The 69,256-nt window shown below is 52.9% G+C and overlaps 2 protein-coding genes and 1 pseudogene across 5 annotated transcripts; 1 reads left to right on the top strand and 2 right to left on the bottom strand.

Moving 5' to 3' along the window:
• The first annotated feature begins 17,374 nt into the window (after window positions 1-17,374).
• PRODH (proline dehydrogenase 1) lies at window positions 17,375-40,436 on the top strand. Of its 3 annotated transcripts, none has more exons than XM_082697491.1 (14): window positions 17,375-17,642; window positions 22,934-23,142; window positions 28,485-28,519; window positions 29,020-29,169; window positions 30,674-30,738; window positions 30,903-31,019; window positions 31,474-31,553; window positions 32,939-33,020; window positions 33,695-33,787; window positions 33,882-34,028; window positions 34,888-35,063; window positions 36,219-36,317; window positions 39,669-39,757; window positions 39,832-40,436. In XM_082697491.1, exons 2-14 carry the CDS (start codon window positions 22,985-22,987, stop codon window positions 40,017-40,019), a joined length of 1,479 nt encoding a protein of 492 aa, XP_082553617.1. In that variant the 5' UTR covers window positions 17,375-17,642; window positions 22,934-22,984; the 3' UTR covers window positions 40,020-40,436. The 3 variants fall into 3 exon arrangements, 2 of the variants coding, with proteins under 2 accessions (XP_082553617.1, XP_082553616.1); XR_014302426.1 differs by lacking the exon at window positions 17,375-17,642 and adding an exon at window positions 17,697-18,581 and having other exon boundaries at window positions 36,219-36,740; XM_082697490.1 differs by lacking the exon at window positions 17,375-17,642 and adding an exon at window positions 17,697-18,581.
• A 537-nt stretch (window positions 40,437-40,973) lies between these two features.
• On the bottom strand, window positions 40,974-46,236 carry DGCR6L (DiGeorge syndrome critical region gene 6 like). Its single transcript, XM_082697607.1, has 5 exons — window positions 46,037-46,236; window positions 45,797-45,957; window positions 42,971-43,071; window positions 42,046-42,186; window positions 40,974-41,560 (listed from the first exon to the last, which is right to left on the bottom strand). Exons 1-5 carry the CDS (start codon window positions 46,144-46,146, stop codon window positions 41,477-41,479), a joined length of 597 nt encoding a protein of 198 aa, XP_082553733.1. The 5' UTR covers window positions 46,147-46,236; the 3' UTR covers window positions 40,974-41,476.
• Window positions 46,237-63,487: 17,251 nt separating this feature from the next.
• On the bottom strand, window positions 63,488-64,100 carry LOC309847404 (uncharacterized protein C9orf85 homolog pseudogene; annotated as a pseudogene). Its single transcript has one exon. The product of its transcript is annotated as an uncharacterized protein C9orf85 homolog pseudogene (transcript).
• Between the last annotated feature and the right edge of the window lie 5,156 nt (window positions 64,101-69,256).

The following is a 69,256-nucleotide window of genomic DNA, read 5'->3' as shown; positions in this document are numbered from 1 at the left end:
GAGCCCCACATCGGGCTCCCTGCTCAGCAGAGAGCCTGCTTCTCCCTCTCCCTCTGCCTGCTTCTCTGCCTACTTGTGCTATATCTCTGTCGAGTAAATAAATAAAATCTTAAAAAAAAAAAAGGTCACTAATCCTATCCGTTAGAGCTCCACCCTCTTGGCTTAAACACCTCCCAAAGGCCTCACCTCCTAGTACCATCATCTGTGGGGTTAAGATTTCAACCTATAAATTGGGGGGGGGGGGCAACCATTTCAACCGCAGCAGAGCCTCCGAGGAACAGAGTCCAAGACTCAGACTCAGGTCGAGAAGTTGGCAGCTGCATACCTCCTTTCTCTCTATGGAGTCTGGAGCTCTGACCCAGCCCTGAGGCACCCGTGTCCACTTAAACACCCATTTTTGGACCCAAGACGCTAGCAGGCAGTGCCTGGAGATGGCTGTGTCCTCCTGTCTGATAGAATTGGGCCCAGTGGTGTCATCAGACACCTTGAACTTGCGTTTTGGACACTGTCTGGTCATGAGGGGACTCTGTATTGCAAAGGGACATCCAACCATCCCTAATTCCTTCCAGGAGTGGGAACCTACTCCTAGGAGGTTAAGGTAAAACACGGAGGGTTGCCTGGCTGCCGTGCTGGGGCAGCCTCTAGGAAAGCTGCCCACCTTCTGCTGTCTCCTGTCACATGGCCCTAGCTTGTACAACCAGGCCTGTTTGTGTCCTTACCCCTTGCCAAGGAAGATGGTTGCAACGCCGAGGCCCAGGGCAGCTAGCCCAAGGTACAGCCAGCTCTTCTGCCTTTCTCTGGCTTCCTTCTCTCCATTTGTAAACTCCTAGGGAAGTGCCTGGTTGGTCCAGCCTGCCTGGGTTTGGGGGCAAGAAAAAGGTCTATGGCTGGCCCCCCTCACGAGAGTTCCAGGATTGGAGCAAAGGGCTAGAGTCTCCCCAAATAGATGGGGCATCCTGTTCCTGGGCCCACACATCTGTGGATATTTGTTAAAGGGTGGACGGCCACTTCCATGTGCAGGAGAGGAAACTGAGGATTTAAGTCGTCCCAGATGTGCCCAAATGCTGCATTGAGTGGCAGTGAATCCCAAATGGCCGCCTCTCCCTTCGCCATGCCGGAGTGGGTGGGAGGGAGTGGCTGCAACCAGCAAATTCCGCTGTGGATTTTTCTAGTTGCAGGAGTCAGAGGAGATGATTAAAGGTGGATTGCGGGGAGATAAAAAGTATGAGTGATGCACAGGACGTAGAGAAAGGGAGAGAGCCTCAAAGACCCTGCTATGCTCTCGATGGGGTGACTCAGAGACAGGCTTCCCACAGGGAACGTGGAGGAGCGGAGGGATGGGCTTGGTCCTGGATCAGGGGCCCTGTGGAGCCCAGCCCCCCTGCCAGCCCCAGGCCCTCCTGTACTATGGGCATGGAGGAGGGGGCAGCGTCTCTGCGGGCTTGTGTCCCAGAGCCTCGGGGATCCTTGGGGGAAGCCCAGGCAGACAATAGCCCACTGTACAGATGGTAAATGGGGCTGGATGGTGGGGAGGGCGCGTCCGGAGTCACAGGGCTGCCACTGTGTGACGTTGCTGCACCCTCTATGTGCACCCGGTGCCAAGCACCAGGCCAAGCTGCAGAGAGACCAAGGGGAGCAAGGTCTCACTGGGGCTCAGCATACTTCAGGTTCCCCATGATAGCCGACTCTGAATAAGGTCCCTGTAGGAGCGCACCTGTTCCTGGGTGGGCCAGTCGGCCACCTGCACTAGAGCGAGAGGGAGTGGGTGCCCTAGCCCGGTCAGGGCTGAGCCTCTAGCTGGACAGAGAAAGGGGAGGGCATCCGCAACCATTCTGGCTACCCCTGCCCCAGCCCGGCCCACCAGGAGAGGAGGGAAACCTTGAAGTGCCAGGCCTTTGAATTGCTGTCTCCATGGCAACGCGTGGGCACAAAGGGCCGGGCCAACAAGCAGGCAGCGGCTGCGCAAAGCTAGAAGGAGGAAGGGAATCTTTTATTTATGGGGTGGGAGCGTCGGGGAGCTGGGCTGCGCCCACACCCATAGCTAGGCCAAGATCTTGAGGCTGTGCTTTCCGCCCCATAGCCAGGCCCCTGACCCAGCACCCTCCCAGCACCACTGAGATACTCTGTCTTGTTGGGAGGACAGAACATGGGCAAATGGAGTCCATTGTGCACGCAGCCTGAGAGAGGACCCCAGAGGTCCCCCAGGAGGAAGGGACCCCCTCTCTCCACTGCACTGAAGTCACTATAGGGCACACGTACTAGGGCAGGTGCATGCCAGGTGCAAGTCAGGGGCAGGCAGTGAGGAAATACAAGTGAATGGGATGTTACAGAAACAGAACTTGGGGGGTGGGAGGGCTGCTTTAGTGGGTACTGAAGAAGGATCTCTCAGAAGAGAGATCAGAAGGAGCCAGATAAGAGCAGGAGAACTGGTAGTGTGAGGACCCTGCGTCAGGACAGAGTTGGAAAGGCAGGAGTGAGAGGAGGCAGATCTACCCACTGCTGCCTGTCCTTCCCCCACACCTGGCCACTGGCTCCATGCCGCAGGCATCAGAGGTCCTGGGCACCGGGAGGGTACCTTGGGTCCTGACTACTTCAGATAAGTGTCATAACCCCATAGATGCTCCCCCCATACCCACCGACAACAGTCTCATTTCCTTTCCTTGTAAATGTCTCTGCTGGGGTATTATCTTGTGAAATCGGAGGAACCACACTGGAAATCAAAACCAACCATACGGTGAGCCATGCACACATTTTCTGGTTTGATCTGAGGGAGGGAGGTGGGAGGGTGCCCATCCCCACGGCCTTCAGAGCTTATTGACAAGCCAAATCATGGAGCTTAAGAGGGGCTTGTAGGAAATGCTCTGCCTGAGACCTGGCGTCAGGGTTCCTGAGAAGCTGCAAGTCCTTTGGGGAGCCTGGAGCCTGGAGCCTGAGACCCGTGTGGCCCGTCTAAGCTTTTGGTACCTTCCACAGTGTTCTCCCCAACTCCTGTCTCCCCAGACATCAGCCTCAGGCAATTTAAGGCACTTGGAGCGGTTTCTTTCCATCACATTTGGAGACAACACTTTTCCACTCCCACCTTTGCGCTGAGCTAGGCTGCCTCCCTTCCTGTGGGTCAGTTTGGTCTCTCATGTGTTTGACTTTGGGGTCTGAACCATGAGGCAGGGGAGGGAGAGCTCCAGGGGACCAGGCAGGATGAAAGAGAAAGGGAGAAGAGAAGGCAGCCGACAGGCCTCGGGATACAGGCTCAGTGAGCACAGACCTGCACACAGGGGGAAGAGGATGGCCAAGGTGGACTGGGAAGCTAGCCCAGAGCCTATCCTCCCCATGGGCACTGTGGCTGGAAGAGCACCCGCCTCTTCATTCCAAAGATGGGATCCTACAGCCCAGGGAGCCTAGAGGTTTGGTCCCCCAAACCACACTGCTGGTGGCAACAAATGGTGTATACCAGTTGAGCCACTGCCCACCATGGCAGGGCCCCAGCCCAGACAAGCCCAGCTCCTCTTGATGCTCAGAAAAAAAGGCTTGTGGCTACCAAGTGCGTCCCCTCCGTCAATCCCCCCCCCCAGATCCCATCCACGCTTCTCCCATCCCCACTGAGGGTTTTCTCTTGCCATGTCTGCGATGAGGCCGGAACCCTGCCCACCTACAGATACGGTGGTGGGGAGTGTCCCCATCAGAGCCACCCAGGGCTCGCCACACCTCTGCTGGCCTCTGGGTGGCCAGAGTCGCCCTTGTTCAGCTGCAGACCCCTCACACCTCCACCCCCAGAGAGGATGCTCACAGGCTGCCAGGGTGGGCCGTCTTGCCTCCTTTCCTCCCTCCCGGAAGCCACTGCCTGGAGATGCTCTCGGCTGTTGGGTGACCGTGGCCAGTGCCCCACACCAGCCAGAGTCCCCAGTCAGCAGGGACCGTGGAGGAGGACAGTAGAGGAAGGGGTCCAGGAAGCCCAGCGACAGGATAAGAGAACCAAGGCTGGCACCAAGGGCAGGGGGGACAGCAGGGTTCCCTTACCCCCTCCCGGGAGCAGAGCCTGGTAGGAGGCCTCTGTCTGCACACAGAGCCTGCAGCGGGGCTCTATTCAATTTGTTGCAAGTGAGAAGTTGTTTCTGTTACTCATCAAATGCTTTCATTACAAAATGCCCTTGTCCTTGAAAACACTGTGCTTTGGATGGAGCAAAGTGAAGCTGGGTTAGACCTGTTCCCTGTGGAGAAGGCTTGAAGTGACCATCCTGCCACGCCCTCACTCCACGGGGCTGACTGAAATCCTGGTGTCACCAGGATCAGGGGTCTGGGTTGGGCCCCCAGATGCACCCCAAGGCTCTTTCACCACCATGGGCTGTCACTTACTCTGCAAACATTTGCCGAGGAACCCCATGTAGGGTGAGGGTATTAATCCCAACACCCTGAGGAGGGAGGCTGGCTTCGGGATTTGTTTGTACCCTTTCTCAGAGGGACCTCATAGGTTTGACCAGCTTCTTGAACTCATCAGAGACCCAGCCGAGGCCACGGCTCTGTTGACCTGCCCAGCCAGAGACCCAGTACCACACACAAGGCACATTTGGCCTGGCCTGTCACCCTGGTGCTCTCCATGGGGGGGTAGGGGATTGCAAACTCTTGGTGTGCGCTCACGAGGGTGGACAAAATGTGCTGTGGGGCTGTGGGCCCTTGAGGAGGAGGGTGTGGAACTGGGGGTTGGGCAGAGGATACGGCCAGAGGGGTGTGGAGGGTCAGCCTCCCCTGGGTAATGGAGCAGGATGGGGGGGAACGTTAGGGGTCCTTCCAGAGTCTGGACCTGAGGGTCTGGGTTGGGGGCATTCTCCTCTTCTATGCAATGACTTCCAGATGGACATCGCTATTGGTTGGCACTGGGCCTTTGGGGGCCAATGGGCACCTCTGGGGCTCGTTGTGGGCCAATGTGATTGTTCTCAGGTGGGCACCACCCAACCCGCCCCTCCCCTGTTTCCTCTGGAGGCAGAGGACCTCGAAAAGAGCTGCGGGGAGCCAATTATCCCCAAGGCAAGCGGGCTGCAGATAATTGGGAAGACAGGCTTTTAACGAGGCGGGCCCGTGGAACCAAGCGCTGGCGTGCGTCCTCCCGAAATGGGACTCTGGGATTCAGTGGCTTGCTGTGCCCCACAGCTAATTGGAAGCTCTGGTGTACCACTGTCAACCTAGGGAGATGGCTTTTTCTTGGCGACTGAGGTGTGGCAGAGCAGATACCTGGGGATTCTCTTCTTTCTCTGAGATCTACAGTGGTCCTTAACCCAGAGCTCACCATGGCCTAGAACCGCCCCTTTTCTGTGAAGGGGATACTTGCATTTTATCCTGCAGGTCAATAGGGCCAGCAGCCACACTCCCTCCTGGGCCTCCTCACTCCTAGTTGGGAAACAGAAGAGGAAAAACTAAAACACGAGTTTCCTATCAAAACAGAAGGAGTGCTTGTGCCCTGCCCCTAATATGATTCCCCTGAACTGTCACAACACCCCCCCCATGCCCCCAAGAAAACAGAAGACCAGTGTGGTGAATCCTGGCATGGGTGCGGGTTCCTCTGACTGCAAACCCCAGGGCTCCAGGGTGGGGGCATAATGCCCCAGCTCACTCTACCTCCTGGGGGGCGTGGCTCACCCAGGGCAAACCTGGCCACCTCTGACTTGAAAGGGATGTGAGAGATCAATAATGAGGGACCAGCACTCAGCAAAGATCCTGGCCAGAGTCAGGGGACAGTGGGCATAGAGGCAGTAGGGTCTTCGGGTACACTCCAGACAGGAATAAAAACTGCAAAAAGTTGCAGGTGGAGTTGGAACTCATTTGGCCTGCTGCAGAGGGAAGCTGTGTCCTGGAGTAGGGGCGATGGGGCAGGAGCGGGGGAGTGGATGGTGATGATATATCCACAGTGAGTCTTCAGCTCCAAAGAACAGAAAACTCACGGCAAACTGAGTGGGATGGTGAAAGGAACTTGCAAGCTTATGTAGCTGGGAGGATTTGCAGCAAGTTGGGCTTCAGGTGATGCTTGATCAAGGCTCTGCTTAATTAGCTCTGCTCCTTGGGTTCCCCTCAGCTGTGTTGCCCTGTGGGCCCAACGCATCCCAGTCACCCTCAGTCTCTATCTCTCACCTAGCCATCCAGTAACCACCCTGGGCTCCGTTCTTATTGCACCAACCTGGACCATCACCACACCCAGGGCAGGACACAGTGTCTTGGGTCACCTGATCTGCACCAACTGCTATGGCAGGGACAAGTGTGTGCTGATGAGCTGAGCCAGCCAGGCCCTGGTCCTCATACCAGGAAAGGGTCAGGCCCAGCTATGTCCCAACTGCTGTAGGCAGGGAAGGGATGGTGCTGATGCAGTTGGCAGGGGGGCAGCTGAGGTTCATTCTAAATGCAACAGGTGGCCCTGGGAAGTTCCTCAGACATAGGTGGGGGCAGGAGGACAGTTAGAAGCTTCTGTCCAGAACAGAAGCCAACCAAATGTGGAGGGGGTGTGGGGGGGCAGAAGAGGGGGTGATTGAAGGAGAATGGGGGGAAATATCTCTAGGGCCAGTAGTGCTGTTGAGTGGCTAGGGAGGACAGGGCCAGGGCTAGTTTTAGAAGAGTCAGGTGCAGAGCCAACTGAACCCAGGGGTGGGTCCTTCGAGTGGCCAGGCTAGAGAGAGAGGGCCATGGACCTCGCTAGTATTGGTGGTGGATCCTAGTTAAGGCCAAGACACTGGATGTGTTTGCCGCAGAAAGAAGGTGGACATCGAAGGGAAGGGCCTGGGACTGAGGCAGGGCCAGTGGTGGAAGCAGGGAGGAGGAGGGCTTGAGGCTGTTAACAGCAAATTCTGGAACACCCTCCCTGAGGCTGCTCTGCGAAGTTGCGCCCCTGCCTAAGGGGGAGGACCAGGTGTCTGTCTATAAACACCACTGTGAGTGCCACCGGCTCACCTGCCATGCCGAGGTCTCTGGGCTCTGGAAGTTACATTCTTTGGGATGTGTGGTGCAGCGGCAACCTAGCTGGGCGGTACGGCCCCTGGGATGTGTTTATCATGAGCACCACTTGAAACATTCTGAGACTCAGCCCACCCTCTGGGGCTCATGAGTGGAGAAGGAAAACCCTGAGTGGGGCTCCAGGCTTGGCCAGGACAGTGTACAGGAGGGTGATTCGCGCATTGTGTGCGCGACACATACGTACACAACACATACGTATTGTGTGCATATGTGTGTATGGGATGGGGGAGCGAGGCAGTGGAGAAAGGATCCCAAGAGCCTGGTGCTGGAGGCAGGCAGCAGAACGGCCTAAAGGGGAGGTAGTCCCCAGGCTAACAGCTTGCCTGGGATGGGGATAAAGAAAGGTGAGCCTTGACATCTCCCTGCAGCCATGGGTCAGGGTCTAGGGGTGGCGGAGGAAGGGCAAGGTCCCAGTGGGCAGGGGTGGGGCTGGGGGCGGGCTGGGGGCTTTCTGCTCTGATGGCTACATAACCCTCTGCTGCCCTCTGCTGGTCAGCTGTGCCATTGTAGGCTTGGGACTCAACCCACGGTGGGACTGGATCCTTGAAGCTGGAGCCCAGGCCCTGCTGAGGTCTGAGGGGGCTGGGAACCTGTGCTAAGCCCGGTACCCAGCCTCACTCCCACCAGGAGCACCAGGATGGATTCTCTCTGGCAGACCGCAGGGGCCACCTGGCATGTGCCCTCTGAAGAGAGGCAGCAGCAGGAGGACCTCTTCAGTGGCCGCAGCCTGGGGACAGGAAACAGTCACCTTGTTTGCTCTGTGCAATGGCTCCCCATTCTTGGTCTTTGAGCTGCGGTCTAAATGGAGGAGCCGCCCTCCCACTGTGGCTTGTTCTGGGTAGCAGGCAGGTCCGCGTGAGGACAAGGTGCTATGAAAGCAGCAGGAGCACAGGAGCTGGGAGCCAGGAGGGGTGGGAAGTCCCAGAAAGGAAGGTACGTGTGCACATGCGAGCACATGCGTGATGTGGGGTGAGTGTGTCGGGTGGGCACAGGCAGGTGTGAGTGGATCTGTGCACGTCCATGCACGATGTGTGTGCATGCATGTATGTCATGCCCGCAAAGAAAAGAGATTGGTGAGAGATACCCCTGCTTTTCAGCTCTGGCTTCCCACCTCGGGTGCTGGGGTCCCAGACGATGCCGTTGTGTCCACTGCCTTTCCGTCTATTTATCAAGATGTCTACAAAAAGCTACCTGCTAGTTCTATAATCAGAAAGGAAATGAGCATTTTCAAAACATCTGGCGGGGGTTCAAAGCAAGATAAGGCCTCCGAGAGGCTGAGGGTGAGGCCTGGCTGATCCAGCACCAGGTCCCTGGAAAGTGGGATAGAGATTAAGGCTGAAGTGGGGTGGTACTTCAGGCTCTGTTTTAGAACCGTGTGTTTGTATATTATATTTCTCTATATATAGAAATATAATATAATTATAGATTATATTATATATCTATATATTATATATCTATTATATAATCTATAATTATATTATATTTCTCCACTAGCTACCCTACAACCTCTGGGCTGCCAGTCTCTGCCAGGGCTCCTCTTGGCTGACCTTCTTATGGCCTGGAGGTGGGACCTTCCCACTGTGCCTCACAGCCCCACACTGCCCTAAGACACCCACCCCAGTCCTCCAGACCCACCCCTGGCCTCTGGAGTTTGCCTGGGGTGGGCACCGTCACTCCCCAGGTTCAGCCTCCTGAGAGGACATGGGTGGGACCGTGGCTTCCTGCTTTCCCTTCAACCTCACCAGCTGACGGGCTCTGGGCTGGCCGGGGACGCAGTTCTCCTCCCTGCTACCTCCCCTTTCCCTCCTGCTTTCCCTTCCTGCCCCATGTGTGTTTAAACATTAATGCTGGGTGTAGGGGGGAACTGCTCTGGTTTCTGTGATAACAGAGTCTAACATGGATTGCCAGCGGGACGGGTCTTATGCGTGGATGCTGGCTGCAGCCTCTTTGGGAGAGTGCCCGGATGCACAGGTGGACGTCAGCCGTGTGCTCTGCTGGGGCCAAGGGGGCCAAGGTCATTGTCGCTCAGCACCTGGAGGCACAGTGTGTACCAACATCAGAGTGTGGCTGGCGTAAGGAATGTAAATCGATGTTGGGCTGGGAGACTAACCGTGGCTTCAGATGCGCTAGTGCAGGAATTGGAGCGGGGGTAGGGTGGGTTGGGGAGGGTGGGGTTACGGGGGGTGGGGTGCAGATGGAGAGGGGGGTGCCAGACCAGCCTGGGCTCCTCATGCCCTGAGAACCTTTCCACGGACCCTGGGCCCCTGCAGAAGGGGCAGCCAGTGAACCACCCTAGGAGAACCCATCCATCTACTGGGTGTGGCCGGGCTTCTGCAGGGAGCAGAAGTGCTGACTGTGCACTGGGGCGTTTCCCAGAGATCAGCCAGAGGCCTTGAATAGCATCCAAAGACATCCTGGACAGAGCCAACCAATCAATCACAGATAAGGGACAGAGAGCCTGGGTTGAAGGGCACCTGCTTGGGATCTGCCTGGTGACCCTAAATCTCCGACTGATCTGAATGATCACATGTTAAAAACCAAGCTGTAGGGTTATTTTATGGTGTTATTACCTTTGTAAAGAAAGGGTCATGTCTTGCCTTCCTTAGTTCTTGTGTTCTTCCTCCCTTCCCACCACCTTTACGGACACACGAGTTCCCTTGTAAGGGTGTTCCCTCCCTGTGTATCAGTGACACGTGCCCACAAGGCTGACACCCATCCTTTTGTTCTCATCAAAAGGATGCCCCACAATGCCCCTTGACCTTTAACCCCAGCGGTGACATTGATTTTATTTTTTTTTTTAAAGATTTTATTTATCCCTTTGAGGGATAGAGACAGAATGAGAGCACAAGTGGGGAGGAGCAGAGGCAGAGGCCAAGGGAGAAGTTGACTCAGCGTAGATCTTGGGAGCTTGATGTGGGCTCGATCCCAGGACCCCGAGATCACGACCAGAGCTGAAGGCAGATGCTTAACCAACTGAGCCACCCAGGCGCCCTCAGTGGTGACATTTAGGGATGGCCTGAACCATCTTTATCAGGGGGTACAGGATGAGTCCCTGGTCCAAACCAACCCCAACCCCCCGCTCCAAGGACCCAGTGGGCCAGGCTTGCTCTGCCCTGGCCTCTGAGCGACCCTCAGCCAGACCTGGGGTGAAATGCCTCCCATGCAGCCAAGGAGCCAGCCCTACAGAAGGCCTGAAGCCCCTGGGGCAGCAGGCGGGATCAGAGGCCTCAGCCATGCTGTGTACAACTCCTTTCCATCCCTACTTTATCCAGGGGCCCCGTGTCAGGGATCCTCGTGAAAGTCCTGATGCACCTATTGAGGAGGCAGCGTAGGGAGCCCCTTGCCTCCCCACTATGCCCAGAGCACCACAAGAGGTCTGTTTGGCACCCTTCGTTTGGGAGCTGGGACTGATGGTGACTGCTGGAGGTGGGCTCATCCCTACATGGTTGGAGGGAGAAGAAGGGTATGGGGTACCCATGGCAAAGGGTCAAAAATCAAAAGCCGAGACTGTGAGCCACCCCCCTGGGGCACTCTGCTCCCTAGAGGGGCAGCTCAGGTGGAGTCTGGCTGGTGGTAGCGGAGGGCGTACCAGTTTCTCCATCTCCAAGTTTCACTGTGACCCCCTGAGGCTCCAGCTTTCCCTCACGGAGCCAGAGTCCTCCGCATCTCAACTCAGCTGTTGCCTCTAGGAAGCCCTCCAGTCACTGTATGGTTCCCAGGAAACACAGCCAGCACTGAGGCCCCGGCTGCCTGCCAGCTTGGCATATACAGCCAGGCCTGGCCCTGGGGAAAGAGGAAAAGCTTATCCCTGTACACTAGGGGGCACCTGCCTTGGGAGGACAGACCGCCATGGGCAGGGAGTAAGACATTCTACTTATGTGAGGCAGCTGGCTGGGCGAGGGCCATTTCCACCAGTATCCAAAGCTATGAAAGTCTGGTCACGTAATCCAGACTCAGGCCAGCCTCTCACGAGCGTCTAGGACTTCAGCCAGAAGCCACTGCTTTGCTTTTTCTTTCTATGGCTGTTACTTAAGCACAGTACATATATTTTATCACAGAAGTCACACATGCTTGTTGGGATAAAAAAAGGTAGACAGAGGGATGCCTGGGTGGCTCAGTTGGTTAAGCAGCTGCCTTCAGCTCAGGTCATGATCCCAGCGTCCTGGGATCAAGTCCCACATTGGGCTCCTTGCTCAGCAGGGACCCTGCTTCTCCCTCTGCCTCTCCCTGCCATTCTGTCTGCCTGTGCTCGCTCTCTCTCCCTCTTCTGAAAAATAAATAAAAAAATCTTAAAAAAAAAAAAAGGTAGACAGAGATATGTAAAGTAATCAGTGGTTGTTTCTGTCCCACCACACTCCCAGGAGACCCCCCCGACGGGGCTTAGGCACAAACCCACCAGAGCAACCTGCCACAGGCGTCTTTTTGTATCCTGCCCCGTGGCTTTGGGGGAGAGGTCAAGTGTGTCCCCAGGGCTCTACTCCCTGGGGAAGTCTCCACCTGAGCTGGGGTCACCATCACCAGGCTGAAGCTGAGAGGGTCTGGCTGGCCCAGTGTCACTGAGTATACCAGCTTCTGGTCAACCCCACAGGACCCATGGGGGCATGTCTGTGACATTTTGCCCAGATCTACAGTTTCTCTCTCTGTGTGGGGCCCCTCAGAAAGGGCTGCAGGGAGGCCAAAGTCAAACTCCTTAGGATAGCTTCATCTCCAAGACTTGGCCCAGAACCTGTCACAAAGGTCCAGGTCCTTGGTGACCTGCCACCTCCCCTCAGGCAACCAGCCACCATATAAGAAGCCTGTTGAGGGTGGGGGCTCTGTCACTTTCTTGTCCTCAGGTCTAGGGCCGGCAGCAAATATCCTCTTCCACGTGGGGCCCCTGAGCTCTAATCTGCTCAATTTCAAACCCTGCCTTGATCTCTCCAAGGCAGCAGCGAGCTTTCCCCTGAAGCTCTACCCAGTTTGTGGGGACCCTGGTCTCCTGAGGCTTCCCTGCACCTCTCAGGCCCCCACACAGGTGGCAAAGACACGGGTCTAGATTGTCAGGAGCTTAGTGGGTGCCAGACCTGTGCTAAACACTTCTTGGCCCATCAACTCTTGGCAATGACCCCAAGGGATGGGTACTGTTCCCATGCGTACTGTTGGGTACTGTTGGGCACAGATGGGTACTGTTCCTGTTCTCACTTCCCATGAGAAGTCCCAGACTCTCTCTGGTCCTAGATGTTGAGCTGCAGTCCAGCTCTGTCATCCATGCCCTCCGGGTGCAGGGTTATGCCTGGGTCATAATGGGAGCTGGGGTGGCCGCTGCTGTTATTTGCAGTCTTCCTGTGGCATGCACACCTACTTTATCCTGTTAAAGGCATCCTGAGCCGGGAACCCGCCCCCCTTCTTCATGTGCAGAATTCTATTTCATTTACCACAAAGACATACATGTTTATCCAGCCTCAACCATATCATTTTTTTGCTTCCCTTCTGCTGCCAGGGGCTGAGCGTACTCTGACCTTGGCCCCCTCTCAAGGACTGTGCCCCTCCTGGGCTCCCACATTCCTGCTTCCCTGGCTGGGATCCAAGTGCCTTTTCTCACGCAGGCATTGAAAGTGACCAAGCAAAATGGCAGGTGTGCCAGAAGGGGACTGCGTTCATATAAACACAGTACAAAGGATCCAGCAGACAATCTTAACTTCAGGAAACACAATCATGTTTTACTAGCTCTGAAAACAATGAATAACATCCCTTAGCCAAACAAAGCTCAAGCAGAGTCTGCGAATTCTGGCGTGGAGTGGATAAGGGGATAATGGGCCGATGAGGGAATTTACACGACAGGGGAGCAAATACTGGCCTGTGTTTGGTGCAGGCCGATAACGGGAAAACAAGCCCCAAATTAAACAAATGTGAATGAATTCCTCTGCGAGCAGACAGAGCAAATATATCAGTAAAAATGGGTACAGAGCAAGTGGCGAAATGCAGTAAATCAGACTGAATTCTGATGCGGGGGCCACGATTTGGGTAGACGGATGTTTCAGGAAATATGGGTAAGAGGCATGCAGCAAAATCATAACTTTGACAGAGTTCCAATGTCAAATTCATGGCTGAAGTGAAAACAAATATTTTACTGAGTATCCATATGAGACAAGACACAGGAGGAGTTCAGAGGGAGGGCTGTCGGGGAAGAGAGATGGCACATGGCTGCAGCAAAAGGGGGGTCTGTAAGTGTCCTGTGATGGCTGGGCAGGCTGCCTGCTAAGGTCTGTCTCCTGGCTGGTTCCTCCCCGGGGAACCCCTGGACCTGCTGGCTGGCTCAAACTTGATGGGGCGGGGTGATCAGCAGGTGACTGCCACATGACTGAATCCACTGAAGTCTGGCCCTCTTGGATCCATCTCCGTCTTCAGAGCTGGAGGACAGGAGCCCAGCCCTCTGCCCCCACGCAAACTCCCACCAGGATCTCTGGACCGGGGGCCTTCCTTTCCTTCAAAATATGCCAGCCACCATTCCCAGCAGAATTGGTGTCTTAGCATTGGCTGAACACCTGTGAAAAACTCAGTTGTTTTATTTATGTACATATTCAGCTGGCTTCTTGAGGGCCAGCCTCGTCTCTGCAGGGACACTGAAGGGTAGATCAACCGCCCTGGGGACCTGGTGCACGGTGATGCTCAGCCCCATCCTGCCTCAGTCTGGAGGTGAGCGGACCATCTCACCAACCACCATGTGTCCTGCTTCTGTGCCCTCTCCCCAGCTCACAGGCTTCCTTGAAGCAAATGCCCTGTGAACACTTTCCCTTTTATAACAATTTGCGTACTATACAACTCACCCATTTCAAGGGTTCAGCTTAATGGTTTTTAATATAATTTGCCAGGTTGAGCAAACATTACCACTATCGAGATCAGGAACCTTTCAAACCCAAAGTCCATACCTATTAGTAGCAACCACTAATTTACTTGTGGTCTCTATAGACTTGCCTATTCGGACACTTCATGTAAATAGAATCACATAACCCATGGCCCTTGCATCTGGCTTCTTTCACCTAGCATAGTGTTTTCTAAGTTTCTAACACGCATCAGTACTCTATTCCCTTTTTCTGGCCAAGTAACACCCCACTGTGTGAATGTGCTGTACTTTGTTTCTCTGTTCGCTCATCAGTGGACACTTGGCTTGCTTCCACATTTTGGTTATTGTGAATCGTGCTGCCAGGAGCCGGAATTACTCGTCACTGTCTCCAAGGCTGTTTGCCCCTGGCTGAGGCCTTGGTAGATGCTGCAAAGAAGGTGGAAATTGACTGAAATGGACTGAAATTTACCAGCTTCTTCATCCACCTGTCCCCTGGAGACTGCAAGTGGTTTACTAGGCTCCAGAGTCCCAAAATAGTTGCCTGAGACAGTTCAGTTGTTCATTCATTGGGGAGATGACTTCCTGGGGGCTCCCTACTCCACTGTTTTGCTGCCACCATCTTTGAATCCTTCGCTTTTGAGCCACAGGTTACAGAATGAATGTTTTACTGTAAGGCGTGAGGTGATGAATCCAATGTGATCTTCCACCTGCATGAGGCTGGACTGAGTAAGCCTAGGGATTGTCCCAGGTGGCTGGGGTGCTGGTGCCAGGATGGGCCCTGCCACTGACCACCGCCTGACAATGGCTACCTCATCTGTGAGTTTTGCCTGGACCTAGCCTTGACCTTGTCAACTTTGTTTTGGCTTAGATTCCACTCTGGTATTTCCTGAGTCAGAGCAGGAGTGGAGATGGCTGGCATGTTGGGGGAGATGCATGGGACCGTTAGACTGTGGGCATTTCATGTGCTCAATCATTTTGCCAAAAGAATATGTGATACGGATGGTCATGAGCCTTCTCCATTATCAGGACAGTGACAGGTGTCACAACTGGTGGTGCCAAGGTACTCTTTTCTCCCTGTCCTGCTCCCTGGGTAGGAGCAGATAGAATCAACAGGATTATTCCCCAAATGGGCTGAGCATGGTACTGACTCCTAGTGGGGAGGGTTAGGGTTAGGGACCTTCTCCTGCCCCGAGTTTGCTGGCAGCATGTCGCCAGTGTTGACTGGTGTGTGCACCTGTCCATGAGGCAAGACTGTGCCTCCTGCTCAGTTGCACTGTTTCCCCTGATGCACAATGCCTGGCGGGAGGCTGATTGCTGAGAATCTGGGTCCAATGTGGTACCTGGGTACAGATGCTCTTGGGAGAACACTGCACATTGGGCAGTTGGTATCACAACAGAGGAGAGAATGGAACATCGAAGGGATGTCTGCATGGAAAGCAGGAGTCAGGATGCTGGGCAAGGGCTGGGTTTGGTCCATGGTGATTCAGGGGTCAGGGCAGGCCCTGAAGTTGCATCTCAAACCCACAGCCAGCAGCCTAGAGCCAGAGGGTCAAGGTTCCCACGTCATACGTGCTCGCTCCTTCCTTCATTCAATAAGGACACATTAAAAGGCAGTGTGGGGAACAGGGCAGCTGGCTGGGGCTTGGCAGGCAGGGTCACCAATGTGAAAATTAATAAAATGTTGCATGGAGCACTGCGAGTTATACTCAAACGATGAATCACGGAACACTACATCAAAAACTAATAACGTACTGTGTGGTGACTAACATAAGAAACAAATAATAATAAAAAAATTTTTAAAAATGACCTAGATAGATAGATAGATAAATAAATAAATAAATAAATAAATAAATAAATAAATAAATAAAATGAACGGAAAGTGGTTTAGAAATGGAGTCAGGAGGCCAGCAGGGGGCGCTCTTACACCCAACAGGAACAGGAGCTTCCTGCAAGGCTGGGCTGCTTTAGCTGCCTCAGTACCCCAGTAGGAGGTTTTTCTCCTCCTCCACCAACGCCCAGGGAAGGAGACTGTCGCAACTCAGCCACTATACTTCAGACTCCCTGTTTATTTCAAAGGACTTCTTTGTTCATAACCGTTCCTTCCCAATTGCCCTCTCTCCTCTATGAAAGATTATTCCGTTCCTTTGTTCTCTCCAGACTTGCCTATGGTTTTGCCCCATCTTCCCTTCCCCGAATTGCCATTCTCTGCTTTTCCAGAATAAACCCATTTTTTGTTGGCAAAATAACTGGAAGCTTTATTTTTAAGGTTTAAAGCCTGCAACTAATGCAAGAAGAGGGAGTTGTAGCCAAGCCGATGCCTAGCCAGGGACATGCCTGCCAAACGGACCCTGAGGAGTAGAAGGGAGGAGCCTGGGGTGCAGGGGGAAGGACAGGTACCTGAGAGCAACATGCAAACAGTGGCTTTGAGCTCAAGGGAGGGGGTTGGGGGGGCTGGCAAAATGACCAGCGTGGGTGAGAGAGAGGGATGGAGGGTGTGGGCAGGGGCCCAGCTGCTGATGGTGGGTGAGCCAGACTGAGCCATGCAGCTTTGCCATGATGGCAGTAGGGAAGCCCTGAAGGGTTTTCAGGAGGAGGGAAGATCATCCCTGAAAGGAAAGAGGGGGAGTCCGGTGGCCACCCCCAGCTGCCAAGGCTGACCTGCTCTTGGTGAGCTAAGTTTCTAAGCTGCTGAAGGGATCCCTGAGTTCCTGCCTCTAGGTCTTGACTCACCTGTCTCTTTTGTCTCTGCTTTTTTTCTCTCCAACCTCAGCAGGAGCAAGAGTGCGCAGAAAAACCATGACTGCTTCAGAAAGCCTCCCTTAACCTAGAGCAGTGATGATGCTGTCCCCCAGGAACCTGAGTAAGGTGTGGGGGAAGGAGGAATCGGGTGGGTAGAGGCCACTGATAAACATCTGCAATGCCCAGATCTGCCCCACAACAAGAATTATTCAGCCCCAAATGTCAACAGTGCCCAATGACATCCAATGAACTGAAATGCATGAAGCATATAGTGAGCTGTTGAACAAGGCAAGTGAGGCTGAGCGAGGCTGCCACCTACAGTCAGACCCAGCACCTGCCCGGGTGCCCGAAAGTCCTGATGAGATGTAGGAGGGGCCAAGGGGCGAGTGATGGGGAAGAGGGTGCTCTGGTTGGCAGTCAAGACAGGTCCCTCCCAGGAGATGATATTTGGAGCTTTGTTGGCACGTCACCCACGATGTTGGAAGGGAGGGCATCAGAAGCAGAGGGGCAGAGAGGGGGCGAGGCTTTTAGGAGTGAAGGGAGGCCTGAGGGAGGTGGCAAAGCTAAGGCTTTGCTGTTGGCTCCCATGCGCAGCAGCACTGAGGGCCTGAAGCGGTGGGGCTAGGAACCGTGGGGGCTGCAGGGGTTTCCAGGGGAACCTGGAGGTCCATGCTTGTGCGTTGGGTGGGCAGTGGAACTGGGAAGACGGAAAGAACAGAATTGCGCAAGCCCCTAAGGAGCCCCCTTCCCCTCGCGCCCTAGGCCTAGGAATGAGGAAGAACAGCTTCCAAAAATGCCCCTGTATGGGAGAAGCGGCACCGCCTTCCGGCCTTGCTGGCTTCTACACCCTCCCCGCCTCAGCAGAGGAGCCCGGGTGTGCAGGTGCGCGATGGCGCAAATGCGCGGGCTCCGGACCCACAGGGCCAGCCTAAGGACCTGGGATACCCAGAGGGAAATCGTATGACTGGTTGCGTATCCGGTCGCAGGAGGCGCGGGGTCTCCTAGGGGAAATATTGAATCAGGAATAAGCAGCCAAGGCGACAGGGTCTCTTTCGGGGATTTGGCCATAGGCTGAGAAGGAGGGTTTCAGGCGAGCTTGGCGCCGCTGGGTAGCGGAGGCTGCCGCAGAACACGCTCCCTTCGGGAACTCGCAGGGGTCTGGCCTCCTAGGAAGGGGGCGCGGCTTGGAGCGCGGGGCGGGGCCACCCAGCGGAGGGCAGTGGTCCTAAGGCGGGGCGGGGTAAGACCTCCCGAGGAGACCTAGCCGCTGGGGGCGCTGGGCGCGGTTTTCATAGCAGTGGGTAGGGGATCTGGGGCAGGGCATCTGGCGCAGGGCGGGGCCGCACTACAGCAGGCGCGACTCCCAGCGGCTCTGCCCTCCAGACTTGAGGGTCCGGCTCAAGGGCGCGGGGCGGGGTCTCCCGAGGAGAGGGCGCGGCTCAGGGTGTGGAGCGCGGTTTCTCGGACAGAGCGCGGTTTCTCCAACCCAAGGCGCGGGCTCTGCGGCGAGGCGGGACTTCGCTAGAAGACTCTGCGCCAGGGACGGGGCGGGGCCTCCCAACGAGGAGGCGTGGCTCAGGGCGTGGGGCGGATGTCCACAGGAGGGAGGGCGTGGCTCAGGATGGGGGCGCGCGTTCTGGGGCGGTGCAGGGTCTCTCGAGGAGAGGGCGTGGCTGGGAGCGGGGCGGAGCCGGCGGGGAGGGGCGGGGCCGGAGGGAAGTACTTAAGAAGTCGCGAAGCGAACGGATGCCCCGCCATGGCTGTGAGGCGCATCGTTTCTGCGTTGCGCCGCGGCACTTTCCGCATCGCCCCGCTGTCCACCGCGCCGGCGGCTCGCGAGCAGACTGCCGCAGGCCGGGAGGCTGCGCCAGGATGCGGGACTGCCGAGGCCGCACGGCCGCCGGTGCCTGTCGTGGACTTCGGCAACACTCAAGAAGCATACCGCAGCCGGCGCAGCTGGGAGCTGGTGCGCAGCTTGCTGGTGCTGCGCCTGTGCGCCTCGTCCGCGCTGCTGGCGCACCACGAGCAGGTGGGTGCGCGGGCGCGCGGGCGGGCGGGCAGGTGGGTAGGTGGGCAGGTGCGCACCGCGGCGTGCAAGCAGGGACACGCGCCGGATCCTCTGTGTGTTGCCGGAAACTTCATGAAGTTTTACTGTAAAGCGCGGGCCCCTTGAGCATCGCTTGTAGCCGGGAAGTCAGGAAGGGAGGTGTTTCCTGCATTCCTTTTTGGGCCTCGTGAATTTTCCTATATTCCAGTCACTACTAACTAAAAACAAAGACCAGTTTCTGAAGCTTTAAGGTATATGCTGCTTGCAGTAATGCAAAGTTGTCACCAGAAATTTAAATGGAGTGTCTTCCGTGTGGCCCGAAGGGAAATCTTGGTGGTGTCAAAGGGCTCATGGCCTGGGAACCCAGAGTTCTCAGAAGATGTGACTCAGGAGTTCACTAGATACAGCCATTCCGAACAGTGTTGGGGGAAATGGGAAGCCACTTGAACTACAGCTTTTATTACTTCAACATAGTGACTTGTGGAAAGTGTGAGGGCTTTGGGGAAGTAAAAAGCAGAACACTGTCTTAGCCACTGTCAGTCTGGACGTATGGAAAAGGCAGTTTTTCAGGATCCTGGGAACAGTTTGCTGTTGTTGGTGCTAAGGGTCTGGAAGGCTCTTCCTCAAGTGAGACTGTGCTGAGTGTGTGGTATTGCCTATCTTGGCCCCTGGAGAAGGCTGGGGAGACTGGACCAAAGAAGAGCACCAAGCCACACTTGAGGCTTAGGTGAATATGAAACCACAGTGGGTGGGAGGTGAGGGTACAGGTCAGAGTCAGAGTTGGGAGGGTCTGAGGGCATGGTGAGGCCAGCAGAGTGTTGGACTGGCTCTTTCCAGAAGTTGTACTCTGATGCAACCTGGGACTGATGGTAGTGGAAGTGGAAGGGGAATGTGGAGGAGGAAGGGATAGAACTGGAGAGGTAGAGGCTTCTGGGAAGCCATCTGTGTTTGTGGTAGATGCGGATGCCCTTTGGCAAACTGGTGGCTGTGGAGTGTCAGGCCAACTGGTGAGGAGGGTGGAAAGGGACACTCATCGGTCAAGGAACCTGGCTGGGGGGGTGGTGAAGGTGATGAGAACCCTCTGGGGAGCACCAACGTCTGAGGGGCAGCCTGAAAGGAGCAGCAGGTTCTGGGGGTGCAGTGGTCAGGAGGGAGGAGGTGGCTGGGGGGTGGGAACACCTAGGAGAGGGAGTGGCTGGCTGTGAGGTCTCTGTGGAGGGCAAGGGCAGGGACTTGGCTCCTCAGTTGAGGTGTCATGGGACTGCTGGGTGGGACTGCGATGCAAGGGGCAGGAATGGCGAGGGCTGCCGTCGTGTGGCTGGAAGGGAGGGAGTGAAGGCTTGGATCCATCCAGGCCATATTTCTCCCATCTCAGCACTAAGCATTCTTCCTTTGGATCAAAGCCAGAGGAGAAGCTAGCAGAGCTGGAGACTGTTGGGTACTGTGCGTGACCGCTGCCCAAGGGCCAGAAAGTGCTGGAGTGCAGAGACCCCGGTGGGTACCTGAAGGTGTGGGAAGGCTTCTCCCAGGCTTCCCTCCCATCCCACCTGTGCCCTGAGGACACCTTCAGGGAGCCCACTAAGGGTGCTCTGTGTGCCCCCTGGAAAACCTGTTCCACCCCAACATTGCCAGTGGTCACACTGGTGTCGGTGGCCTTGGTGGCTGGCACTGGAGGAAATGGGGCAATGGGGCAGACACCAGGCTGCAGGTTGCAGAACCAGTACTTACTTACCCTGTCCTCTGGCCTGGGGTAGAAATTCCTCCTGCTGAGGGGCACGGGTCTGTGGACCTCCTGGGGAGGGGGGCAGTTGGGGAATCATCAAATCTCTTCCCAGGGAGTGTCAGCCTAAAGCAGCCCTGTTTGAGCTGCTGCATTGGTTTGGGACCCCCTCCTTTGCCAGAAGATAAGGGTTCAGAAAACTCAGGTCTTTCATGACGAAGGCTCCTGTGCTTGGGTGTAAGCCAGTGTAGACGGGGGTAAAAGAAGAGGAAGGGGACAGCCTGGATGGTGTTGGTGGCCTTGGAGGACAGGGAGGAGAGAGAACCGGCTTTAGCCCTCCTTACTCTGCACACACCTGTTTGAGTCTTTTTCAGTGAGAACAAGTATATGTGTTCCTAGGGCAAGTTTCTAAGCCCACGAAGGATGCCCCCATTTGGAGAAGAATGTGGGCTGCCTTCCTCTCAGGCTGTGCCCCCCAGGGATACACCTGATGCTAGGAAGTTTTTCAAGGGATGGCTTTGCTCTGGAGTTAGCTTTGGAATCGCCAACCCCACCCCATGTGCTTCCATAGCCTTCTGTGATGGGCTGGCTTCCTATTGCCAGGGTGGGAGGGTGAGTGACTTGATCAGTGACCTGGGCAGCCTTCCCTGCCATTCCTTTTGAGCCCGCCTCCCCTTGGGGAGCTGGTCAGTGCAAAGTGTGGGGGCGGGGGAAGGTGTGGGAGTGGGAAGTTACCAGCCCAGGGCTCCCCTGGGCCAAATTCCAACATCTGCCTGGATCCTGCTTCTTTGATTAACGTTGGCTGTGGCTGCTTTCATGCTTCACTAGCAGGGTGGAGTAGTTATGACCATTACCGTGGGGCCCACACAGCCTACGTTATTTATCATGTGGCCCTGGACAGGAGATTTGGCTGGCCCGAGAGTAGACGGCTGGCCTGTTTCTGCATGGGGTGGTTCCTGACCCCTCTCAGGACTAACACGTACCATAGCCAGGTGATGGTATTCAGGTGTCCGATTGTGCCCCACCTACCACTGGGGTGATCTTTGATATAATCAAGACCCTGCTTTTCCTCTGGCCAGGCTGTTGTGGCCCATGGATTCCCTGACCTCTGGCCTGGGCTATGTGGGGCCAAGGCAGTCTTCTCCGTTCTCCCTAGTCGGTCTCTCATTTTCCGTTACTCATCCTCTTTACAAAAACAGTGAGATGCAGTGGAACGGAGTGCACAGAGAGACTGTGGCAAGGCAGAGGGGATGGCCTGGAGACTCAGGTTTATTCCTAAGGGTCTCGACCAAGTGCCAACCTGTGATTCCAGGCATGTCTCCCCTCTGGCCAGTGTGGGGCTGCTAAGGATTGGTTTGGGTGTGAACGTGTTGGATTTGCGCATACTTCTTTTTAGACAAGGGATTGTCCCAAAAGGGGTTCTGTTATCCATTGGGTTTGGCAGACCTCAGGCTTTTTCTGTCTCAGAGCTAAGCCTGGGGGACAGTGGACACACAGGAATTCCCAGATGTGCTCTCCCATTAGCCTTCCCTTCCAGCCTCAGAGGACTCCGCTGTCTTCATTCCTTCCTGCCCTGGCTATCCCAGTGCAGGGGATCTGTGCAACTTCTGTGTCTTGGCAAGCTCTCCTCTCTGGATCTAAGTTAGCAGACATCTCCCACCCATCATGCCCTCACCACTGTTCTGAATCACTTTGTGGAGGTGACTTTCTTCTTCGAGGTTCCTCCCCTGCTGGGATATAAGCTCCTTATCTGTTTTGTTTAGCCTACTGGGCACAAAGCAGCGGCTCAGGACTTGGAATGAATGACAGCAGAAATTGGGGATGTGGCAAAACGTGATTGGAGGAGAAAGCTGAGTGGTTTATGGGCAGCTGTCTTCCTCAGGGGCATGTCCACTCGAGCTGTGGGTTTGCTGTGGCCCTGGATGATGGTACTGAGTCCCCAACTGGTCCTACAGTGGGCTCCCATCTCCCAGACTCCGTAGATGCTCACCTGGCTTATTGTTAGCCCAGGGCTCACTCCAGCTGAAGTTAGACTCCTTCTGAATTTAGTCTGTGCTCCTCTGCTCGGCAACCACTGGAGGGCTGGCCCCTTGCCAGGCACTGTTTTAGGGACTTGGAATAAGCAGTGAACAAAACATTGAAAAATCTGGGTGCTCGCCTGCTAGGAAGCTGTATCAAAGTCTCCTCCCACCCGGCATAACCCGCTGAGGTGTGGATACAAAGAATGTTAGGATGAACACGTGCACTGAGATTCCCAGAGAGACCTGCTATTCATTTCTTTATCCACTGAGTGATGGTCAGACACCCGCTGGGTGCTGCTGGGGTCACCTGTGAGCATGCAGGGCAGGGAGGTGAGTGGCTGTTGGCGGGGCTGGGGGGCGTGCCCTGGGACCTTTTCCTCCACGAGGAGTGGATTGACAGTAGCTACAGGTGGAGAAACGAGCTGCTGCCAGTGGTGTCCACTGCTAAACCAAGGCCGGGAGTCGAGTTTGGCCCAGGGGAGAGTGTGCCAAGGTTTTATGGTTGGAGCGAAAGGTGGGGGGGAAGCAAGTGTGTCCTGCTGGGGACAGGGTAAGCCGGGCAGCCAGGACAGCCCTCTCCTTCTGCCTTGCAGCTGCTCCATCTTGCCAGGAGACTTCTGGGGCAAAGGCTGTTCGAAAAGCTGATGAAGATGACCTTCTATGGGCAGTTCGTGGCCGGCGAGGACCAGGAGTCCATCCGCCCCCTGATCCGGCACAACAGGGCATTCGGAGTGGGCTCCATCCTGGACTATGGGGTGGAGGAGGATCTGAGCCCTGAGGAGGCTGAGCGCAAGGAGATGGAGTAAGGCGCACCTGGGCATCTGGTCGTTACCCTGAGGCATCCTGGGGCCAGCTGGGGCTGGGCTGGGAGAAGGCTCCCCCCAAGGCTGGGAGAGCTTGGTCAGCCTACTCACCAGCGGCCTGCCTGGGCTCTGCCCGGGCTCTGCCTGGGGTCCTGGCAGTTTTGTGCCGTGAGAATGACAGCTGTGGGCTTTCACAAAAGGCCTCCTGTGCACAAGGCTGGAGGAGGGGCGGGGACTGGGGAAGGCAAACCACAGTCCAGGGCCCGATGTGGCCTACCTGCCTGGTTTTGTGCAGTTTGCAAGCTGAGATGGGGTATTTTTTTTTTTCTTAAATGATTGAAACAAAGCAAGAATAATATTTTGTGATACGTGAAAGTATTTGAAATTCAAATCACTTTGGCTCTAGAGGGGCAGAGTTGAGTAGCTGTGGCAGGTGCCATATGGCCCACAAGGCTGAAGATAGATGCTGCCTGAGCGTTTATGAAAGATGTTTGCTGACTCTGGCCTAGGAGGAGCTCTGGCTTCCTGTTCCTAAAACATCTCTTCAGAGGGAGCGCTGACCTGCTGAACATGGGCCCACTGCCTCAGCCTCGCCTAGCTCCTTTCTGTCTTCTTCTTTTTTTAAAAATTGTCTTTGATTTCTTAATTTTCTTTTCTTTTATTTTTAAAGATTTTATTTATTTATTTGACAGTGAGAGAGCACAAGCAAGGGGAACAGCAGGCAGAGGGAGAGGGAGAAACAGGCTCCCCACCGAGCAAGGATCCTGATGTGGGACTCAATCCCAGGGCCCTGGGATCATGACCCGAGCTGAAGGCAGATGCTTAACCATCTGAGCCACCCAAGCACCCCACCCTGCCCCTTTTAAAGACTTTATTTTTTTTTAAAGACTTTATTTATTTATTAGAGAGAGAGCATGAGCCAAGGAGAGAGAAGCAGACTCCCTACTGAGGAGGGAGCCCAATGCAGGGCTCTATCCCAGGACCTTGGGATCATGACCTGAGCCAAAGGCAGGTGCTTAATCAACTAAGCCACCCAGGCACCCCTTCTGGAAGGGTTTTCTGATCAGAGAGTGGGCTCTGCCTGATGAGTGTGGAGCCTGGCAGGCCTGGTGTGTACCCAGGGGTCCCAGAAGGGAAAGGCAGCCAGGAGCAGTGTGGCAGGCTGACCTAGGGTCTCCTCCTGAGGTCACCAACTTGCTGCAGGACCTGTTCTCTGTGCAGTGAGCATAGGGACAGATAGGTACCTCCCTGACCGACCCTCTGGGCCACAGAACAAAATTAGAGAACGAGGCCACCCTCTGCTTCCTGGAGAGGTGGCCGCACAGGAGATCCAGACAAGACCAGCCCTTCCTCTTTGCAAAATGCCCATTTCTTATGCTGGTACCTGCACCCCTCCATGTCAGGCCTTTGCTTGCATTTGGGGCCCTTAGTTCTGAGAGCAGCTGTGCCTGATCACGTGAGGCTTGGGACAAACCTGCTGAGTAACCTGTCCTGTCTCAGGCTGGGGTGTTTGCTCTGGCTTGGGGACAAGAGAGGCGGGGAGTAAGGAGAAAGGCATCACATGAGGCTTCTGCCCTGGGAACGGAATGTCCAAGCCAAGCAGCAGCAGCAGAAGCAGCAGCGGATTGGCCTGGGGAGCCCAGCCCCTGCCTCGCCATTTGCTGTCTTAAAGGCGGGGTTCTCCAGCTTGGCACCCCTCTGTGTACTCCTTGTGGGGCTGCTGCCTTCAGTGGGGCTGCCTATTGAATGAGTAATGAGTTCTCTGTCCCTGCTGTGTCTGGGTTGAGGGCTGAGTGGTTTCACAGTGGGATTTTCTCCCTTTGGTAGGAAGGCTCCTTTCCCAGGGCGATCCAGCTGGCTGGCTGCCTGTTCTGCGGGGGGGAACATGGGGAGGTGGGCCAGCCTTGCCCTGTCATGGAGCCAAGGAGTCTGTGGCCCAGGGCGACCCTGATGTTTGTGCCTCTGATGCTGTAAGAATCCCCACTTGGTGGACTTTGGGATGTGAATGTTGGCTCCTCCCATCCTAACATGGGGACCACCATCCGTTGTTGGTGACAGGTGTCAGAGACTCACACCCGGCTCTGCTGCCAGTGCCTTTGGAGAGCTATACTGTCAAACTGCCTGGCTTACTGGGTGTTCCTGTTCTGGAGGGGCTCCGAACCATGCAGTCCCCATCCACACAACCCCCATGCGGAGAATTGCTTCTGTGCCCTGGTAGGGCAGGGAGCAGAGGTCTGTCTCGATAGTCTTGTCTTGAGGCCCATAGACCCTGCTCTGGGGAGTGATAGAGAGGCTACCACCCCAAGTTAAGGCCATAGGAGTTGGGGAAGGGAGGGCACAGGTGGCATTGGGCCTGCCCTGGGCATGAGCATGCAACGCACAGAGAGGATGGACATGTCTGAATGCACAGGGTGCCCAGTAGCCTCCCCGAGGGTCTGAGTAGGGGGCCCAGGAAGCAGGAGATGGGAGGCTGTAAGTGCTGGACAAAGAGAGTAGCCATCTAGGACTGGGGTGGGAAGGTGTTTCCCAGAACACCTGCTAGAAGGCAGCGGCCTGGGCCCTGGCTCTAGAAGAGCCCCGCAGAATCTCCCCAGCAGGCTGAGAGCTGTGGGGAACAGGGGCTAGGGTATTTCCCGATGAGTGGCTGTGAGAAGGACCCCCAGGGACAGTGTGGACCGCAGGTGTGTCTGTCGTGGCTCTGCAGACCCATGGCTAGCTGGCAGCTCAGAGCAGTGGCAGCTCTCCCCGGGGCTGGTGGTGCAGGGTGCACAGAGCACTTGGGTGCTGCCTAGAGTCAGGGTCTTGGGGGGCCAGGGAGGTAGGTGTGCAGATGGGAAGGAGCCCCATTGGACTTCTCTGCGCTTCTCTCCCTCCGGTCACCTGCATTCCCCAGCGGAAACCCAGAGAGGGTTCTCCTCACTTTTTGCTTTGTTCTAAAAGGCATCCGACCAACACATCCCCCAGTGTAGGAGGTGGAGCTTGGAGGCGGCCAGGGGGATGGACGGTCAGGCCTTACTGCCACCTGTCCCCTGGGCCCCTGGGATTCACCCTCCTCTGCGCTCTGCCCCTGGGTGCGTTCTCTTCTCTCTTTCACATCCTGGGCTTCGCAAGTGTGTGTGTGTGCACAGTTGCAAGTTTCCCCTGGTGATGTGACCCTTCTCCCCTCCACTGCGCCTGGCGGCTGCCATCTTAGTCTTCTCGTGACCCACCTTCCAGGCCCGGTTGAGAGTGTGGCCTGGATCCTTGCTGGTGCCATCTGCTTGGATACAGGCCGCTACCCTCTGACCACACGGCAAGGCGGCCAACCCGGTTCTCCTGCTCAGTCCATTGCTGAAGTGCTTCCTGTCTGGTCTGTGCCTGGGAGGCTCATTGATGGAAGCAGCCACAGCCTCTGCTTTCTTGCCGCTGGGCCTGCTGGCGGCGAGGAAGGGAGTAGCCAGTGTTCCCCTGTGCCTTTGGAGCCTGGCTGGCTTGGAGGGTGGGCAGGCCAGTGCTGGGCTACTGGGGGCCTTTTAGATAATGATTTCCCATGTGAATGGAATGTGGCCCTGCCTACAAGGCAGGAACCTTGGAGAAGAATACCTGTGTTTCTCTGAGCCATGGGCTGTGTGGTTCCAAAGATGATGGGGCTCGAGCCATGCTTCTGCCTGTTTGTACCTGGGCCAACAGCCTGGGGCTGTTCTTATGGGGCCCCTTGTTCCCGGTGGAGATGTTATTGCATGGGGCCGACCTCTCTCTCATGTTATAGAGTCAAATGTTGTCACACAGTGATACCTCACCCTCTTCTCTTCTGAGCATCAAGCACGTGTGTCTAGCTGGCATGAAGTGGCTCCTGTTCCCCATCCCCAGGTTACGGCCTTGTGGGCTGTGCAGCAGGGTGTGGGGGGCCTCCTGCCCCTGGAGTCCTGGGTCCTGACCTGGGGCATCCTGGCTCAGAATTGCCAGGTATGGGCACTGGGGTCACGCAAGAGCCAGGGTCCAAAGGGAGGGCTCTCTGGAGGGTGGCCAGCTGCCCCCGACTTGCTGTAGGAGTAGGGAGGTTAAAAGCTGCCTTGGTTGGCTTTTTGACTCGACTTGAGGCCACTGCAGGTGTGGTTATCTCTCAGCAGCATTGCTAGCTTTACCTCTGTCTCAAGTGGGTGGGTGGGGCAGGCGGGAATAGGTCTTTTCCTGTGAAGTATGAGCAGAGCCTCAGGGACCCCAGGGTCTGAGCCTCTGGGAGGTCACTGGATAGCCACAGGGCTTTGGCTGAGCTCTTTCTGTGGGAACTGACTTAAGTGCCTTTAAATACAAAGTCACATGATATATGAAGCCCCTCGAATGCCACCCCCCAGGCCTGGGTAAGAGTGATGGTGAGCTGCTCCTTCCTCTGGGTGGGCTTAGCCGGGACATTTGCTGTCCCAGACAGCAGGACTGCTGAAGGGTGGACAGTGTCCACTGTGATTCTGGCAGGGGTCCAGGATCAGGGTGCCGTAGGGCAGGGGCAGGCCTGATGGGGGTGGTGAGGGCACAGCCGAGGGACTGCAGGGAGGCCAGGGTGGTGGGGCTGAGCCTGAGTTCTGGGCAGAGGAGCCATGGTCTCAGGCTGGCCTCACTGTCCTGTCCTCATGAAGGTGGGGGGTGTTATTTGAGTATGATGGGAGGGCTTGCATTTTAAAAGAAAAATTCTGGTTGTCGCTTGAAAGATACACTGGAGGGGCAAGAATGAAGCAGGGGGCTGTCAGGTACTGGCCGGAGGTGGAGCTAGCTGTGGGCCCACCCAGGCAGGAGTCCAGAGCTGGGCCTAGGGCTCCTGGTGGTTGGAGGGGCCTGGATGTAGGGGGCATAGAGCAAAACGAGGAGCCTTGCTCCTCGCCTTTGGGAATTCTGTGCACTGGTGGTTGCTCAGGTCCATGCCTTCTCAGCGCTGGCTGGCCCCCGAGGCTCCATCTTTCTTAGAGAAGGAATGCCGCCACAGCTAGCTTTCTTCAAGCACTTGTTCCATGCTTTGGGCTGTCAGCTAGTTGTACTCACTCCTCACCTACCCACGAGGAATCTGAGGCTTCTCCAGGGTGTAGGGCTTGTAGGCCCAGTGGGTCTGTGAGGCTGCTGCCCCACCCTGCTCAGGGAGGTGACCCTGCAGGCCTGGGTTGCGTGTGTGGGGAGGAAGGTGGGGCACGTGAGTCACTCTTAACCTGCCTGGGCTAACCCAGCCCTTCTTCTCCAGCCCTCCTTGTTGGGTCAGTTTCAGTGCTCAGCCTCTGGCTTCCTCTCACCCGCATCTGCTCAGAGGGAACCTGTGCTTGTCACTTGCTGCCTGAGGTGGCCTGACCCACCCTCACCCTCTTCTTCCTTCCCACAGGTCCTGTACGTCAGCTGTAGAGAGGGAGGGCAGTGGTGAGTAAGAGGAGGCTGCTCAGGACCAAATACTCTCTCTACTTGTCCTCTCCCCTGTTCCCAACCTCTCCCTGGGAGACCTTGGTTCAAGGGCACAGGCGAGACTGGGGGCCGAGGCTTCTCCCTGCGTGCGCGTGACTTCTCCCTGTACGCTCCCAGGCTGTTGCCCTGAATCTGCTGACATACTCAGAACACTCCCAGGGGTCCTGGTCCCCTTGGCTTTTGGGGGGTCTGGCCTCTGCCCTTTTGGCCAGGTTTGCCATGTGACTAGGGCTCAGCCGGGGAGAAGGAACAGTGAGCGTAGAAGCAGGGAGTGATGGGCAACACGGTGCAGGGAGGCCTCATGGCCGCCGGGGAGCCAGTCCCGAGGGCAGGGGGCTGGGGGCCATCAGCAGGTCCTGCTAGAGGCCAGGGAAGCCCTGTGTTTGCCCAGAGTTGGGCAGGACCGAGAGCACTGTATGCAGCCCGTGTGTGCTCAGGCCACATGCTTGCCCCTCCAGGTACAAGTAAGAGAGAGAAGCAGTACCAGGCCCACCCGGCCTTTGGAGACCGCAGGGACAGAGTCATCAGTGCCCGCACCTACTTCTATGCCAACGAAGCCAAGTGTGACAGCCACATGGAGACGTTCTTGGCCTGCATTGAGGCTGCAGGTGGGGCCCCCCTCTCTGCTGGCTGGACACCTGCCAGGGAGGGCTGACCCCCCATGTGTGGAGATGCTGATGGCTGAAAGCGAGGCTAGGCTGGAGCACTTGCCTGGGGCTTCCCCTCTGGGTGGCCTAGACAGTCAGTCATGGGGATGACTGTGGGTGACACCGGGGAAGCCGTAGGCTAGGCTACAGTCATACCGGGGTCACGCCTGAGTCCAGCCCTGTCCAAGGATCTCGGCACCCCCTGCCTCTTCCCAGTGCCTGGATGGGAACCTCAGGAAGGCTGTCAGCCGGCTGAGCTGCCTTCTGTCTGGGTCAGGGGCTCGAACCTAGCCACATGTGGCACTTGGGTTTGCCAGTGGCAGCATTGTTCCAGGAGCTGGTACCAGGGAGGACTCCTTCCCCACCCCTGCCCCCACCTCTGGGAGGGGTGCTTGCCTAAGGAGACGAGTCAGGTGGGCATGCCCCAGCCCCACCACGTGGCCCCAGCAGCCCTTCCGTCAGTGGGCTCTGTACCTGCTGAATGTTGGAATGGGTGGGAGTGAGTGGTGCTCAGAAGCGCCCTTGTGTGAGCAGGGCTGGGGAGATGCCGGCTGGTCAGGCAGAGACTTGGCTATGCGGGTCCAGAGCAGGGGGGCGCCTCCTTCCTCTGTGCCCGCTCTGCCTAAAGCAGACATCAGAGAAGTGAAGACAGGTCATGGGTTTCTGGAAGGGAGAAGAGAGGCAAGTGTGGTTGAGCACCCTTTGTGTCCACCCTCTATTCTGCTGGGTGGTTCTGGGTTCTGTGAACCCTAGGGCTCCCCCCAGCCCCATGGGCAGCCTGGGTGGATGGTATCATGGGAGAGGACTTGAGGCAGGGGCAGAATGACCCAGTCTTGTTGGCTCCTTTGTCCACTGGCTTCCGGGATCCATGTGGCTAACCAACCCTGCCAAGTTGCCTGTTCCAGCCTCTGAGGTGGGGTGCACCCATGTATTTATGGGCTCAGTAGGAACATCGTCCTTCTGTCTATAAGTGGTTAGGAAGCCAGCCCAAGATACTTGGCCACTTGGGCTCTCCCCTCATGTTCAAGGCTGGGTGGGGGGTGGTAGTGGCTGGGAGGGGCCCCTGGTGCCCCTCAACCTTAGCCTGAGCTGGCCGAGCTCCCACTAGGGCTGCTTCTGGGGAGGGTAGGAAGGCCTGTCCAGGAAGTGTGGCTGCTGTGGACACGGCCGCAGCCCCTGCTAGGGCCGGGTGGGGAAGGGAGGAGTGATCTGCTGAGGCCTTGGCACCGTTAGCAGTCTGACCACTGGATCATTCAAGGCACCGTGGTGGTCTTGGGACCCATCTGGAAGGGAGACCCAGTACTGTGTATGTGGCAGCTGATTGGTAGGAAGGGGGCCATGCCCAGCTATTCGCAGTCCGTCACCTGTCTGGTGAGAGCTAACTCTTGAGGGGCTCGGATGCTGGGCCCAGGCTCCTGGACCTCCCCGTCCCCATCTAGAGCCATAATGGTGTGGCTTCTGACAGGCCAAGCCAGTGAGGACGGCTTCTCAGCCATCAAGCTTACTGCACTGGGGAGACCTCAGTTTCTGGTAAGTGCCAGAACCTTCCACCCGCAGAATTGGTTAAGAACTTGGGGTTTCTGGGAGCCGGGCACATAGGTGGAACTGGGAGGGGGCCCAGGGGTTCTGCAGGGGTCTTGGGGGTAGGAAGCTGGGCATGTGCCCGAGACGATGGCTCAGGCCTGCACTCGTAGCTGCAGTTCTCAGATGTGCTGACCAAGTGGAGACGATTCTTTCACCAAATGGCTGCAGAACAGGGGAAGGCTGGTGTGGCTGCCGTGGATACGAAGTTGGAGGTGGCTGCATTACAGGTGGGACAGCCTTGCCCTGGTGGGTGTGAGTGGGTGGGCACTGTTGGGGCTGAGGGGATGGGGGGAGCCCTGCCCAGGAAGAACTGGCCAGGAAGTGTTTGAGGTGGGTTTCCAGAGACCTGTAGCGCGCCCTGCCCGCCCGCACAACGCTGGGGGCTGCTGGGAAGGAATCTGAACTCAGGCTGAGGGCATGGTGGGTGGGAGGGTTTGGGGAGAAGGGTTTGCCTTTCAGAGTACTGCAGAGCTATGGGTCCAGGGAGGGGCACCAGAAATGGGTAAGAATAGACCTGTCTGTGAGGCAGGAACACCCAGACTTTATCCCGTTCACATTAATGGTGTAATAAAGCCAAAAGAGCAACAGAGACGTATGGAGGTTGGGGTAGGGGTGGGTAGGAAATGTTAATGAACGGGACTGGGGCGGATTCATGGGCCTGGCAACTCCTTACTTCCCAAGGAAAGCGTGGCCAAGATGGGCATTGCATCCAGGACGGAGATTAAGAACTGGTTCACTGCAGAGACCCTGGGCGTGTCTGGGTAAGAGTGGGCCCCGAGCCAGGAATTTGGGAGTATCTGCCCTGATTCAGCCATGGTTTCAGCAGAGCCCCAATGGCTTCTCCCACTCCTGGTTGCCCTTCTGAAGAGCATGGGCCTGGGGTGATAATGCTGAGGGACCTTTTCCCTGAGACGCACAGGAGTTGACCAGGGAGCCTGGAGTCCCCGGGACCGGGGCTGCAGCTAGCCCGGGGCTGGTCCAGACTATAGCTGGGTAGGAGTGCCCCTGAACTAGCAGGGCTGCTCACAGAATTGCTTGGTCCCTGAGTAAGGGTGCCACACTCGGCTCTTCCCGGGACCCACATGGTAGGCCGGCAGAAGGTTGGGACAGCTGAGATCCTGCAGGGGCCCACACCTCATCCCGAGGGGTCTGGAAGCTGGGACTGAGATCACCAGGGCCCTTAGGGTGGTAGCAGCTGTCCCCTTACATTCAGGGTCTGTCTTCATCCTGGCTTCCCATGTTTGGCTCTTTCCCAAGCCTGACAGGGCCCATGGTGTTCTTCGTGTTCAACCCTGGTTTTTTTTTTTTTTTTTTTTTTAAAGATTTTATTTATTTATTTGATAGGGAGAGACACAGCCAGAGAGGGAACACAGGCAGGAGGAGTGGGAGAGAGAGAAGCAAGGTTCCCGCTGAGCAGAGAGCCTGATGCAGGGCTCGATCCCAGGAGCCTGGGATTATGACCTGAGCTGAAGGCAGACGCTTAACAACTGAGCCACCCAGATGCCCCTCAACGCTGTTTTTTTTGTTTTTTTAATATTTTATTTATTTATTTGACAGAGATCACAAATAGGCAGAGAGGCAGGCAGAGAGAGGGGAGGAAGCAGACTCTCTGCTGAGCAGAGAGCCCGATGCGGGGGCTCGATCCCAGGACCCTGAGATCATGACCTGAGCCAAAGGCAGAGGCTTAACCCGCTGAGCCACCCAGGCACCCCCAATGCTGGGTTTTTAATAGCTGTTGCTGCCCCAGTGCAAGAAGGTTCTTGTTTTGGTTTCCACTTTGGTTTCCATTTTTATCTGTCTTTTTTTTTTTTTTAAAGATTTTTATTTATTTATTTATTTGACAGAGAGAGATCACAAGTAGGCAGAGAGGCAGGCAGAGAGAGAGGGGGAAGCAGGCTCCCCACTGAACAGAGAGCCCGACGCGGGGCTCGATCCCAGGACCCCGGGATTATGAGCTGAGCCGAAAGCAGAGGCTTTAACCCACTGAGCCACTCAGGCGCCTCCATTTTTATCTGTCTTAAAACTCAACACCGAGGTGGGTTTTGTGGGGGTTGGGCTTGCGGAACTCTTTTAAGGTATGGGCTGGTTGGGGAACTGGGCCCCCCAGCATCCTAGTGCCCCTGAGCTGATGCAGCTTCTCCCACAGCACCGTGGACCTGTTGGACTGGAGCAGCCTCATTGACAGCAGGACCGAGCTCTCCAAGCACCTGGTGGTCCCGAATATGCAGGTGACTGACCACGCCTCACTCTTATGTCCTGTCTCATTGCAGTGCAGGGCTGAGAAGGGAAATGTTCCCTGTCCCTTACCCTGGGGGGTAGCTGCCAGGGACCCAGTTGGCTGAGACCAGTGTCCTTCCTGGCCGCACAACACCCCTGTAGTCCAGAGGAAGAGGCCAGATCCCCGAGTGCCCTGCACAGGGGGACAGAGGACCCCGTCATCTGTCCTTGCATGCCGGGTCGTCCCAAACCTCAGTGGCCTGAAATGGCGGTAATCCTGTTATCCCCCATCACAGTCCTGGACTGATGAGCTGCCTGGTTGTAGCTCAGGGTTTCCCTTGCCATTCTCAGAGGGCGGTGGGAGCTGGGGTCATTGCGGAGGGGTCCCACTATGGGAACAGATACCTTGGGTGCAGGCCTCACCTGGGGCAGTTAGCCCTGTGAGTCAGAGGGTGCTGGCTGGCAGTAAGGTTCTGGGGTACCATGGTGCCAGGTGGCCTCAGGTCAGGGCACAGATGAGGGAAGGGGTGGGGATGAGGGGCCTTGTTGGTCCTGGGGACCATGCCCTGGGTATTGGCGGGGACCTGCACACATGGGCAGGAGGGTGCCCTGGGGCTGGGGGTGTGGTGGCTTTCAGAGGTGGGAGCTTGGAGCCCTGCTGAGGCCTGACTCCATGCTGCCCCAGACAGGACAGCTGGAGCCACTGCTGTCACGATTCACCACGGAGGAGGAGCAGCAGATGACGAGGATGCTGCAAAGGATGGACGTCCTGGCCAAGGTCGAGGACCCTGGGATGTGCACAGAGCGCGGGGTGGGGAACCTGTCTCACCTGACCCCAGTCAAACCCTCTGTCGGACCCCTGTGCCTCTCAGAGAGCCACCGAGATGGGCGTGCGGCTGATGGTGGACGCCGAGCAGACCTACTTCCAGCCGGCCATCAGCCGCCTGACACTGGCAATGCAGCGCAAGTTCAATGTGGGGAAGCCACTCATCTTCAACACGTACCAGTGCTACCTCAAGGTACAGTCCCTGCCCGCCAACTCCCTGCCAGCCCATGGCTGGGGGGATGCCCCTTGTCTAAGTCCCGTGCTGGTGTGGGGAGAGGCCTCTACCTGAGTGCGACTGACTCTGAGCAGGAAGAAAGGCCCAGGGCCCTGTCCCCAGCTGTGTACCAGCCCCTTTTCTGGGACTTGGATCCCAGAAGGGGTGTCTAAGTGGTAGGGGGAAGGTGAAGGAGCCTTTTTACAGTCTGCTTGATGTGCCTTAAGCCCCAGATTTTGAAGGCCTCACAAGTCACTGGTTTTTGCTGCCATTCTTTTACTTTGGGTCCCATTGGACAGATGAAAGCTCTGGCCCCTCCCTATAAAAAGACTTGCTCAGAATTTTGCATGTACCGGAGGCAGCCGGGGTGCTTCTGGGTGGGATTGCTGAGCACAGACCTAGCCTGGGTTGCTCTGGGACCAGAGCATGGTCCCATGGTTGGAAGACATGGTGTGGGATGGGTGTCAAGGCTCTGGGGGAGCGGGGATGTGGGTGGGTGGGTGGGGTCTAGGCTAGTGTCCACAGCATGCAGCACCCCTGCCCTCGAGTCGGTCCAGGGGAGACTCTCGAGTGCACTGTGGCTGCTGGCATGTCATCTATCCCCCAACAGGGTTGTCCCAGGCTGCACAGAAGAATCCCCATTTCTAAGAAACAGATCAAGGGGCCTTCCTCATCCCTGCTTGTCTCCCGGCTCCCCTAAGCACCTGTAGGTCAGGTGGCTGCTGCTGGCCCCGGTGTCCCACGGTGACTGTACCCTGTGAGCACCTGGGCCTCAGCGGACACAGGCTGGAGAGGGCCTCATCCCGGTCCTCCTCAGCTGTTGGCCCCGGTCCCCCAGGATGCCTATGACAACATCACCCTGGATGTGGAGCTGGCTCGCCGCGAGGGCTGGTGTTTTGGGGCCAAGCTGGTGCGGGGGGCATATATGGCCCAGGAGCGGAGCCGCGCTGCAGAGATTGGCTATGAGGACCCCATCCACCCTACGTACGAGGCCACCAATGCCATGTACCACAGGTGCGCCAGCCCTCCTTGGCCCTCAGGGCCTCATGGCTTCCTGGGCGGGGGAATGAGAAAGCAGGGCAGGGGTGCTGGTGATGACCCCACATGACGCCCATCTGGAGGGGGAGCAGCCCTGCACATCAGAAGCCTCTGCAGGAGTGAGACCTATGCTTGAGACCAGAACTGATGAGCTCCTCTGCTTTTGAATTTACTGTTTCTGTTTTGGATCCCCTGCTTTTGTTCTTCCCTTTTCCAAAACTGTTAAGGTACATTTTTAGCACAGAAAAGCCTACTGAATAAAACTAAACTCGCTCAGTTCCCCCAGCCAGCTCTTGTTGACACTTAGGACAAGGGAGGGATAAGCCCTGAGTGGCCCTCCTGACTTGTATACAGCTTTTGCTTTTCCTGTTATGCATCGGGGTAATCCAGACATTCTGTCTGCTTTGGGTGTGTGTGTGTGTGGCTGATGTTGCCATGCAGCAGGGACCGGCCGGGCCTGTGCCTTCACTCTAGGAGGTTGTGTGTGCTGCAAATTCAGACCCCGAGCATCTGCCTGGCTCCTGCTTCCTCCCTGGTGGGGCCCTCTACTTTCCCAGAGCTTCCGCAGTGGCCATGTGCGCCATCAGCTTTGGCATCATGCATTCAGCCCCGTGGCCCTTGCTTTTCTACATGACGCCCATCAGGATCCTCCCGTGTCTGTGTGCAGGCCCACGGTGTTAGCACAACAGCTAGCAGCGTGCCCCTCGGGGTCATTAAGGTGGTGGCCTATGGCACACCTGGACCCCGAGTGCTCATAGGGACACAGCTGTGGCACATTCCTAGCAGTGGGGTTGTTGGGCCCGAGGATGTGCACCGTGGCTGCCACATGGTAGCACCCTCACACTGTGTGCGGAGGGAGGGCCCCCCCAATCCCTTGTGGACTCCTACCCAGAAGCGAAGCTGCAGGTGTCACGGGTGCCTGGGCCCCTTTGTCCTGGCTAGTCCCCTGTCAAATGTGTCCAGCCCTGGGTGCTGCTCACATTGTCTCTCGTACCTACAAGGTGCTGAGGAATGACAAGTACAGCCTTGGCTCCACTGCTGTGGCCACGCTTGGGAGGGGCGGGCTTGCCGGATGGCCCTGGGCCTGCCTGCGGCCTCTGCAGATGGGGGCTCACGTGGCACTCCCCTCAGGTGCCTCAACTATATCCTGGAGGAGCTGAAGCACAACACCAGGGCCAAAGTGATGGTGGCCTCCCACAATGAGGACACAGTCCACTTCACGCTGCGCAGGTAGGCACCCCCCTCCAGCTGTCTGGTGCTCCCCAGTGGGGGAGAGGCCCGGGAAGCAGGAGCGCCGGCTTCAGTGCCCTGCAGGAGCCTGCCTCCCATGGCCCGCTGGGTGTTGGCGCTGCAGTGGCAAAAAGGCTATTTGCAGTTCTTCTGGTTTATAAAATTAATACCTGACTTATTAAAGTTGCAAAGTCGAAACTGAAATTTCATTAGGTGATGTAAACAGCTTACTGAAATGCACAAATACAGCGTGTAACGTCCGCATCCCTCGGGGGACCTCTGGTGCGTCACCTTGTTTCTAAATAATTTCTCTCACTGCTTTAAACTGCATCTGGAATTTAATATAGTCTGTTTTCTCTTTAAACGCCTGTCCTGTGGAGGAAAACTCTGGTAGAATCCATACAAGTCAGATAGAGAAATAAGGTGAAGTAAATTCTTAAGTGTCCCAGTGTCATTACCCTGTTTTTGTGTGTTCTGTCTCAACCAAAGCAGCATCACATGGGGGGGTTCTAGCCCTGGTTGCCACCTTCCTGGGCTTGAGGCCCCACAGAAAACACAGCAGCCCCGGTCTGGCTGGCCCCGGTCTGGCTGGCCCTGGTCTGGCTGGCCCTGGCCTTTCCCAGGTGCAGAGCAGGGCGCCCAAGGCCTAAACTGGGCTCTAGGCAGGAGGACGGGGGAGCAGCCAGGGTGGGGGCGCTGCCTGACGAGCTGACTCTGGTTGCCCCCAGCCCAGGCAGGGATGAGGCACTGATTCTTGGTTTATGAGGGCTCTGCTTTTTCACAGCCCGAAACTGTAGCCAGAAACCATGACTTCTAATGCACAGCAGTCAGGGCCAGCAGGCTGGGGACGAGAGTGCTGAGGCCACCGACCGAGGTCCCTCTACCCCCACCCGTCCTCCGGCCCAGAGTCCCTGCCAGGGTCAGGTCTGACTGCTTCCGTAGGGTGGGTGGGGGGCAGAGTGGAGTCCCAGCTGGATAGGACTGTTCTGCCTTCTTCACTCTATCACTAGGCCCTTCCCAGGTGCTCATTTCCTGCCTCGGCTGCGCCATCCTTATCATTGGATGTCAGAGGGCTAGGGGCACCATTTGTGCTCAGCGCAAAAGAAAAAAAGGTTTTTTTAGGTCTAGGCTGACTTTTAAAACAAACACCTGGTAAAGTTATAACTCTTAAAACCTGGTTTTCCCTTAGACTTAAAAATATTACTGTGATGGAAACTTGATCAAAGCTTGAACCCTTAGGCACCAGGGTCCTCCATGAGACGATGTACACAAAGAGCATCCCTGCACCCCTGGCCCAGCCCTTGGGGACCTGCACCCCTGCACAATGCTGGGCCCCTGTGTGGCTCAGTGGTATGGGAGGTGGTGCCCTTTTAGGTTTCTGTTACGAACTCAGCAGGCTCTGCTTGGCCACTCACATTTAATGGAGGGATCATGGGTGGTCCACTCAGACCCCAGCTACATAGAGGGCAGTGGAACCCTGAAAGCTGTAACCTGTCCCCAGAAAGGCTTCCTTCTTCCTGTCTTCTGAATGTTCCTGCCCAGGACATGTCTTAGCAGAGGCAGCTTCCTGCCCTGACCACGTCATCCCACCTCCCCCTGGACTGCCAGCTGAGCATGCTGTCCTTTCCTAGCCTCCTAGGCCCAGGCCAGGCTCCACAGATGCCACTATCGTGGGTCTCTGATGCCACATCAGGGATCTCAGTCTGACAGCCTGGGTCAGCCCTGACCACGTGGCAAAGCAACCCAAACAGTGTATTCTGAACAACAGTGTATTCTGTGGGCCAGCAGTGTGAGCTGGGCTCAGCTGGGGCTGCTTTTGCTGGCCTTGCCTGGGGTCTTTCTTGCATTTGTGGTCAGCTGAGGCCTGACTGGACCAAAATGGCTCCCCCTGTTGGCAGGGGCAGCAAAGGGGGACTGCATCACGTGGCCAGTTTCCAATAGGCCAGCCCAGGCTTTCAGAAGCCCCGGAGAGGGCAAGGCTCTGCCCACATCACATTTGCTATTGTCCTGTTGGCCAAAGGAACTCAGGGGCCCCAGCCTAGATGGCAAGTGGCAAGCCCCCACCTGCTGGGAGAAACTGCAGTCACATGGCACAGGGTATGGCCAGGGGTCAGCAGCCATTACTGCGGGAGCCACCGGAAGGTCCCCACCACCATAGTCAGGTGGGCAGCAATACAGTGGCAGATGTACTCTAACAGGGTTCACGTTCACATTCCAGTGAGGACCAAAGATACTTAAACGAGAGACCAGGGCAGCATGGTAGAGATTGTGGCCTGCTTTATACTGGGTGCTCCCCCCTGCCCCAACATCGGAGTGAGACTCTGTGGGAAGGAGGAAAAGGGCTTGTAGGATGTCCCTCATGCCAGGGTGAGGTGTCCTCAGTGGTCCAAGGGCCAGGGGCCTGAGACAGAAGAGGGGGACCCTGGAGACAGTGAAGCGCACTCGTGGCCGACGGCCTGGGGGTGTGTGTGTGTGTGAGGATGGCCCAGGCTAACACGCCCCTGGAAGGAGGTGGAAAGACGAGGGCGGGTTCCAGAGCGCTGGTGCAGATATGTGGAGTCTGGACTTGTGGATACAGGAAGCTGGAGGTAAAAATGTGGGAATCCTCAGCACACCCTGGGAATTGCTGTAAGATCCTACGAGGGGGCATGTGAGGACAGGAGGGGATGCTGGACAGGGTTGGGGGCCAGCCACCCCAGCATCTGAGCAGCAGTAACAGAAACACGAGCCTCATCTATTCTAAATGTTCCATTAGCCACACAAAAAAAGATTAAGTTAATTTCAATAATACCCTTCAGCTAGCCCAGCATATCCAAAATATTACCTATATTCAGCATTTCAGAAAAATAATGTATTCTTTTTTCCAGTTTTCAAAATTCCGTGTGTGGGATACTTACAGCCCCTCTCAGTTTAGGCAAGCCGACTTCTAAAGACGGTGGCTTGCCCAAAGGCAGTGGCTAATCCTGGTCTATGGGACAGAGCAGCCAGCAGGAGGAGGACAAGAGACTGGGTCAGGCTGAGGGACTGAGGATGTGGCTTTGAAGCAGAGAGGCTCAAAAAGGGGCAGGGGAGGGCCTCTGAGAGCCTGGGCAGGCTTGCCTCACTGGGTCAGGGTGCCAGAACAGAGGTCAGGGCAGAAGAGAGGGAAGGGGGAGAAAGTGTAGTGGGATGGGGAAGAGGGAACTTGGCGGCCATGGGCTGAGGTGGGAAGGAGGGCTGGTAACTCGGTTTGGGCAGCACGCCGTCTACAGCCATGCCCGTACTGCAGGGGATGGAGGCTGTAGTGTATGCATGAGGACCAGGTGGCTGGTGGCGGGGAAGGGGCTCACCTGCCACATCGTCTATCTGCAGGATGGAGGAGCTGGGCTTGTACCCTGCGGATCGCCAGGTGTACTTCGGACAGCTCTTGGGCATGTGCGACCAGATCAGCTTCCCACTGGGTGAGCTAGGCCTTCCTGGGGAGCAGGGCTGGGGATGTCTGGGGCCGGGACTCACTGCTTGCACCCATGTACAGGCCAGGCGGGCTTTCCTGTGTACAAGTACGTGCCCTATGGCCCTGTGATGGAGGTGCTACCCTACCTGTCCCGCCGTGCCATGGAGAACAGCGGTGTTATGAAGGGCGCCCGGCGGGAGCGACAGCTGCTGTGGCAGGAGCTCAAGCGGAGGGTCCGCACAGGCAGCCTCTTCCACCGTCCAGCCTAGAGTTCATGGGCAACCATCGTCATCTACCTTCACACTTGGCCTCCAGCCCTGGCCTGGGAGGGGCTCTGGGCGGCCCCAGGCCATTGCCACTGCTATAGCCCAACCCCAACCTCACATGGACTCACTTTTCATGCCTTGACTGAGACCTGCTGGAAGTGGGGCCTCAGGGCTCCTCTGGCCCCAGCTCTGGATGTGGGTGCAAGCTGTGTCTGATGCCTGCTAGAGCCACCGTGAACTGCTAGGAACTGCCTTTCACCAAGTGGGCACGACCATCTCTGCCTGCCCCCATGACCTTGGACCTGAAGTACCACCTTCTGCCAGGGTTCATCCAACCCACGTTCCCCTGAGCCCCACAGGCAGGCAGTCGCCAGGCTGGGAAAGCCAGCCTGGTCAATAAACCACTACTGTAGCCCTTAACTTCGTGCCTGCAGTGCCCTCTCCCTTGCACCGTCATGTGGGGTCAGCAGCAAAGATGGAGTGGCTCTGATGGGTCTGCCTCCCTGGCACCATGTGTCCCTGGGGACCAGGCCCACCGTGGGTGGGGTGGACCCACCAATCCCTTCCTTCAGGCTGTATCACAGGTTTGGCTCTGTGGGGTGCTAGACACTCCCACCCCTCAACTCCACAACCCAAGATGACAGGAGGGTCCCTGGGATTGGACCAGTGCAGACAGGATGCTCCTAGGGGTGGGCTTGGTGCTTCTCTACCTGGGGATTCTCTCTCTCAGACTTTTCCGACTGTTCTGACCAGAGCAAACTCATGGCTGCCTGCCCCCACCTCCAACCTCCCAGAGCGGACTAGATGTGGTCCTAGTATCCTGGGGCTTACCCTGGGGGGAATGTGGCATGGCTGAGCGCATCTGCTGTTTCCTCCCCACAAGCTACAAGGTGAGGGCCCCAGTTGGGCCCCGGTCATGGCAGATATCAAAGAGCTAGCACACAAGTGACACGCAGGCCACGCTGAGGTACCTTTATTTCTCTCGGCCTCACAGGACTTGGCGCTTGCAGTGTCTCCCACTTAGTTTGAGGCTGCACCTGCCAGGGAAGGGGCTGAGGCCAGAACATGGGGCATGGCGAAGGTGGGGGATGTGTCCGGTGGAGTGAGAAGGTGCTAGGACCTTCAGCCCCACTCTCCCCTGACTCTGGAGCGGCCAGCCAGCAGAATGGACGCACTCTTCCTTTACCACACCATCCTAGCTCTGGGCCAAAAAAAAAAAAAAACCAAAAAAACAAACAAACAAAAAAACAAAACAAAAAAAAAGTGGATGGCAGGTGCAGCCAGGGTCCACCTGGCCTCTCCTCAGAGGGTCGACCCCTCCTGCAGGCAGCTGGGAAGGTGGTGGCCAGATGTTGGGGAGATAAGTCCCACTCTCAGCTTTGTGCTGCCTGTGATGACAGGAACAGGGCTGTCTTCTCAGCCATGGTGGGCGGCAGGTGACTAGTGGAGTGCCCTGCTGGTCACAAGGCTGTCTTCCCCACCTGGCAGCCCCTCTGCTGCAGCTTCCTGATGAGCTCCAACAGGTTCATCTGCAGTGTCAGTTCCTAGGACGCAGAAGGGCTGCTGTGACACCAGAATGCCACCTGGTCTCTCCTGCCCTGGCAAAAGCCCCCTTTTCCCTGGGGCCCAGAGGCAGATACTGGGGCCTACAGAGTGCCAGGAAGTGAACCTGCCAGTGAGTGATTCCTGGCCATGGCTTGCCAGAAAGGGACAGAAGCAGGGATGTCAGCCTGCAACAGGGCCCACAGGTACCCTGGGCTGGTGCACACAGGTGTACGCAGGGGCGGAGCACGTGAGGGCCCTGTGAGGAGCAGGCCTGGGGAAGGTGGGCAGTACCCCCACAGCCAGTTGGCTTGCCCTCTTATCGGCAGAGGCAGTGCGCCCTGCCTTACTAATTCTTCCCTCCTCCCCTCTCCTCACACACTCTGGGGCTGGCTCCCCAGGGGCCAGTGATAAAACCCTAGAGGGAACTGGGCCTTTGGGAACCAGCACCCTCTGGGCTGGGCCAGGGCAGGCCCAAGGGACCGACCTGTGGGTTGGTGGTCACATAGAAGCCAGCAACCCCAGCCTTCTCCAGTGTGCTCTGCTGGTCTGCTACCTTCCGGTCCAGCTCTAAGACAATCTTCTGGTCCATTGCTCGCTGCTCCTCACGGATCCGGTGTTCCACTGCCTGCACAGTGAGGGCGGCTCAGGAGGTCAGCCCCCTGCCCATCGCACACTACCTCAAACACACACTGGTGGCCTGCCACTTCCTCCAACCGTTCCACACTCCCAGTGGCTCCAAGACCACTGATGGTGCCCTTACTGCATGCAGGTTGCTCCCTTCTTGGCTAAATGAACCCTGCAGAAGGGCTACCCTGCCCTACCCGGAATGCTCTCCTTTCCAGGACCCCCAGCCAGGTGTCCTCCCTTTGCTGGGCCAGGCCTTGCCCAGCAAGGACTGCTCGGGACCACCATGAGCTGGCCAGATGCCGGGTCCACTTCTGCTTACCATCAAGTTGCCAACTATCTCTGGGCCTTTGTATATGTTCCCTCCCCACTGGGGCCACCTGCTAATCCCAGCTCGGTACCTCTTCCCTGTGCATCCTGGCTCCAGGCTGCTTGGGACCCTGCATAAGCCTTTCTATGCACCCCCACCACCCATAGCTTCTTGCTTACATATGGGTCTCCTGGTTGTCCTGAGCAACTTGGGAGCAGACTTGGTCTCCGCTAGCTGGCCCCACCATCCCACAATTGCCCTGAACAGGCCCAGCCCTTAAAGAGCTACGGTCTTGGGACGCAGAGGAATCACACTCTCTACCTGATCCTGCCACATCCCAACCCCCACAGCAAAGAGCCACATTTGGGGACTCATCAGGCCTCCAATGGACCACCCAAGTTGAGGCCCAGAGCAGCTCTCTACCACAGCCCAGTCAGCACAGCCCAGGTGATACCCACCCAGCCCACACCCCTACCTCCAGCTCACGCTGCTGAGCTGCCTGGAGCACGGGCAAGTTGTGGGGTCGGCAGGCCTGCTGGGCTTCTTGGTGCTTCTGTCGCAGCGCCTGCCTGAGCACTAGGAGGAGAGGAGACCAGAGAAGTCCAGCAGGTGGTGGGGGTGAGATGGAGAGGGGCGGGCAGGGAACACGTCTCACCTCGGCCACCTACCCTGGCTGTCCCACCATGGGGCAGCCAAGCCAAGGTGCAGAGATGAAGCCCTGCCTGATGACCCAGCCTGCCTGAAGCTCTATACTAGAAACAGGGTGGAGTTTGGGGGGATGTCTAATCCCCTGGCTCACTCAGTCTTGTCTTCACCCAGGGCAGGGCCTTTCTCCAGCAGCAAGGGTCCAGGGGACTCCTCTGGAGGGTGCAAGGCAACTGAGGAGGGTGAGACAAGGCAGGCTGGCCAGGGCTGTAGCCAATGCTCAGAAGACCAAGAGAAGTGGGAGACTAGTCCAGAGGCTTCTGGGTTCAGATGGCCATAGGCCAGCAGTCCTGGGTGTGAGCTGCCCATCACCCATGGGACATTCACTGAGATGTCCAGGAGATGACCTAGGCAAAGTCTGGAAAAGGACTCCTCTGTGGAGATAAACATAGATCACCCACAGGAGAACAAGAACTACTCACTGACAGCAAGACAGTAGGTGACCATGCCTGCGTTTGGCAGAGACTCAAGCACAGGCAGGAGACTTGGGAAAGCGGGAAGCAGGAAAGCTTTACGGTGGCCAAAGGGGAAGGTGCACCTGACGGGAGGCTGCTGGAGAAGCTGGAGGGGGGCCGAGGCAGGGAAAGAAGAAAAGATGATCCCAGACACCTTCTTATACAAGAAAGCAAGGAGGTACTCCAAGAATGATGGGGGCACATCAAAAGGACAGAGGCGGCAGCCCAAGAGCTCTCCCACTGACCAAATGTGGCTCGGTTTGAGCATTACAAAGAATAATGAGCTATATTCTTTGGACTTGTGACTGTATGCATCCCACACCTCAGCAGAAATATTTATAAAGACACCCATTCCCACGGCAGCAAAAAAGGTAATACCAATTCTATAAACAAAGCAAAACAAAACAAAACTCTTCTAGAAAACAGAAGAGAACACTTCCCCAACTCACTCCATGAAGCCAGCCTTACCCTAATATCCCATCCAAAGACATTAAAAGAAACTACAAATCAATGTCCATTATGAACACAGAGGCACATATTCTTAACAATAGTTTAGCAAATCAAATCCAACATAAACAAAAAGGGTAATGCATCCTGACCAAGTGGGATTTATCCCAGGAATGCAGTTTATCCCAGGAATTACCAAATGAGTGCAACTGACCAGAGTTAACCAAAAAGCCATGTGCCCATCTCCAGACATGCTGAAAAGGGGATGCAACAAAACCCAATGTCCACTCCTGAAACACTAGTTTTTGCCACAAACGTTTAAGCTGCCTATCATTGTGTCTTGACCTGCTGTCCAGGTTACAGGAAACACAGAGGGTGGAGAAATGGTTAAATGACAGCACGAGGAAGCAATGTGGCAGATCCAGAATGGGGACATTCTACAGGTAGAGTGCCCCAGACTCTTCAAAAAGTCAATACCATAGTGAATGAGACTATTCCAGAAGCACAGAGACCAAAGTAACCAGCTGCAATGCATAAACCCACACTGGCCTCAGGAAGCGAGTTTATGACAAGTTGGACAGTAGGACAGTGGACTGAAGGTCAGAAGACACCCTGGAATGGTTAAGTTAATGCTATTCACTGGGCTCACATAGGAGAGTGTTCGTGATCTAGAGCACTGGTTCTCAATCCTGGGCCAAGGTTGATCACCAAGGATGCATGAAGAGAGTTCTCTTTGTCACTGGGGGAATACACCCCTGTCATCTAGTGGGTAGAAGCCAGGGATGCTGGCTAAACAGCCTGCAATGCACAAGACACTGTCTTACCATTAAGACTTGTTCAGCCACAAACAGCAATGCTGCGGTTGAAATCCTCAGTCCAGAGAGATGCTGAAAACTCAAGGTGAAGCCCTAAGGTGTTACATATATTTAGGGGTATTAAGGCTTGGGCAAAATGTTAATTACTGAATCTGGCTGGAGAGGATACAGGTATACACCACTCTTTCAACTTAGCTGAATGTTTTAACTTTTTTTTTTTTTTTTAAATAAATAAGTTGGGTAAAAACAAAATAACAAAGGTGGGAAACTGACGGGGCAGGGAGAGATGCCCAACACACCTTGGAGGAAGGTGCTCCCGGAGACCCCTGAGTAGGGATGCCTAGGCGGGGCTAAGGCTCAGGAGGCTTTGGCTTAGGGTGTGGTTCGGGTCCCAAGGGTGCCACAGGGCATAGCGCAGGGGAACTCAATGAGCAGGTGGTGGTGTGGCCCTCTGCGCTGCCGAAGGGGAACTCACCCTAAAGGGCACGGCAGAGCTGTCAACACTTTGGGCCATCACTGGGGGTGGTCAACCTCTACCGCTGACCGCCACTACCGGGGATCTGTCGGTGGACTGACCAGGCAGGGAGGCCTTGGGCCTTCCTGCTTGGAGGAGGGTGGAGACACAGGAAAGTCCGGGCAGGGAGTGTCTGGATATTATGATAACAAGGGGCTGTGCAACTGAAAAAAATTTAACTGCCTTAACCCCTTTGTCACACACACACCAACAAAAAACCGCTAGCAGTCTCCAAGCCCTTGCTTGACCTGGTCAATTGTGGGGATATCATCTGAGCGACACCCAGGTTAGGGCTCGGCCTGCACAGAGACCGAGAGCTAAACTCCCGGAGGAAAAGCGTGCGTCGTCCCGCCGCCCCCGCGCACCTCGGTGCTCATTCTGCAGCCGCAGGCGCTGGTTGTACAGGCTCTTTTCGGTGAGGTGCTGGATCTCCAGCAGTCCCTGCACGATCTCGAACACGGTGCCGTCGAGAAGCGCCAGAGCCAGGTCGCTGAGCGTGGTGTAGGACAGGCGCTGCTGGAAGGAGCTGCGGGCAGAGGGGCGCGGTGAGCGCGGGCGGGACCCAGGGCCATTTCAGCCGCCCGTTCCGCCCCGCGGCCGCGCACCTGGGCAGCTCTTTCACGAGGCTCTGCAGCGCAGACAGCAGCTGGTAGTGCCGTTCCTGCTGCCGGGCGCCGTCCACCGCCTCCTCGAAGGCGCCGGTGTAGCGCTCCATAGTGCCCCAGCGCCGCCAGCCGCCGGCCGGAGCAGGGTGAAGCCCCTCCGCGTCCGTTCCTAGTGCGGCGCGTCCCGCCCACTTTACGTCCGTCGGGAACGCGGTGCGTCCCGTCCCCTTTTACGACAGTTAAGCACGGCGCCGCCACTCTCTTCGCCCTCCAGAACGAGGCTCTCTCCGCCCCTTTCCCGAGGTTCCTTGGAGGGTCCTTCATTATCCCCGCCTCTTACCGTGCCGTTTTGCCTTCGCGACTTCAGAGGCGTAACACCACAGCCTTGAAATCGCGAGATCTCAAAGAAGCCCGCCCTGCCCGCGCAGAGCCGGTGTAGACCCCTGTTTTGGGGGGGAAAAGGGGGTAGGGAGGGCCCAGTCCGGCGCTTGCCCCTGCTGGGGCGCCGGGTGGCCACTGCTGTCGCAATCTGTTTCCTCCCGTTTGCTTTTTCCAAAAAGGGCTTGAGTCACTGATCGCTGAGCTCCGCCGATACAAGCGGTGTGACCTTGAGCCATTTTCGTCACCTTCAGGCGCCGGTCTCCTTGTTTTCCATTCATTGGACATTTGTCTGTGTTGCGTTTCCAGAAAGCCCCCCACCCCAAACACACACACCTGCGCGGGGTCTGGGAGCTCCAGCAGCAGCGGCACCTGCGCTTTGGAGGAAGCGCCTGGCTGAGGAAGCGCCTGGCTTCGGCGGGGATTGATCCCCACTGCCTTTCCCAACCCCAGCACCTTCCGGGAGGATGCCGTTCCCCGCCTCACCTGTGCCTCCATCAGTGTTGTGAAATGTCAAAGAAAACGGCCCAGTGTCTCAGTCCGGCCTTGAGATAAGTTTCCTGGAATCCACAATCACGGTTTTCATAAGCCACAAAAATCTACAAACCAAAGTTTGCATTGCTGAATGTCTTGCTGGGCTCGTGGGGCCAGGGGATTCGCGCCTTGGAGAACGAGCACTGTGTCTTTCTCATCTCAGCGGGAGGAGGGTGTTCAGTGCTGCCAAAAATAGGGATGGGGCTGCTGTATAGCGAAATGTAAAAGTAGGTAGACTCCTGAAGAAGACAACCAGAAAGAAGGATTGTGTGGCTAACTGAGGCAAACAAATCCAACTGGCCATGGACAGAAAGCCCAGACCTCTGGAGAAGAGGGCATGCTTAACCCCTGGGGGCTCTGTAGGGTCAGGGCCAAGGAGAGGAGTCAGCCTAACTTAAGTCATTCCCCAGGATGATCCCTTGATGAAGACTCGTTGACCAAACTTTGGGCACGCTCCTCTGAGTGGTCTTCTGACTAGGCCTGGTGCTTGATGATGTGGGAAACAAAGGCAGACGAAAATTAAGTTTTCTTACTACTTACAGCCTATTGACAAGTCCTTGAAACAGGCAGAGTGACAGAGTGACAGAGGGACTCAACTGCCTCAATATTAATATTTTGCTAAGGGGCAAAAAACAATCCTAGCCCAATCCTCCCTCCGCCCCGCCCCTGGATCCTGTAAGTCTACTTAACATACAAAAATTCCTTTAGAAATTTCCTTTATCTCTAAATGTCCGCCCCCACCCAGGTACATGTTGGCCCAAGCATATGACCTGATGATATACATCTGAAGGGTCTTATGACCGAGGTTTTATTAGAGGTAATAAATGACATTTTCCCAATGATAGCTGGCCCCCTCAAGGTCCTGGAAGCCTTGCTTCTAAGTTCTTTACAGGCTTAACGCTATCCCTAAGCTCCTCCCTATTTGAAAGTATATAATGGGCCACTCCTCGTGACCCTAGTGCAGCTCTTTCTGCCTACGAGTCCTGTCCTCATGCTTTAATAAAACCACCTTTATGCACCAAAGATGTCTCAAGAATTCTTTCTTGGCTGTGGACTTTGAACACTACTGTTCTTTCCTATATCACTTGGCCTTGTCTTCAGCCTGCCTGGTCCAGTTGTAGCAAGAATCCTGTTAAGTCAGTTTAGAGAGAAACCCTTACCCTTGATATCTGATTGACCTTGAAACTGATCAAATTCTTTGTCCCCCTACTCAAGAGGACTTATGTGGCTGGGCGGCAGCAGCCAAAGGAAGAGTGTATTGGGGTACGTGTTCCAGAGGCTCCTGAGGGCTTGTCCTAAGAGCAATAGGGAGATCTAAAGGTTTAGGGGCATAGGCATGATCAAATTTGCCTTTCACAAGTTACTCGGCAGCCACCATGGTGGGATTTGAGGTGACAGGGCTTCAAGTGGGGACGGGTGGAAGGAGGGCAGCACACGGAGATGGGAGGGTTTTAGAGCCATCTGAGGTTCTACTGAAGTCCCCACATGGTCCTCATAGTTTTCTCCAGGGTGCTTCCTCAGTCCTGGCAGGGTTGGCTCTCCCTTCCCCACATGTTCTTGTGATCCTTTTGGGCCTGGAGCCAGGAATGAGTAGAATGAATGAATGGCAAGCAGGCACAAGCCACAGCGGAGAGCACCCGGGCACCCTGCACTGTATTTCTGACTGGTGACAGGAGCCGGAGCTGCCATGGGGGAGCTGAGCAGCTGCGAGTGGCTGCAGGAACGGACTGAGTCTAGGCCTGGGCACTGTCACCTCCCTGGAGCTCATTGGCCGTGGGCAATCACAGCATCTGGGTGAGGCTGCCCACCTGAGTCCTGGAGGAGATCTAGATGGCGGGAGGTGCTGGGATTTCAGTCTGGACCCACCTCTTTGTTCCCCTTCTTTGAAGGGCACCCGCATGAAGCCTGCTCTGGCCAAGTGGGTGACCCCAAAGCTCCTCTGCCCAGGCAAGCTTGGTGTACCTGGTTGTTCCAAATCCTGCAAGTCCAGATGGGCAAAGTCAGTAAGGTCTGGATTTGGAAGCTGCTCCAGAGCCTTGCTCTGCTGCTGGAGCAGGAAGGCCCACTCTGGCAACCCTGGCCTGACCTGCATTAGCAGCACCCCTCCCTAGTGTGGACATAGGTCATGGGTCACTCAAACCTGCAGATTCCTGGGCCTCCTCTGGGTCACCAGTGGGGGTCTGGTCTGGAGGGTCTGACCCTCCTAGCTCCTAGACTCCTGGATCCCTAGGGCTGGTGGTGTTGACACCCTGGGAGGTATGTCTGCAGAAACAGGGGGCTGGCATGTAGATGGGACATGCAGACAAAGGCATGAACCATAGCTGGTGCAAGTATTGGCAGAACATTTGTGATCCTTCTAGAACACTGGAGGAGGCCTGCAGAGGCCTCTTTCAAGGCCGCTTGTCACTTACCCCCTGATTCTCTAGGGGCTCTTCTGAGGTGGGTGCTCCCTGCCCAGTCACTCAGAACAGAGTTGCAGCTGATAAAACCCTCTGCTGCCACGAGGAATGGGGTTTCTCAGTGCTGGGGTGTCCCACCACCTGTGCTGTGCTTCTGGCCCTTTTATTTCCTTGTCATCCTTTTTGGTGTGTGGGGCAAGAACAAACATGCGATTGGTTTGTCAATGTGTGCTGTAGATTTTGTGTGTGTGTGTGCTGTAGATTTTCATGAAGTTAGTATGTGGAGAGTTAGCTCCTGTTATTATAGAAGCTGACAGGTGTGTCGTCTACAAGACTGAGACCCAGAAAAGCTGATGGTGTAATTTGGTGTGAGTCTGAAGGTCCGAGAATGGGGGAACTGATGGTGTAAATCCCATTCTGAGGGCAAGAGATGTAATAATGAGTTGTTCTAGCTCAAATGGCAAGTCAGAGAAAAAAAGATTGAATTCCTCCTTCCTCCCCTTTTGGTTCATTCTATTCAGGCCTTCAGTGGGTTGGATGGGGGCCACACACCTGGTGGGGGGCAATATGTTTTGGTGAATCGATTGATTCAATGGAAGTGCTGCTCTGAACTGGAAATGCCCTCAGACATATCCAGAAATATTGTTTAATCTGGACTCCCCGTGGCCAGTCAGGTTGACACATAAAATTAGCCATGACAGGTCTACTCCTTGTCAACGTGACATCCATACACATCTCAAGAGGTCATGATTCTGCCGTAATATAACATAATATAACCTTTGCACAACGGAAAAGGCACTAAGTCTTTCCCTAGAAGAGGAGGTAGGTCCTTGAGTGATGTTTACTTTTCTCCTCAGAAGGTATCATGTAATCTAAACACAATGAGGTGGAATTGGCCATACTTCAATCCCATGATAAAAATTGGTACATCTTATGCTACATGACAAGAGCCCAAGAGAGGGTAAAAAAGATACACACAAACTTATTAATAGTAAAATAAGGAGTAAATACTCATGATTATGGTCCTCGTTTCCGTAACCAACCATGGGGCTGTTAGCTGGTACCTACAGTTACCTTCTTTCTCTCCCCTTCTATATTCCCTTCACCTTTAGTGAGCGCTTCAGCTGGTTTTGTTCTTTACCCAGTGGGTAGACCCAACCCTTCATTCCTGCCCGTTACTTGGGTCATTGTAGTTTTACATTAACCTGGATCGCAGGGCATGGTGAAACTGAGAAAGGCCCTAAAGGATCTCCTGTACTCCAGACATACTGTATCTTACTTCTATCATAGAGTAGCAGTGCAATTTTCCCTTGGTAGTCAGAATTAGTTACTCCAGGCAACACCACAATTCCTTTCCTTTGTTTATTGTTTCAGAGGCATAAAGAGACCAAAGTCGCCGAGTGGCAATCCTAAGCTCCAGGTCAATGGAATCATTGTGTCTCCTGGTGGGAGCTTTTCTTACCTTGTGTTTTAAGACCTTCTGGCCAGCAGAACATGAGGCTGTGGGACTAGGAATCAGAAATATTGCTAGTGGGTGACCTAGGGGAGTGGTGACATTCCTATTTACATCCCTTACTTCCTGGACCTATGACTGCTGGCTGTTGAACAAACAGTACCATATGTGGGTCACTGATTCAGAGACTATACAACCTTCTGGAGAACCATGCCTCAGCCCCACAAGGTATTGCCACCCAGCTGGTACTGTAACTGAGTCTTCAAAAGACCACTTTAGCATCCTGTCAAGCCAACTGGTTCAGGATGGTGGGGAACATGGTGAGATCAGTGAATTCCATGAGCATGGGCTTATGACTGCCCTTCTGGGGCTGTGAAATGAGTTTCCTGGTTGGAAGCAATGTGCGGTGGTATACATGACAGTGGATAAGGCATTCTGTAAGGCCATGGGTGGTAATTTTGGCAGAAGCATTGTGTAGGGAAGGCAATCTGTATCCAGAGTAACTGTATATTCCATTAAGGACAGAATGCCACCCCTTCCATGGTGGAAGGAGTCCAGTGGAATCAACCTGTCACTGGGAAGCTGGCTGATTACTTCTGGATAGTGGCACAATATTGGGGCTCAGTGTTGGTCTCTGATGCTGACATACTGGGTACTCAATGGTGACCATATCCAAGTCAGCCTTGGTAAGTAGAAGTCCATTTTGCTGAATCTATATATAACCATCATCCCTGCCACCATGGCCACTTTGTTCACAAGCCCAGTGGGCGATGACAGGGGTGGCTGGGCAAACAGGCTGACTGGTATCCAGAGAAGGGATCATGCTGTCCCCTCAATGATGAAACACTCCTCTGTTGAGGTCATCACCATTTGGTGAGCATTCACATTGGACACAAGTATCTTCATCTTTATTTATTTTTTGCCTGTTCGGAAAGGTGTATCCACATACCTCTTTCCCCACGTTTTCCACCAGTTTTCCAGTCGTGTTCCTTCCAAGTTCCTGACTATCCAGCCAAGCCATTGGCCACAGCCCATGAACTGGTACTGGTACATCTGACCCTTTCTCCTTCCTAGCAAAATGCACAATGAGGGGCACTGCTGGACTGCACACTGGGAGGGTTTCTCTTTACTACTGTCCTTCGGGGAGGGCCCCAGAGAGGGGCTGTAGTATGTTGCTCTCCATTTCCAGGTGGTGCCTGCCCATCGTGCAGAACCACCTAGAAACCACACCCGCATCAGCAGCATTGGAAACTCCCCATGCAGGCCATGGGTGCTGGCTGGGAGAGAAGGCTATAGCAGGAGTGGGGACCATGGGCATTCGAGCTATGTCTTCATGTAACTTATTGTGCCATTTGGGATGATCAGGTCCAATGACAGCTGTACACTTCCACTTGATGAGGAGATGCTGCTGTCATGCCTGTTACAGCTTGGTGGATCAGATGACATCCATGACAGGCAACTCAGGGTGCATGGTGACTTGGTAGCCACAGTTCAGTAGTCAGTCTCTACTGAGACCCAGCAGCAGGTCAAGAACGGCTTCTCAAAAGGGGTGTAATTATCTGCAGGCCTTACTCTGAAATCCTGAAGGCCTGCATGGCGGTTCACCAATAGGTACCTACCAAAGGCTGCAAACAGCATCTGTCTCTGCTCTTGCTGGGTCAAGCACTGGCAGGATTGGAGGTGAGAACACCTTAGAGATACTCTGGGGACTGCCAGCCTCAAGGCATAGCCTTCTCCTTCTGGCCAGGCCCTGCATGGCTGACCTCCTGTGGGGGAAGCTGCCCTCTTCCCCAGAGCCTCTCTGGGTCCCTCCCCTTTTAAGAGCACCCCTTTTGGATACTCTTGGGAAAGCCCACCCATGAAGTCCTAGTCCAGGTGGATGACCATTCTGAGTCAGGGTAACTAACTGGGGTGGATGGCTGTCCTCTGGGCATGCTGGTGGCTCCAGGTGTGCAGGGCAGGTTGGGTCTGGGGAAAAGGGCTGTACTTAATGCCACTGCAGGGTAAGCTGAAAAATTGTTACAAAATTAAATGTAATATGATATGCAATTACCCCCCCACTTTTTTGTGGTAGCATGTGGAGGAAAATGTCTTAATGGCTTAGAGTGTAAAATCCTTAGTTCAAACAAATAATTGATTTATAATAAAGTGCAGATGAATCTCAAAACTACAATGCTGAGTGTAAGAGGTCAGATATAAAGGCCATATATTGTATGGTTTCATTTTCATGAACTCTCCAGGCAAATCCATAGATACAGAAAGAAAACAGATTGGTGGTTGCCAGGGCCTGGGGAGAGGGTAGAATGGAATGTAAATATTTCATGGGAGGCAGTTTCTTCTTGGAGAGGTGAAATGTTCTGGAATTCGGTAGTGGGGACAGTTATACAGCTTTGTGAATCGACTACAAACCACTGAATCGCTCAGTTTTAAGAGGGTGATTGTTACGGTATAGGGATCATATCTCAATTTTAAAAATTGGATATTAAATAAATATGTACGTACATTTTTAAAAATAGTTCACCTGGGGAATGGGTATGACTCTCTGCCCCCCCCCCCCCGCTACTGAGATCCAGGAAGACTTCCCAAATGATAACAAGTACCCTTTGTTCAGAGCTTGCCCTACGTGGCCCCCGGGGTCAGCCACCAGCATGTGCAGACACTCCAAGGCAGGCAGAGGAGTGGGGAATATTTCTGGTGGAAAAAAAGAGGAAGGCATGTCCTGATGGGAGGGTCAGACTCACTAGAAGAGGGGCATGATTTGTGAGGCGGAGCAAATTTGGCTTTCTCCTATTTGCTGTGTTGGAAGACAGAGCAATATTGAAGGAAAGGGTTGATCAAGTCCTGACCGCTTGGGACCAGTTGTTGCAGAGACTGCGTCTGACCTTCCAGGCTGGGAGCTGCAGCTTGTGGGTCAAGGCCTTGCTAGTTGGAGCAAGCAGGTTCCTGGGCGCCTGAGTGGATTTAGAATATTCTGTGGACCAGGGTGCCTGGGTGGCTCAGTCAGTGGAGAGTCTGCCTTAGGCTGAGGTCATGATCCCAGGGACTTGGGATTGAGCCCTACCTTGGGCTCCCTGCTCAGTGGAGAACCTGTTTCTTCCTCTCCCTCTGCCTACCACTCTGTCTACTTGTGCTCTCTATTTCTTTGTCAAACAAATAAATAAAATCTTAACACACACAAAAAAGTAAATTCTGTGGACCAAATAGAATATTACTCAGCCATAAAAAAGAATGAAAATTTGCCTTTGGTGTTGCAAGGTCCATGGATGGACCTTGATGGCATTATACTAAGTGAAGTAAGTCAGGCAGAAACAGATAAATACTGCAGGATCTCACAATATGTGGAATCTAGAAAAACAAAACAAAAGCAAACTCATGGATATAGAGAACAGATTGGTGGTTGCTTGAAGAGGGAATGGTGGGGTGTGGGGAGCTCCAGGAGGGCCAAATGGGTGAAGGGAATCAAAAGACACAAGTTTCCAGTTATATAAGTGAGTGTCATGGGGATGTGTTGTACACCACGGTGACCAAAGTTAATAATAACATATTGCTTATATGAAAGTATCTAGGAGAGTGGACCTTGAAAGTTTTCATTACAGGAAAAAAAAAAATCCTATAAGTATGTATGGTGACAGATATTAACTGGATGGTGGTGATCTGTTTGCAAAATATACAAAGATCAAATCAGTACATTGTACACCTAAAATTAATATACAATGTTCATGTCAATTATATTTCAATTCTTAAAAAAATTCGTGGACCGGAATCCATGATTCATCATTTTAAGTCAATCAGTCTTCTTGGATGGAGAAACTTCAATGTTTTATAACTACGATTAATCAGAAAAAAACAGAAACAATTACGATAATGACGAACGCCGGTAACTTCAATAGTAACAATCGTCATTCCCATAAATCTCAGGATTTCCATTCTCTATTCCAGTAAACCCCTTCAATCACCTGTCTTCATAATGTATTTTTCCTCGGGGTCCGCTAGGGATGCTAGTGCTTCTCCCGGCCCAGCTCAGTATTTCTCAGCAAGGAGCGTCCTTCCAACTCACTGCCTTGGGCAGGGCTGATCCGTGTCCCTGGAGTGAGACATGGAAAAGTTCCCTAGAAGGTGCCTCTGAAGAACGGGCCCCAAAAGGGACAGTGACCACGCTGAGGGTTCCTTTCCCAGTACTCAAGGCGGCCCCGTGAATGGGGTCTTGGAAAATTTTCTGAGCAGAGCCTCCGACGACTGGAGTCCAGCAGTACAGGGCCGGGCCTGTGGACCACTGTGGTGAAGGGCACTTTGCGCTGGTGGATCCTTAAAGCGCCAAGCCAGCAAGCCTCTCGGGAGGGTGTCGGGAACGGGCACTCCCTCCCAGAACTGCAGGCCTAATCTCCGGGCTCCCTCCCAGTCGGCTCCGGAAGGCCATTTGAGCGACCCCGCCTTCGACTGGGGCATCGCAGCGCAGTCAGGATCCCTCGACCTTTTTTTTCAACCCCAGCTCCGGGAGTAAACTACATAAAAGGGCCGCGGGGTGGCGCAGTACCACTGAGGTGGACCGCACCGCGGTGTATCTGGGTCCCCAAAACCACCAGGGAGCGCCGCCAACCTTGTGAGCCTGGACTCAACGTTGCGGTTCCCAACGACGAGATGACGGGAAGCAAGACGTGGAGGCCCAGTAAAGCCCTCATCCTGGCCAGGCCACAGCTCCGGAGAAGAGACTTGGAATATTTGGGGGGCGTTCCGAAGAATGGGTCCCACACAGACACGCACAATGGATGGGGCCTCCTATCTAGACTCACCCGTGGGGCTCAAGCTGGTCCCCACCTCCAGAACGGGACTCGGAAAAGCTGATGGGAAAGTCCGGTGACGGGGTCCCACGCAGGCCCGCCTCCAGGCCCCGATACACCTTCCAGGCCATCTGTGTGGGTAGGGTCGGTCCGTGTCTCTGAAGGGGAACTTGGGAAAACTTGGAGGCACCTCTGACCACCGGACCTCGAGAAGGACTGCAGTGCAGCCAGGGCCCTGTACTGTCCCTCACAGACGGCTCCTACCAGATGCCACTACAAGTGGGAGCTTCGAAAACAATTTCAGCAGGTGCCTCTGACAGCTGGGATCCACGCGGACTTGCGGCTGAGCCTACCATGAGCAATCCGGTCCTCCCCGAATGGCCGGGTCCCACCTCCCGGAGGGAGAGTGGAAAAAAAAAAGAATGGATAGCATGAAGACCCGAACGCCGGGTCACACGCTTTCCCGTTACCTCCCAGTGGCTATGGTTGCTTCTCGAGGGCGAAGGAGCACCAGCAGGGTCTGGTCCACACCAGCACCCGGGGGGACAGCGACATGGTCATTCCCCCAAAACCCTGCCTGTGCATTCTCCGGCGAACTGATGACGCGCCAAAGCACAGATTCCCAGCAGGACCGAAAAGATTCCGCTAGCGCCACCGGCCTTCTGGAGTTCTGCCTATCGAGCGTTGGCCAAACCCCATTCTTGCCGATTTCTCCGGTATTCCGGGGGAAAACTATATAAAAGCGGCCGCCAGGTGGCTCCCGACAACCGTTGTTACCGTCAGAGGGCCGTCGCCAGATCTTCCGCCAGCAAGGGTGCACCGCCGCCACCCAAAGGCTCCATCTCCTCAGGGCTCACCCCGGCACGCATCGGGGAGGGGCGGGCTGTGGGCGTGCAACGTATCCAGGGGCGTCCTCCTGGGAGCACAAGGGGAACTTGGAACATTTCTCCGAGAGGCTAGCTGACCTGGCACGCTGCCTAGGTTCTCCTGAGCAACTCAGGTGGTGCCCAGGCTCCCAGCAACTCAGGTGGTGCTCAGGTGGTGGACCAGACTTGGTCCATTCTTGGGGGGCTTAGCAGAACAAAGACTGGGAACTGAAGCGTTGAAAGTACTCCTAGAGAACATGGATGAATATTGTCATTTATAATTATGGAGTGGGGAAGGTCTTTCTAAAGCCAGAAAGCCGTAAAGCAAATGATCAATAAACTTGACCTCACAGAGTTTAAACAAAACAGGTCTTTGCACCCAGCACAAACAAAGTCAAATGACAACGGGGTGGGGAACATTTGTGCAAATACATGTAGAATACGATATTGATTTCAGCATTACTTATTATAACAAAACTGGAGGAAAAATACTAGCCCTTTGGAGGGACCAGGTTAGGTAGATTCCAGAACATTAATACCATGCATTTGTGTTTTACTTTATTTTTAATTTTATTGTTTAGAAGAGGCAGATCTAGAGGTACTGACATGGGAAGATGTTGATGATGACATGCTAAGTGAAAAGAGCAAGTAATAGAACTTCTCTTGAAAAAAAAAAAATGCACGTAAAAGAATACTTGGGTGGGGGATCCTGGCTGGCTCAGTTGGTTAAGAGCTGGATCTTGGATTTAGCACATGTCATGATCTCACAGGCTGTGGGACTGAGCCCTGTGTGAGGGATCTGCTTCAGATTCTTTCTCCTTTTCTCTCCCTCTCTGTTTCGCCCCACTCTTGTGTGTACTCTCTCTGTCCCAAATAAATAGATAAAAATATTAAAAAAAAAACTTACATGGAAAAGCAAAGGAATTAGAATAGCTACAGCGATTTTGAAAATCAGGAATAAAATCTCCCGTATCTTAACAGTTCTTATGTAGTTAATAAATTCTGTGTGGTATTGGCAGTAGATCAATGGAACAGTAGAAACCCAAATAAGTATGTGCAACTGATTTTTGGCAAACATGCACAAGTAATTCCTGGGCTGAAAGATGGTCTCTCTGTCAAATGGAAATAGGGTAAGGGGACACCCACAGGCAAACTGAACTACACTAAAACCCCTGACCTCACACCTCATACAAACATTAGCACCAAATAGAGAAAACTCTTATTTATAAAATATAAAACATAGGAAAAAAAGTCTGTGGGAAAAATTGGGGATCTAGGGCTGGCAAAGAGATTTTAGACTTGACACCAAATGTGTGACCCATCAAAAGAAATGGACAAATTAGAGCTTATTAGAAGGAAAAACCAAGGTTCTATGAAAGATCCTTTTAAGAAGACGAAACAACAAAGTACATCCTGAAGGGAAGTGTTTACACAAGCAAATAATCACACGAACGAAGGGCGGATATCTGAAGCTACAAAAACTCACAAAATGCACTGGTGAGAAGCAAACAGTCTGATTACAAAATGGGCAAATGACATGAAGAGGCATGTCACTGAAGAGGATACAGATGATAAAGGAGCACATGAAAAAATTAAAATCACAGTGAGGTATCATGACATATCTACCAGAATGCCTTGGACAAAATGTGGGAAAACTGTCTCAGATGTTGGTGAGGATGTGGAGAAACTGGTCACTCATGCACCGCTGGTAGGGGTATAAAGACATTATAGCTACTCTGGAGGAGGTCCTCCACCCTGGCCCCCGCCCTCCGCCCCTCCCCCCGGCCCCAGCTCTACAAATAAGCAAACCACAATGATAAAAACACGCAAGTACGACCCAGAAACTCAATCCCAGGCATCTATTCCAGAGGAAAGGAAATGGATTCAGGCCAGTCAATGATTGACTCAGTGGGTCTGGTATGTTTAGAACTTGCACATTCCAAAGAAAGGTCTGATCTTCACCTGGCTTCTGGGAGAAAATCTCTAAGCCCTTGGAATGTCTTGCCTGAAAAGAGTGTCTTTGTTATGTTGGGGTCTTGGATGGTTGAAGCCAATAAAGTGACTTATGGTGGTGGTGGTGGGGGAGAGGGGATTTGGGCCATGCAGAATCATTTTGACCTCCAGAAAGTTACCTTCATGGACTCCTGTGAGAGTCCTGTGAGTCTCTCCCCACTGCCCCTGCCCCCCAATCCAGAAATGAACACATTTCTTTTGCCTTTGTTCTCTATGTCATTGTGTTTGGGGCTAAATGAGGTAGCACTTCTCAGTGTGGGGCCCAGGTTGACTATGTTGCAGAATTTCTTTTCCTTCGGTGTCCGTGGTTCTTGGTTATGCCACTTCGAAGATTGAAGAGGTAGACCAGATAAAGGGTGGTGGGCAGAAAAACAAAGTTCATTGAGAGATAGTACAAAGCTCCCAAAGAGGGAGAGACCACTCTCCCTCCACCCACCGTGGGTCTTTCTAGGGAGTGACGCATTCAACCCAAAAGTGGTCTGGAGGACCTCACCCCCAAGTCCAACAAACCTATGTCCACACAAAATACTGGACATGAATGTTCTTTTTACTTATTTTTATTTATTTATATATTATTTATTTATATATATATTTATATAAATATATATTTATATATAAATTATTTATATATATAAATATAATATATTTATTTATTTATATATTTATATTTTATTTATATAGAAAGAGAGAGAGAGAGAGAGCGCGCGCACAGGCAGTGGGGCTGTGCAGAGGGAGAGGAGCAGAGGGAGAGGGACAGGCAGACTCCCTACTGAGTGGGGAGCCTGATGTGGGGCTCATTCCCAGGACCCCGAGATCATGACCTGAGCCGAAGGCAGATGCTTAACCAACTGAGCCACCCAGGCCCCCAGACATGAATGTTCTTAGCAACTCTGTTCATCACAGCCCTCAAACAGGAAATGACACAGAGGTACTTCAAAGAGTGAAATGTTGAACAGTTGGGTGAAGGGGTGGGCGACTGGGTAGTTGTGGAAATGGAGAGAAGTGTTTGTAGACACGCATCAGAGGAAGAAAGGACAGGAGAGGACAATGGATTGTCTAGGACACGGGGAGATACAGGATGTATAAATGTTTGGGGAGGTTGGATCAGGATCGCTAGGTGTCGCTAGGTGAACAGTGGTAGATTCTATTTAGATGCGATGTCTGGAGGACCACCAAGACACGGAAGAAGGGTTTGTTAACCTTGAAAATAGAACTGTCAGTTACTTTACCAGCAAAGTGGATTTATTTGGGAATAGAAGGGAATTGCAATTCAGGGCACCCAAGCTACAGCAAAACCACAGGCAAGTCTTGAGAATGAAGGGGAGGAGTGCTATTTTATAGAGGAAACAGGAGTTGGGAACGTCTGTTATAATAAACAAACAAACAAACAAACAAAAAGTCCACTGGAGTAAACTGGGAGTCTGCAGTACAGTGACTCCTCATTGGCTGAGTTGTGATAGTCTTTCATTGGCTGGGCTGTTGCCTGCTGGGCTAGAAAAGTAGACTTCTTCCTTTGGGAAATATAAGGTGAATCTATTCCTGTTGAGATCTCCAATTTGCCACACGTGGTAGGGCGTGAGAGCTCCCCCTTCTGGCGGTCCAACTCCTTTTAGTGAGGTTTCCCTTTATTCATTTTCCCAGCTTGGACCTCATTCATCCATTCATTTATAAGATTTTATTTATTTATTTGAGAGAGAGAGACAGAGACAGTGGCAGAGATGGCCAACACGAGTAGGGGGTGGGGAACAGGCTCTCTGCTGAGCAGGGAGCCAGAGACACCAGGCTCAATCCAGGACCCTGGGATCATGACCTGAGCCAAAGACAGAGGCTTAACCCACTGAGCTACCCAGGCACCCCTGGTAGGACTTTTAAAATAGGTCATATCTGTTAATACATCTCAGTCAGAAAATGTAGGAATTCTGGATGGAATGAGAAATCTAGGGTTTTTATAAGCACAGAGTTAATAATTAAGGCCTTAGAAGTAGACTAGATCAGAGTTTTTTTTTTCTTTAAAGCATAGTTATAAAAGAATAAGGACCAGTGTTGATCTCCCATGAGCTTCAAACTTAAAAACCCAGGGCCTATGACTGCAAACAGTGCTGTGAAGGAGCATTGAGAGATGGGGATAAAAGAAGAAGATCCTGGTGTTAGAAGTCAGCAAAAGAATGTCCTCAGAAACAAAGGTGGGCCACCCTGCCTGTTTCTCTGCCCCTGCCCACCACAGCCTCAGGCAAACAGCCCCATCCCAACCCTTCTTCCTCTCCCTTCCACTCAGACCCAGGGCCAAACTGGGTGGGCAGATCCTGAATCCGCAGGCCTGGACTCCCTGTGTCCTTGGCATCACCCCACATACCTGGCACCCTTAGTCATTCACTCACTGCCCCAGCTGTCCAAAGCAGAGGCCAGCAGCCCAGACCTACTGCACCATAGTCCTCTTTGCAAGAATTGGACCGCTTACCCAATGGGAAGACATTCCCTTCACATGGTGAGGACAAGCCAAGGGGACAACAGCCTTTTGCACCTGGACACAATCTTCATGTGCTCTTGCACACAAGACCGACTGAGGCCTCAGGGATGAGTGACATGCTTATCACTATTGTTCTCATGAAACAGTCCCAAAACCCATAGAGGAGATTTTGGCTGGTTGGGGATGCTGTGCAGAAAGCTGGAAAAACAGACAGACACAGAAACATACACACATCCCAGGGGACTTTGGTACTCTTGCTGGGGGCAGCAACCATGGGAGTAGAAAATGTTTCAAAAAGCAGTGGCTCCCAACTTCTTGGGCCCCTGGGCCCGAGCTGGTTCAGACAGATTCTGGTTATTTTACTGATTTTACTCTGGAGGGTGTGGGGGCTTGAAGCTTCCTAGTCTGTCATTTCTTTCTTTCTTTTTTTTTTTTTTTAATTTTATGATATGTTGAATTCTTTTTTTAAAAAAAGATTTTATTTATTTATTTATTTGACAGAGAGAGAGAGAGATCACAAGTAGGCAGAGAGGCAGACAGAGAGAGAGGAGGAAGCAGGCTCCCCGCTGAGCAGAGAGCCTGATGTGGGGCTCGATCCCAGGACCCTGGGACCATGACCCGAGCTGAAGGCAGAGGCTTTAACCCACTGAGCTACCCAGGCACCCCATAGTCTGTCATTTCTTGACCAGCACCCTGCATTTTATTCTGTCCACTCTACTCTTTCTCCTCAATGCACAGTCAAAAATAAAACAACAGTAATCTGCACCCATTGTATTCAATTTTCAAATTTGATCAAAGTTTAATAACAGAGGGAAACAGATGTGAACAAGTTTGTTAAGAGAATTTTATTTATCTTATTCAAAGTTATCAAAATATTTGAGTATAGTATATAAAAATTTTAATATATTTAAAATCCGAGGAAGTAGATAAACAATCCCTTATGGTTCCTTCTGGTCCATCCCCTCCCCTTTCCTCCACCTCCAGGCTGCACAACCTCCCCCCAGCACCTATGATTCACCTGATGAAGCATCTGCCTTCCCACTGGTCTAGAAACTTCTCTCACTCATCTCTATCTTCTGTGTTCCCCACATGCCCAAGGCCACTTCATTCACTGACATGGTGAATTATTTCTCTGCTGAACACAAGGGCTGGATGAAAAAAAAAAGGAGAAAGAAGAAAATCTCTCCTATCTGTTCTGTGAAGTCATAACCTTAATGGAAGATGGAACAAGTGAGCATAAATGTTCAGAAAGAGATTATTTCCACATCAGCCCCTGACCTGTCATATGGCTAATGTGGTGGTGAATGTAACTGGTATTATTGACATTTCCTTGGTGAGCTTAGAATATTCAGGCCCACAAAGAAACCTGACCATTTGGCTAAAGGTGTATTAACTCAGAAGTAAGAGCAAGTCCTTATTCATTATTTCATTGGCAGGAACCCAGCCACCACTTGTCCTCTGCATTCTCATGCAGGAACATCTGGAAACTGAGCAGATAAAGCTGATAAAGGAGGAAGAAGCTATAAGAATCCAGTCTTTTAAAGCATAAAAGACCACATAGATAGTATTGGTAGTCCTGAATCCACAAACATTCACCTAGAGTGACCCCTTCCTAACCCAACCCACAGGTTATACGCAGAAGGGTCTGGGACAGACAGAGAGTGAGGCCTCTCCTCTCCCCAGGGTCAAAAGGAAGAAAGGATTGACTACTCTGTATATAAGGAAAACATTCATATCCCCATTGTGCAGATAACAAAATGAAAGTCATAGTTTGTATGAAGTAGAGTATGTCCTCCTAAACTCCATATGTTGAAGCCCAAGCCCTCCATATGATTATATCTGTAGACAGGACCTTTAAGGAGTCAACTGAAATTAAATGAGGTCATAGGGCAGGGCCTGATCTAATAGGACTGGTGTCCTTATAGGAAGAGGAAGAGGCACCAGGAGTGTGGGCACACAGAGGAAAGACCATGAGAGGACAGAGTGAGAAGGCAGTCTCTGCAAGCCGAGGAGAGACCAAATCTGCTGCACCTTTATCTGGGACTTGTGGCCCCCAGACTGTGAGAAATAAATATTTGTTAAGTCATCCAGCCAACTGCATTTTGTTACAGGCAGCCGCAGGAAACTAATATATAGGGTTTTATACTTTAATTAGATCTGTTCTAAATTATTATTCAATTAACACTTAATTTCTAAGATTAACACCAAATCCTAGGAAACCTTTATACTTGTCACATGGGGATTCTTGTCTCCAAGGTAAGGACTTCACTCTGGAATTTCTGAGTTAATTCCTGGTTAAATGTACATGCATTGCTTCTGTAACATCCACTCTAGTTCTTTGGAGCCGCCCTCCTCCCTGCTGTGCCCTGCCCCTACCCTCTGGATGCATCTTGGCTCGTCCACATGTGGGTTTCAGGCAGCAACAGGACAGCAACCCCAGTTCTGCCCTCCGTAGCCTTGGACATGGTCAGGCTATTTTAGATCTATTTAATGGTGGGAGGAACAATCCAAGGACTCATTTCTTGCTGGAGGTTTGGTGACTCTCATCATGCAAATCAGGCACTTTTTTTTTTTTGTTTTTTGTTTTTGTTTTTAAACTGGCTTTTAATATATTAACCCACTTGATTGTCTTTTGTCTCATCTAAATCAATATCAAAATCTAAGTCATCATCGCTTTCTTCATTTCTTCTGCAACTTCTATGGTTGGAATGTAGATTACTTTCAGGATTTTCTGTCTTTTCTGGTTCTTTATTAAACGGAATAACAATGTCTTCTTTCTTTCCACATTTTGCACAAACTTCAAGTTCACAGGCACATGGTCTACACATTATGTGGTAAGAATCCTTCACTGACTTTTGTAAACATTTAACACATTTTTTAGGCTTCGACAATGGTTTATATTTGCTGTACTTTACGCGCCATTCAAGTACTTCTTTACAGCGCTGACAAACTCCGTCATGAAGCTTTGCATTAATTTTCTTGGTCTGAACACTCTTATCAAACTTGTCATTTCTGAAGCTAAACGTATTCTGGTGCCTCTGAGGCCTGGAACGAGCCACGTTCCCTTTCTGGGAGCTCATCGTGGAAACCACAATCACCTCGCGCCGGTACAGGGAGGACGCGGGGAAGAAGAAGACGCCAGGAACGGCCCCACGGAGTCCACGCTTCTGTCCAAATCAAGCACTTTTTAAAAGGGCTTTGCATAGGTAAGAAACTGAAGGACAAACATCATGGGTCTACTTCTGGGTACCACAATCCCTGTGGGGCAGACAGGCAAGTACAGAATGAAGTTTAGTTTGGGAGGAAATTGTGTTCACTCCTTCAGATATCTTAATGATGTGGTAGCTGAAAGCACTTGTGGACTGTGAAGTGCTACTTAAATCAATGTTAATAATTAAATGGACTGCATGGACAAATACTGTTAGAGTGTCAGGACCAGGCATAGATGATAACCCTTTGACCTGGGAAATACCAAGAAAAGGAACCATTTTTGGTAGTGTTGAGACCCTCTGATTGGGATTTACATGTATTTACTCATTTAATCCTCATTATAAGCCTGTTAGTTATCGATTGGTCATACTTTTAACAAGGACAAGAGCTAGGTTCAGAAAGCTTTATTGAAATGATGAAATCACATGTCTAGAAAATGACAGAACTGGCATGTAAGCTCAGCTCTGCCTGTCTCTGCATCTCCAATCCCCAAACATGCTGGTCCCAAAGGGTGAGTCCCAGACCTAGGTTTTCCCTGGATATGTCACCTCTGTAGGACAGAGCTCAGGGATGGGAAAGGTCTTATCACACCCTTCACGGTTCACATGCTGACACCAGGTGCCCAGCTTCTCGCACCACAGAGTACTCTCCAAGGTGCTGACCTAACTTCCTAAGCCAGCCCCATCTCTCTCCTCAGTTCATAGATCAGTCTCTCCCACCGGGACAATCCGCAGCCTTTATGACCTCTCAGCACCCATGCTGGTCCAGACCCAAACCCAGAGGACCAGGATATCTCCCTGTCTTAGGGCTGCATCTGTCATAGCCCCAATACATTCTATAAATACATGGCATCCCTCTAGGCCTTGATAATTAAATTATTCTTCCTGCTTTATAGCATTTTAGATATTCACATTGTCTTGAATCTCAGAGATTCTCACCCATTCCTTCACTTTCAGAATGGGTTCCCCACCAACTACACAGATGAATTAGACCATCTGAAGCAAAGCTGCAGCTCATGGCCATGAACCCACAAATATCCCTGCATCCCTCCTCATTGAAGGTTATATCTATCCCTGGATAAGTCCAGTTTCTCAAATGTAGCCCCTTCTATCCTGTTCTCTATAGAATGTTTTATTACTAATTAGGAGCTAATATCCTTTACCGGCCTCTTCCCAATCCAACCCTGTAAACTCCTTCAGTCTCTTCTTTCTGGAAACAGATCCTCCTCTGAACCAGTTTATCTCTAGTTCATGCCCAGTGCATTTCCTCCTCTTCAAGTGAACCCAAAGAGCTGCACCCAGCAACAATTCCTGACTCCCCTCAGCCTTTGGGGGGCTAAGGATGAGCTCCATGAGGATTTTGATCTGCAGACTTACAAATCTTCATGACAACACCATTACTTCCCATAATCAAATCGGATAAATTTTTCTCAGTCTTCCACTTGGAACCAAAGCAGTTGGTTTGGAGAACTTTATGTTTCCCTTGTGAGACTTCCTTTGGGGAACTTTGGGGAACTTTATGTTTCTTAGGCTTATTTGATATCTCAAACTTCTGACTGAAAAACTCATGCAATCCAGTTTTCCACTTTTATCTCTATGGTGACAATGTCTAAAATTTCATGTCTGGATTTCATTTCTGAGGAGCCATCTATAATTGCATGTTAACCAGGCACTTAAAATGAAATACATCAGGATGCCTGAGTGGCTCAGTGAGTTAAGCCTCTGCCTTTGGCTCAGGTCATGATCTCAGGATCCTGGGCTCTCTGCTTGATGGGGAGCCTACTTCACCACCCCCCTCTCTGCCCTCCTCTCTGCCTACTTGTGCTCTCTCTCTCTCTCTCTGTTCAATAAATAAATAAATAAATAAATAATCTAAAAAAAAGAAATGCATCTCACACTAAAGCCAATAAATTCCTCTCCAAAATAAAAATTACTTTTCCTCTAGTCTCTAATCTTAAATTGTGGTTCCACTCTTTATTCAGGGATTAATCTTTGATAGATCTCAGGACCATACCAACACAATTAAGCATGGCCTTTATCTCCACTCACTTCCAGCCTGACACCCATACACATACCCCTGCCTGCATTCCAGTAGTTTCAGTTGCAGTTACAATGTCAGTTCTCAGATACTCCTTCTTTTTAAAAGTTTTTTATTAACATATAATATATTATTTGTTTCAAGGGTACAGGTCTGTGATTCATCAGTCTTACACAACTCACAGCACTCACCATAGCACATACCCTCCCCATTGTCCATCCCCCAGCCACCCACCCCTCCCAACCCTTCCACTCCAGCAACCCTCAGTTTGTTTCCTGAGAGTAAGAGTCTCTTATGGTTTGTCTCCCTCTCTGGTTTCATCTTGTTTCATTTTCCCCAAGACATTCCTTCTTTAAATTACTCCTTAAGTGTTGTAACTGTCCCTCAGAACAATGTATTACTTAACATATAACCCATGAGAAATTATACTAGTTACCAAGCATGTTTAGATATAGCCCTAAGAAAAGCATATACAGGCAACAGGCCTCTGAGGGAGAGGACGATATACATCCTTGAAGCCGAGCAGCTGGGGATGCCCAGCTCGCTCAGGGTGGAATGCCTCCTGCTTCATTTTTCCGTTATCTACCCTTCCTCATGAGAGCACCTATGGCTAATTAAATGAGCCCTTTAAATGTGCTTGCTCAACTATAAACTTTATACTGCTTGACCAGATATATTTTGCCTTCCTTCTTGTTTATCTACAAGGAAATGTGTAGCCTTCTTTGGCTCCTTTGTTGATTACTGTCTATATCTAATAAAAATGGGACTGAAGAGTTGTTCGGGGCAACAGTCTTTTCTACTATTGTAGAACAGCTTTCTTTCTCTTGCTCTCTTTCTCTTGCAACTGACTTGTTTATGCCTCTCCCATGTGCTGTCAGGAAGCAGCAAAGTCTAGAACCTGCAGGACATTCACTTAATTTCTCATTGTATCTTTATATACTTTTTTGTTCTTTATTTCCTGTATCTCCCACTGGCCTACCTGTAGAAAAGCCAGCTGCAGATTCAAAAGGCAAGTTTCCCTTGACTATTACGTGTGAATTAGAAACTCACCAATTCCATGTACACAAGAGCCTGAACTTCTTTCAGATGATCTGTCACCAAAGGCCTGTAGTCAAATTAAACCATCATCTTCATATTAAACATTTCTTGAACAACAAGTATTGGTGATGATGTGGAGAAAAAGGAACACTCATGCATTCTCAGTGGGAATGCAAACTAGTGCAGCCCCTGTGGGAAACAGTACAGATTTGAGGGGGTTCCTCAAAAAGTTGAAAATAGAACTACCTTCTGAAACCCTCAGTTTTTATACACAAACAATGAAACATGCAACACTAAATCAAAAACTAATGAAGTACTCTATGGTGACTAACATAACACAATAAAAAAATAAAGTATATGATTATTAAAAAAAAAAAAAAAGAAAACAGAACTACCCTACAATTCAGTAATTGCAGTACTGGGTATTTACTCAAAGAATGTGGAAACACACTAATTCCAAGGCATACACACACTCCTATGTTTATAACAGCATTATTTACAATAGCTAACATATGGAATAAACCAAGTGTCCATCTATAGATGAATGGATACAGAAGATGTAGTATATATAGACAATGGAATATTCTTTCAGTTTGTGTCTTTCCTGGAAGCTGTTTATTTCTTCTTTCATTTTGAATGACAGTCTTTGTCCCTTTCTGGTCTACTACTTTTAGGGTGTCTCCTTGCTTAGAGGACCACTTTCAATATTTCCTGTAGAGCTGGTTTGGTGTTTGCAAATTCTTTCAGTTTTTGTTTGTCCTGGAAGCTTTTAATCTCTCCCTCTATTTTCAATGATAGCCTTGCTGGATATAGTATTCTTGGCTGCATGTTTTTCTTGTTTAGTGTTCTGAATATATCATGCCAGTTCTTTCTGGCCTGCCAGGTCTCTGTGGATAAGTCTGCTGCCAATCTAATATTTTTACCATTGTATGTTACAGACTTCTTTTCCCTGACTGCTTTCAGGATTTTCTCTTTGTCACTAAGACTTGTATATTTTACTATTAGGTGATGGGGTGTGGACCTATTCTTGTTGATTTTGAGGGGGGTTATCTGCATCTCCTGGATTTTGATGCTTGTTCCCTTTGTCATATTAGGGAAATACTCTACTATAATTCTCTCCAATATACCATCTGCTTCTCTCTCTCTCTCTCTCTTCTTCTAGAATCCCAATTATTCTAATGTTGTTTGGTCTTGTGGTATCACTTATCTCTCGAATTCTCCCCTCATGGTCCAGTAGTCGTTTGTCTCTCTTTTGCTCAGCTTCTTTATTCTCTGTCACTTGGTCTTCTATATTTCTAATTCTCTCTTCTGCCTCATTTATCTTAGCAGTAAGAGCCTCCATTTTTTATTGCACCTCATTAATAGCTTTTTTGATTTAAACTTGGTTAGATTTTAGTTCTTTTATTTCTCCAGACAGGGCTTTTATTTCTCTAGACATTGTTTCTCTAATATCTTCCATGCCTTTTTTAAGCCCAGCTAGAACCTTAAGAATCGTCATTCTGTACTCTAGAAGTAACATATTACCAATGTCTGTATTGATTAGGTCCCTATCCTTCGGTACTGCCTCTTGTTCTTTTTTTTTTTTTTTTGTGGTGAGTTTTTCTGCCTTGTCATTTTATCCAGATAAGAATACATGAAGGAGCGAATAAAATGCTAAAAGGGTGGCAAAGACCCCAGGAAAATATGCTTTAACCAAATCAGAAGAGACCCCAAATCATGGTGGGGAGAAAGAGGGTTAAAGAGAAGTTCAGAAAAAAAAAACTGAAAAAAGAAAACAAGTGAAGAAAATATATAAAAAAGAAAAAATATATATATTAGACTAGATTAGAAAGAACAGGGTCACCCACTTAATTTTGGGAGTATTTTGGTCTTAAGAATGAAAAACATATATAAGGGTAAACACAATGAAGGGATGGAATATGACTATAAAGATGAAAAAATCTTTAAAAAAATTTCTAAAAAAGGAGTTTATAAGTTGGTTGGGAGAATAAAGAAAAAGAAAGTGGAGAGAATTTGCTCAGGGTAAATAAAAGCCCTGTGCTAGATT

Source organism: Mustela nivalis (genome assembly GCF_964662115.1).
Source record: "Mustela nivalis genome assembly, chromosome: 14".
Lineage (NCBI taxonomy): Eukaryota > Metazoa > Chordata > Mammalia > Carnivora > Mustelidae > Mustela > Mustela nivalis.
The sequence above is the reverse complement of the archived record's forward strand: the minus strand, read 5'-3'. Positions and strand labels throughout refer to the sequence as shown.

Excerpts from the sequence above, each read along its gene's own strand:
- DGCR6L (XM_082697607.1), bottom strand. The coding sequence starts at position 46,146 with ATGGAGCGCTACACCGGCGCCTTCGAGGAGGCGGTGGACGGCGCCCGG. Across the intron at positions 43,072-45,796 it reads GCTGCAGAATGAGCACCGAG|TGCTCAGGCAGGCGCTGCGA; the intron begins GTGCGCGGGGGC and ends CTCTCCTCCTAG. Across the intron at positions 41,561-42,045 it reads ATGTGACCACCAACCCACAG|GAACTGACACTGCAGATGAA; the intron begins GTCGGTCCCTTG and ends TCTGCGTCCTAG.
- PRODH (XM_082697490.1), top strand. The coding sequence starts at position 18,144 with ATGTCCACAGGAGGGAGGGCGTGGCTCAGGATGGGGGCGCGCGTTCTG. Across the intron at positions 35,064-36,218 it reads ACCAATGCCATGTACCACAG|GTGCCTCAACTATATCCTGG; the intron begins GTGCGCCAGCCC and ends CACTCCCCTCAG. Across the intron at positions 36,318-39,668 it reads GTCCACTTCACGCTGCGCAG|GATGGAGGAGCTGGGCTTGT; the intron begins GTAGGCACCCCC and ends GTCTATCTGCAG.